We start from the raw sequence: 72,089 nt of genomic DNA, 5'->3' as shown, positions 1-72,089 counted from the left end.
GTGCAATGAACCAAAGAGGGTAAAAAGGAAACGAGGACAAGACCGGATGAAAAATTCAGCAAAATCTATTTTTAGAATGTGCTACAAAATGTGGAAAGAAGGATATGCTGATAGACATGAAAGGCGCCAACTATTGTATAGACGTGTTTAAAATTGCATGACGGTGCTGAAGAGGATTTCAAAAGAATTCATATGCAGGGTTCAGCCAGAGTTGAAATTATAATACTGCACCTCACTCATGCTCTGAACAGGAGCAGCTTTGGTGAAATGTAAGGAATTCACAGACTCATCGTTCATACCATGTGATGTAACACTTTTTTTTGTCTTTTTTTGTATATTTATTTTTTCACATCCAGTGGTTATGTAATCTTTTCTGTAAGCTGTCGCTGATTAAAGGTGTTTCATCCAGGGATTTAGTTCTCAAGTCCAGGACAAGGACTCGAGTCCTGATTTTCAGGACTTGTGACGCAATTTAGACTTGGGCACTAATGACTCGGACTTGAACTCAACACTGGCTGCATTAGGATTTAGAAGATAGAGGGTTGAACTCCAACTCATTAATTTATAAAGACTGTTTATTGACTTAATTTCTTTTGGCCCTGGTAATTTCATATTATTGAGAAGCTGGCTTGTGTGTTCACATACATGCCATTCACTTGTTGTCATGTTCAGCATCATACTGCCATAAAAGCGCCACAAATCGAGAGTTTTGCAGGATAAACCCTGTTTGTACTGATCTAGCAAGACTGCTTATTACCTTGGTGCACAATACGGTGCACAAGATCTTGTCACCCCTCCCAAGTAACACACAACACATGAATAGGTGTGAGGATTTCTACTTTGCTAAAGGGCTCCAGACTGTTCCTGGGAAAGACACACTTTGCTGAAAGAAGGTTTTGTGTTCCAGTTTTACATTTTGTGGCAGCAGAACTAATTCCTTTACACTTTTTTACTCTTCCCTTGATGTTTGATATCCATCTCTACAGCAAGAATAATGGATGGCAGGACAAAACAATCACCAATGTAACACCTCCTACATCATTCATCTGTCTTACATGGCTATTAGACACGGTGTCGAGCTATTTGAGACAGTGTCCTCCTGTTGCAATCCATATAAATGGTACATTGACAACATTTTGCATTGAGGTTACAAGTTACAAGCATAGACTGTATAAATAATGGACTTAGTATCTGTGATGTCTCCCATCTGTTCCTGAAAGCTGTTTTGAAGCCAATCAACGGAGGCAGCTATATTGGAAATGCGGAACTCAACCAGGCATAGTGTGACGTAAAGAGGTGGAGTTCGAGACTCCTAGCCAACAGCCATGTGTTCCTGACCGGGAGTCTAGTCAGTCATGTCCTTATTTGGGCAAAAACTCGTAATCTAAATATCTTCTGAACTGTCGCGTTAGAAAAAAAATCACCCCCGTGCCGGTAGAGAAATGAGCTATCCAGACTACACTCGTCTTTTGAACCAGGCTGTAAACGTGTTTACTAATGCTGCAAAGATCATCTTTTTTGAATTGGTGTCTATGTGGTTTCCAGTGTTTCTGCAGCCAGCCTCAAGCGGATTCTCGATGAATTGCAGTTTATAACACTTCCGCATGGGCTTCATACTTTGAGACCGGAGGTTGCTGCTTGGTTACAAATTGATACAGAAAGACACAATGAAAACCTACTACTAATGGAACTATCACTCTAACTAAACCCTGCCTTATCGAATGTTTAGAAATACTTATTTTTACAAGATATTCCTTAAAAAGTGTTATCCAAATTAAGATTTAATCCAACATAAAGGGCAATCTTTGCCAACACATGATTTTTGGTATCTTTTGATGCACACACCCTACGTATTTCTATTATATCTCATATGTCATTGTACCTTAATACATAAACAAAATATTTAATAACTTGATGTCGATAAAAGTGTGACAGTGGGTTCGGAAAAGCAACTATTTTGATGGATAAACTGACTTTTTGTAAGTTTGTTTTATATTTGCACAATGAAAAGCCGGATAGTAGTTGAAAAGAGCTGATAGGACAAAGAAGAAAAAGAAGTGCAGGGAAACCAGAATAGAGAAACAGTGAGAGGGAAATAGCACACCTTAATTTCCTCATTGATTAACCCTGCTAATGTGCTAATCTAGCCTGGTACGCTTTCTCTCTGCAACACCAGCCTCATCAAGAGCCAATTAGCTCCTACGCAGCCCACGGCCATCCATCATAACGGGACAGGCACACTCATCTTCTCTCCTTAATGTTGCAACACACAGCAGCCCCCTGCAGTCAATACACTTCTCCATGCGGAACTACTGTAGAGTAGGGGCCTTCCTAGGATCAATAGGCAAGCTGAATAAATATAAAGGTGAATGAATCTTAATCATAATCAGACAAAAAGATATATGTGGGACTCTTTGGATAAAAGCCAAGCGCAAGTTGTAGTTGAAACTTCAAATATGTAGTTCTGAAGACTGTTGGAGAAAATGCAGTTTGGTATCCAACATTCAGGACCTCTTCTTTTCAGGCTGACATTCGCTTTCCTTGCTTTTCCACACAGTCATCTGTCCAATGGTTAAAGACAAGGATGGCTAAGGTTGTACTAAGGCTGATGTTCCAAATTACAGTTTGTTTTGCTGGAGCAAGGAAGTCAGACGTTTATTAGTACACCATCCAAGTTTCATTAATTTTGTATATAAAGGCTTTGTATTTCGCCTTTACTTGACATCAATGACCAGTGCAATGAAGACCATGGCCTCCATACATGCGGTGCCTGCTTCATCAGCTGAGCTAAACCGCTGCCCCAAGTGTGGAGGATTTTAATAGGCACTATTTATTTTTAGGACACTTCACTATTTATCAATCCTTCATTGTACACACTATATGTATGTATTAAAATGTCATGGCTTGTTTATTATAATTTGAGCTTCAAGTTAATCAGAATAAATAAAATAATCACATGCACCTACTCTGTGCAGTAGAACAATACTCCACAAACGATGTCTTTTCAATTTCTAGAGTTATGTTGTTTATCATTTTTCATAAGTATCTTCAATTGTTTGACAACAACACTGATGGGAATTAAAACAAGCAATTTATAGAATATAAATGACATCTTGTGTATATTTTTGTCTTCTTTTTGGTCTTTTTCGTTTTTAGGTTTATTTTGTTGTTGTTGATGTAGTCTCCCTCCTTTTTTGCAGAGTGGTTTAATGTGCACATGTAAAAGAAGAAACAACAGTAAATTTCATTGCTTTAGAGATCTCCACAAGTTACAATCCATGCATGTGCACCCCTGATTTATTGTAGCTTATCATTTGTAAATCCTAGGAAGATTTGTAAAGGGCAATAAATGCTTTCACTCTGTAATATATAAAATGATTTAACTTAAACTCCTTTGTTGTGAGACTGTTGTATAACAACTTGTCAAAGTTCAGCTCTTGTACTCTTTTCTTCTCATATATTGCTGTGCTGTACATAAACTTCCAGACATCTTCATGCCATCTGTCAATTCAGCTGCTGCTGCTGCACACTTAAGCACAGAAATATTACAGAGATGTGGTTGGCATTCTTCACCGTGCCCTTAAAGTGCATTACTTAACATTTAAGCTGAGTCGTTTTCATTTCATTGTCAGAGCAGGAGTACAAATCGGTGAATCAATTAATTTATGACATTATCCTAATGCTGCTATAGGGTCACTGTCAGAATACAGCCCATAGAGAGGATGCTTTATGACAAAGCTAATAAAATAAACAATCAGCTTTGCAGGGGGAGTTTAGTCTATTTATTGGTGAGTTGCTTGCCCAAAGACTTTGTAGAAAAAAACAAACTGTGATATATTTCTGCTTTTGATGTTAAAAAACAAGCTTGCTCTATGTTTTTAAAAGGAAATGTAAGACGTACCTTTTAATCTGTCTTGAGTGATTGAAGTTTAGCTATAGTTTTTATTGACTTTGCAACGGTTTTATCTTTTGGTATTATTTTTTCTTTGAATTGATTTTTCTTGCTTCTTTTTGTGTTTTACTCGATTGATTTTAATTATTTGAATTTAATTTATTTTAATTATTTTTTAATCCTTTTTTATTTTATATTTTTTACCAATGCTGTGTATATATATATATATATATATATATATATATATATATATATGTGTAATTTTTTTTTAATATTTTGTTGTGAAGGCCTTTTGGCTGCATGCTTTTGTGTCTGAAAGGTGCTGTATAAATAAAGTTGAGTTGGAGCTGGAGGTGGGGAAAAAAGAAACCTGTCAAATTTCTCAATTTGAGGCAATATTGCAGACCACTGTTTGACCTCAAATCACCTACATCCAATGCAGAACTTTCAAAATGTATACCTGAAGTAAAGTCAATTCTCTGGAGTGCATTCAGATACATGTAAACTGGTTAAAGGATTCCTCAGATTTTGAAAAGCTGTTCTCCTGGGTGTGTATGGCATGCACTGGACTGAAACTTGAGAGGTAATTGGATAGCAGAGGGTTCCTAAAGGAGCTTGGGTATAATTTCTAATCAGCAGCAGCTTCTTACGAGTCAGTCTCGAAAGAGTCCAGGTGGACTCTTGAACGTGAATTTTTTACAAGACCAACAGAAAATGATCTAAGCAGGTTTAACACGGATTCATGAATGTAAGTGTTTCTGATTTTGGACTTGTGGGAGGTGTTGCGTGGTTATTTCAAATATATAAATATATATGATAATTGTATTTCTCAGCTCCTTACCGTATCTATTTAAGATAATGTAATTCCTTAGGGCTTTTATGAATATGCAGGCTACCACAATGTAAAAGCTGTCATGCTTGTCTTTGGAACAATCTATTACTCTTGGATATTATGCCTAAGATTTAATGAGCCTTTACCCTCTGGAAACACTGCCAGATGGAGATTGTGTAGATAAATTATGTTGAATCTATGTAAAAATGTATATTTAAAATATATTATATTTTTATTATATATATATATATTTTATATTGAACTTGCCTTGATGTAGTTAATACTGGACAAGATTTCCCAAACAGGAAGTGTCCTCTCATATTATTTTTAAGATATGTAGAAATGCTGACCTTTTAAAAACTGTAGGAAATTAAAATGTTCCTTTGCTGTCTCTGAGAATTATGACTTCCAGGTTTTGCATAAACAACCAATTCTTTTTGAAAAAGTTGATTTTTTTTTTCAGGCATCACAGACCAACCTTTGGTTAAATGATAAATCATGTAAACTTTTCTTTATCTGTTGATTGAAGAAACATTTACATCTAATTGTCATGTTGACTCTTATCATGTGTCTGGTTATGAATAAATCCTGTTATAAAATGTATATAGTATGATGATCATCTAGATTTTTCCCATGTAGGTGGAACGTAAAGTGCTGGAACATGTTTAGGAGAGACACACAAAAAAAATTAGTTTCTGTTATATCATATCTTTTAGCATACCCAGTCTGTGAGCTTCACATGGCGTATGTTTTATGTACACTTTCTCATATGTTACTTTGCATCTCCAAGAATTAATTAATGAATAAATAAATGCATAAAAAATAGACCTACTCTATCATAGTTCTGACTAATTGGCCTGTGATTAAAATAATATTCAGATTGAGAAAAATGTTTACATATAATTGCACATTCACACATACACATTTCAAATGCTTCATTATTAATCAGTAGTTGTTAATATAAATTAATTGAAAAGTTTTCAGTTCTTTCAATGTTGACTAAGAAAAAAGCCAATGTCATTATGCTTTATCTCATCTCTGAAGAGGAATAAACATGTGCAGTGCTGATTGGGAAATAATTGGGGTTTTCTTCTCATGTTCCTTTTTCTGTTACACACCTTAAAAGATTGAAACACTGTTGGATGTTGTGTACTTTTTTGATATATCCTGGATTTTGTTTTTCACTGATTAGAAGCAGGCAGAACAACTTTGTGCAGGTCACAAATGTTAGTGTTATACTAGTAGCGTAGTTCTGTTTAGGAAAAGTTGAGTGCATGAGTGTGGACCATAGAGAAGTGAAGGAGGAAGTGACGTCTGTGCGTATAGGTTGTTGGGCATCCTTGTGGATATCTGGATGGACGGAGTGAGAGAGCTGGGAGTGAGTAAGAGTTAGCAGTAGATGTTATCACCTGTGTGTCAATGAAAAGTGTAGCCTGTGTACAGATAATAAACTCAAGCTAGAGTCCTGTGTGCTGTCTACTGCCTGCTTCTGACAAATTAAAGAGTACAGGGGTTAGCCCTGGAGTTGGCATTAACTTTGGCTCTGGAGCAGACTAATAAGTCTCCCCTGTGCTTCCTGACGAGAGTCTGGATGCTGAAGCAGAAAAGGTTAACACTAGGTTTAACAGGTGTGTTTGACTAGCTAGTCAAAATGATTTCACTTAGATTACAAACTTGAATCATTAAACCCAAGAAAGAGCTTAAACCTAATTCATTTCTGCTTGAATTTTTAACTTGAGACTGGGGCTAAATACATTAGTTATATTCTGCATTGCATTGTATCAGGGCAACAACACAGGACAATTGACTTACAATAAACGCAGCATGGAAATTGATGATGCATGTTAAGCTGTATTTGGCTCACTTAGACATACCAGGTACATTGGTGGAAAAACTAAATGAGCTTTTCATCAAAGAAAATGTCCCATCAGGTTGGCAGGACACCTTAAACTAAGTCCTAAAATCACAAGGTAATCAAACCAGAGGTTACATTAGCAACAACACGTAATGCATGATGAAACAACTCTCTATTAATAAACAATGTAACTATGCAAAATGAGCAGCTATTCACATAGAGCAGCCTTCAATAAATTACTAGGGCTTCTTCCCTCTCCATCTGCTGCCACAGCTGAGCTAACACACTCCCACTTCACCGGCTGATGCTTCCATCTCACAGTTTTACACAAACATCACAGCTGTGTTTGAGCTTGTTATTTTTAGGACATGGATCGGATAGTTTATACACTTATTCTAGAACAAAATATCTCAGCGGCTATTGGGCGGATTATAAATTTTGTGCAGACATTAATGGTTCCCAGAGGATGAGGCATACCGATGGCTGGCTGGTGATCCCCTGACCTTTCCTTTGTTTTCACAGAATAAAGAAAGCCTGTTCTTTACAGAGGATTTTGAGGTATTCAGTTATTCAGTCAGCAGTAGAGTTGGATCAGAAGCCTTCACACCTATCCAAGCTGCAGAAACAGAAAAGAGAAATGCACCAGAGTTAGGAAACAAGGTTGATAGCACCTCAACAGAAATAAGGACACTTGGCACAATATGCTTTTCCTGTATTTACATTGCCTATTGCATAAATACAGTTTGTTTTGTAAGCCTTTAACACACAGGAAAGGACAAGTAGGCTTTATACGTTCAATAGTGGATTCACAGGGGACATTGGCAGGAAATCTTCACCATAATCAAACTGATCAGCAGAGAGGGGGCATGATGGATGTGCCAAGAGCCCTGTAATTTCAATATCAGCCTGTGGTTTAAGTTATATTCCAAGGCTAGGAGAGGATTTTTTTTAGCAGGATACAAGTAAATAAACAAAACAGTGTTTATTTTAACATAGAACAAGGTAAATATCTGTTCTATGTTATATAGTCGAGTGAAAAAAAAGTCTTTATCAGCAACAACCTAGTAACAAAATTGGTCGTAATTTCAATAACATCCTGTGTGGAATACCCTGGTTTACACTGTTTTTTGTTGTGTTATTGTCTCATTAAAAATGTATCCATCTATAGTAATGTAATAATAGAGTAATGGCCAGTTTTCTCTAAGGCATGTTTAACGCACTACTTTCAAAAAAATGTACTTGACATTTAATTTATAGTATAAAATAAATTACTATGTTCTTGGTTAGAGAGTAGTATGTCATGACAATGTGGAAACTTAGTCTTCTGTAATGTAATAAAAGGAAAAAAAACAGTAAAAATTTAAAAAATGACCCAGCATTCAGCTCTCGCCAATATTTGTTAATGCTAGTTAGCAACCTGAGACACAAAGTGTTCCTATCAGTTGATTCAAAGTCAGATAAAGTCACATTATACTGCGATAATGTATTGTTAGTAGGTGCTTATGGGAAACAGAATCCCAACAGGGTGAGACAGGACCCTGACACAAAGCTTTAATGGATTTAGGTATCAAAACAAAGTAGTCATTTAACTGTTCAAGGCTTAGAGAAAGCAACATCTATGTCACGCAATAAAGTAGATACACACTTAAATATTAGATTTCCTAATATATTTAGAGTTAATTTGGTCAAATAGTGCTTTAATATAATTGTTTGCTTTTGATTGTCTACACTAACCAAAAATCTACAAAAAATATATTTGAAAACAAGTCTCTAAAAGGGCATATTGAGTAATAACAATTTATGCTGCAAGTTTGTTTCGCAGCAATATATTTGTTAATGGTATACTATATTACAATTTAATATAATTACATTTAATTATATTTATATATTCTATATTTATCCATATATCACTATATTTATTGAGGTTATACTATATTTACTACTATATTTAACTTACACTTATACAAAATACTATAAGTTTAATTTATGTTAATGTATGTTAACAATATATTTTGAAAGATTTCAATATTTTTTTTAATACACTTATTATATCTATTTATTTTTGCTAGGGATCCCCCTTGATGTAGTGCTGAATAAGCAGATCTACCAATGGCAAAGAGCTGTCACTGACTGTGTAAACTATTGTGAAGTGCCTGTTTACCTGCTATTGTCTCAGGGGTACTGTCAAATCTAATCCGGTTTGAGCCTCACTCTGCTCTGCTCCTGCTTCAAGTGGGCTGCATGCAAATGAGTTGTGCTTCAAAGCTGATGGGAAGGATAACTATGGATATAATAAATGTGACATTAAGTGCAGAGACAAAGGCGAGCATTTCACAGTTAAATTACATGCGTGTTTAAGATGTGTGATATTGGCGAGTGTTAGTTCAACTTTGATTGAACAGGATGTCTGAAATTGTCTGCAGCGTGTTGTGCTGCTGCATGGTACAGTTTTATCTTCACAGTTCTAAACAAGCTAAAAAATGATTGATTTCCCTTAACAGAATTGAATGTGCTACAACCAGAGTAAGACTTATTTCCTTAATCCATAATGTAATTGGTAACAAGTAACATAAGCTGAGTAGCATTCAATATCACGTTGAACACACCCTGTCCCTGAGCAAACTTGATTACTTCATTTGCAACCTAATTTACAGCCGCAGGTATAGTTACTTACTGCAGCTTGGTGTAGTATTTTCATAGCTAAACATGTTTTCCAATTGGGAAATAGTGTGGAATTGGATGTTGCATGTGGGAGAGAAGACTAATCCAGAAATGGATGTTTATCGACAAGCTCTCAGCTTTGTAGCAGAGCAGCTGCTGCCAGCCAGAGATTCTAGACAGTGCTCATTGCTAGCCATACCCCCCACACACACACACACACATACACACACAAACACACGCACACATACACACTCGCACAAACAAAACTGCCAACATCTGAGGCTGTTGGCCAGCTGTCGTTTGCCCAAACATGCGCCAATTTATCATCGAGATAAATGCAAGTTTTCCTGGATCATTGTCAACCCGTCACCCCAACGAGAAAGAGCCCATGGAAGTGATATCATTATTGAGTATCAGCTTGACTCTCAGCAGAAGTGTTCTCAGCAGGGAGTCTGGGGCCTTTACTGTCCTCTGTCATGCCTGTGGAAAAGTTGAGATCAGAGAGAAAACAGGAGTTTGACGGACAGTCGGATGAAGTAGCCCAGATAGAGACTCCTAATGGAGATGTCCATCTGCTGCCTTATGCAAAGTAGGACACTCCCTCAAAAGGCAGCAGAAGGGGGGGGGCTGAAAATTACAAGATAAAAGAGTGCTCAGAGAAGAAAATTGGGAGACTTTGGGTTGGAAATTTGTTTGCCAGGCTGTTGTTCTGCTTTACCACCTATGTGCCAAAAGCAGGGTCATGGCCTTTTGATCTTAACAACTTAAAGTTTGATCTAAACTTATCTTAATATTCTTTATTTTAACTCGATAAAGCTCTCCAGAGCTACGATAGGAGGAGGTATATTTATGCAAAAACACATATCCTCCTTGTCCATGAAAAAAGTTAGAGTGATGTATGGGACACAGTTATGCATAAAAGATGAAAATTACCTCAAGTGTAAAATGCCAGGCACTCTATAGACACATACCATGACTGAATATAAATAAAGACAGGCAGGTCCATGAATCACTTCAGTATAGAACTTCAGCCCTGTCCCTTTTATTCCCCGCAGCCTTGACGAACAGCAATAACAGCTGCAAGACAGTGATCAATCTGCATTACATTTACAAACTACTAAAACAACACTCACCTTTTCTCCTTGCCGCACAGCTATTGCACTGTGGCAGGGGCCCTGAGCTGAGCAGAGAAAGCATTAAACTAAAAGGTCAGCCCTCAGTTATTAGGCATGGTGCTGTTTGCTAATAGCTCTGCCCAGAGAGGCAGCTATTGATCAGGGCCCGTCGCTTCTCCAACAGTGAGGAATACACACATTTTGTTTGTTCTCCTTAATTGAGCATGGTTCACCTTGTGGGAAGTCCTTGCGCATGTGTACAGACACACACTCTTCAATGCCACTGCATGTCAGACTAAATCCTTTACATGTGCACACATTTGTGTACACAGACAAACAAATATGCTCAATTGCTGTGGGGCGAGCGAACATAAACACAGACTCCTCAAATGTAACACATGTAATCTCATGGGATTTGTCTGTATTGGACCTTAGCTGAACAACCAATGCTACTGTCTCATCAGATTGTGTATGTAGATGTGTTTCACAGCATAACTGTGTCACTATTAATGGAATTGAGTGGAATAAAACATGGTGCCTTCTGTAGAATTAATGTGCTTTGGTGACAACTGTCAGGAGATTTCAAAGGAATCAAAGACAATAATGACAACTTGGTGTTTTTGTATTGTCCCAAATGTTTCAGCAATGTTGTAGCCCACTTTTTTTTCTAATTGTATTCAAACTTTTCTAGCTCGGTCAAATGTACCTGTTAGGAGTTACCAAGGGACACTATCCACTGGGGCCTGAAGTGTACAAGCTATTTCAACCAGTGATCTCCAGTCTGGTCCTGCTCCTGTTAGAGCTCTAACAAGCACAAAAGCAACCTAAGCTGCACAGGGAGAATGCTCAGAGGGTAATGTACTCACCTGGGAGAGACTGAGGCCCTTTTAAAGGACCACTTATTGTTCAAGAGTTGATTCAACACTCAGAAAAAGAAGAAAGGTTTTCTACTTCTCAGTTAATGTTCTATATTCAGACAGCTTTGTGGACCCTCATGTATGTATGTGTGCCAATAAACGCAAGAAAAGTTTCTCTGTGGTCCGCCTGACAAAAAGCCACAGACCGAGCAGCAAGTACACCTTTGCCTCCATTGTTTGTGATTGTTGTGTTTGTGTCGCGTTCAAAATGACGTGAACGCAGCAGCAGTTTCATGCAGCTGTTTTATGATGACACCGCCCACCGTGAGTTGGTACTCAGCTGGTGGAAAAGGTACCCAAACTGAGTAGAGCCGAGTTGAGTTGAATAGGGCTGGAAATGTGTAATGGAAAAGGGCCATTACATTCTGTCACTCGAGCACTCCATTTAAAGTCAGGCATACGGCTAAATGAAGCTCCCTTCATCAAGGTGGAGCGATCAGATACAGTTAAAAGCATTGAGACAAACTCCCCTCCCTTGCATAAGAGCAGGAACTTGTCTGCAGTTTTGTCTGTACATGTTACAACACGGAACTGCAACTTATGGAGCGTCTCCCATGAAGAACGACAATCAGTGTTACACTTGGTCAGTAAGCCAGCATTGTTCAAGATTTGTTGTTGGAGGGTCTAACAACTCACTCTCACTCCACACTGAGAGGTTTTGGATGGCACTCAGTGTGAACACACAAATGGAAGAGAAGTGTGTGTGCAGTTCATTATGGATGTTAGTGCAGGTTGTTCCCAGAGGCCTACTTTGGAATACCTTTAAGCTCAGTGGCCTAGGAGGTGCCAAAACCCTCAGTTAATTGTGTCTGTTTTTAGTGAGTAGCAGTTTCTGATGCTCACGTCAATTAAAAGCCCCACAGTTCCAACAGTATCCCAGGGAAACATGTGATACACATCACACTGTTCCATTAGCACTATTTTGTTTGAATAAAATGACACAAGGTGAACATGAATAAAAGTTTGGTGTGAGAAACCATGTCTGTAGAAATCAATTACTGTATATCAAAAAGGTATCAACAGTATCAGCGCATTACTTTCCAGGAGGCTGTCCTTTATGCACAATATAACAGGCTTGAGGGTGGGCTTATTTAGTTGCAAGGCCTGTGTTTAATTGGAGTTTTAATGGGGAGTTGCCAGAGATATTAAGATATTCCATCAACCTTCATCTTATTCCCTCCTGAGATTTGTGTCAAGTTTTTGTTCAGGTGTCTGCAAATGAATTGTAAATGGAACCCTGACCACAAGTACAATCAGACAACTGAGAACACAAGCTGACATGTGACTGAGCCTGTGGTTAGTCAACGGGTGGGAACAATTCACCTACGATTTGGACCAGCAGCAAAATTCCAATCCCCAAAGATTCATATGCATGGATAGCTTAAGTTTAAAACCCTTGAATAGTGAAGTCAGGCAGTTTCTCGAGGTTGTGTTTGCTGTGACAACAAATAATCATATAACTCTGAAATTTGTTGCTAATCCGCTTTTTATGGGTTGAAATTTTAAGGCCAATCACACATGCATGTCAGGCCACACCCAGTGCATACAGTATTGGTTACACTTGTTGTTTTCTACCACAGTTACTATTATTTTGTGATAAACATAATGCCGGAACTCCTCCCCCTTACAAGACCTCTTTCTCCACAATATTGAAGATAAAAATATTTATAATGCATCTTAGTTTGAAAACTGAGTGCCTGGGAATACAGAAAGCCAAGCTGACAAATTATTACAGGGAAAAAAAAACATTTAATGCTTCAGTGTAAAATTACTTTTGAACAAAGCCGTTGCAGCGTGGCATAAGAAATTGCAAGATGACAAAGGCAAGCGGTGTTTGCAAGGAACAAAGACATTTGGGAAGGTACCCAAGCAACACAGCTGCAAGTAAGATCAGTCACAATTTGCCTCCAGCATGCAATGTGCTCAGTAAAGTCCTTGTTTTGCTGCAGAATGCTGTTCCTGTGCTTCACATAAAAAAAAGTCAGAGGAGGAAGAGAACACTTGTCTGTGCACTCTCAGCAGAAACATCAATCAAATGTCCAACATGCCAGCTTCTTTCTCAGTCAAACTGCTGGGACCAACAGAAATGTTTAATGGTACCAAATGGGCTTAAATTCAAGCTGAACTATCTTTTTTCACGTTTGCTTATGAATCTGTTTCCAAGAGCAGCTACAGACATGCGGTTATGCATTGTGCATGAGTTGAGAAAGCAAAACGGAAGCTTGAATTTCCTTTAATTCCTAAAAATGTTCTGAGAAGCCTTTTATCTCCAGCCATGAGGCATGTGATAAATTGCTGCGGTTCCACCAAAGCCTTTGTTCTGCAGGAGGTCAATAACTCATCTATGATCACCGAGTGTGACCATCGTGATGCACTCTGATCAAGAGAGTTAGACTCTCTCTGTGATCAACTGCAAATCTGTCATCGCTATACCCAGGGAAACAACCTTAAACAAATCTTCAACAGCTTGATGCCTTTCACGGTTTCATCACAGATATCGCGCATCAGGAGGAAGGTCCTATAAGTGCTCCACACATAAATCATTTTGTAATTATGCATTGTATGCAAGACCCTGGCATGTTGACAAATTAAACAATCGGGAGAGGCCATGGTATGCAGAAAGCTCAACAAACCACTAACTGATAACATGAACTATAGCATGCTGAATGCTACAGTCAAAAAGTCTGCAGGTGAAGATAACGAGATATACAGTATAAACTTCACCACTTGGGATGGCATATTTATATAGTTAAATTACCACTCATTTGCTACAATGGCATATTTAAAATGGGCTGCCCCAGTGAGCAACCAATATAGAAGAAATATATCCTGCTCCCTGTAAGTGTACAATATCAACCAGTAACTCATGCTACTCTACATGTTATTCAGGATGCTGTGCTAGGGTGAGTGTGACTCTTTCAGGTAAGCACCAATGCACTCATCATTAACAAAGCCTCTGGTTGGTGGAAAAATAGGGATTGGTCTAATTTGCATAGAGAAAGGTGGTACCACACTCTTGGATACAGCTTTATTGATTACCAATACTGAGACCAAGGCCAATACTGATCTTTACAAAGAAGGGGGCTGGTTCAGAAGTAGAATAGTGGGCAGTTTCTCAATCAGAAGGTTGGGGTTTCAATCCCACCCTTTCAGCTTTTCTGGTTTTCTGATTTAACTTCTGAAAATTGAAGAAAGCATGTAAAAAGTGATGCAGACTGCAGCCATATCATAGCTGCTGGTATCATCTGACTCAGAATGGTCCTGAATCCCTAGTCCCTTCATGACAGCAGTAGCTCCCTCTGGTCATAGGCATGGGCTTGCTGTTTACACACATACTCCAGGTAACGTGGGACCTCTCTGCTCTCCAGTTTGTACAAAAGTTTCTCCCCTTCAGTCAGGTAAGCCTGACCCAAACAGCTGATCAGTGTACTGCAGGCAAAGGAATGGGTATGTGTTGTGTCTGTGAATCGTGCAAAAATAAATGGGACTTCTGATAGTGTATTGCTGAAAAATTCTTAATAGAGCATACACTTACACCGACTTTCCGGTTTCTCAACAAAGGGGCCGACCTGACTGGCATACCCTCCGGGAAATTCAATTACTGTTGACAAGTACCTCATACAACCCCACTTAACTATCCCTTTAACCGACAAAAACCTAAAGGAGACTCAGACCCTTAGGTGGATAATCATCTGCCCTGACCAGTTGCAAGTACGATTCTTTCAGGGCTCTCATCATTTCAAGACCATTTTTAAAATTCAATTCTCTGATGCTATTAAAACAACATACTAAAAAAAGAAGGTAGTCAATTTCTGAGGCCACAAGTATATTTTAAATATTCATTGAGCTAATATTGCATTTGAGATGGTATTTGGGATTTAACATCAATTACTGTGTCCCTTTTGAACAATCTAACACATTCAAATAATGCACTAGTTTTTGGTGTGGTCACTATGTTCTATCAGTGAGGTATTGGGAATGATAAGGATGCATGATGGCAATATAAACTATAATACTTAAACACATATCTTACGTGATGGTATGTCTTAATACTCATGTCAAAACTGTTTCTCTACAGCAAGAGTTGCTACCATGGAAATGTTTAATTTGAGTTTTTCTTAGAAAAGTAAATATTGGCTGAGATTTGTGCCACTAGAAACGGAAATTGAATAATTATATTGACTTTTAAAAGCATGATTTGAATATAAGTCCACACGTCTTTGAGCAAACATTTCATTAAAGGTAAATTTAAGTAAACAAAGTTATTTAATTATTGTATGTTCAGTCAATGTAGTACCCCTAACACGGTCAGTATGTGTGGACCGGTGTAAACAACTCCAGCGCTAACTTGTCAACACCGCTAGCAAACCAGCTAACGCTAGCTTATTATTAACGTCGTTCTATTCACAGCCAGACACCTTCATCCTGACATTGTGGTAATAAAGTGTTCTTGGCTAAGTTAAGGAGAAGGTTCATATTTAGTGTCAAGGCTTGATGGTGAACTTTTGTAAGGGAGAGACGGTTCTACACGTCTGAATGAATGGAAGCCGTCATGTTACGACGGTCTTTTTTACCCTCCAGGCTTCTGCGGTGGTCATGTGACTGAAAACTGAATCTTTGCTCAATTACTTTTCCTCACCGACGTAGATGACGTAATGGTTGTGCCATGCTGAACTGAAGTTGAATTGTAAAACTGAATCTGAATTGTGCAAACTGAAATAGATTTTTTTATTTGTTTGTTTAAGGAAAATAGAGAGTTGAATTTTCAAGCAGGTTAAATACAATTTCAAAGCAAATAAATTCAGTTTCAAAACATCAATTTCAATTTCAAATCATGCTTTTCAAATTCAATATAATTATTAAATTTCAGTTTCCAGAGGCACAAATTATAGCAAATAAGTAAACTTTTGAATTAGTCATTTAAAGATGCAGTGCACAGCTGGTATGTTCTTATTAAAGCATATTCACATTATTATTTGTATTAAAGTATTGTTCTGGTTTATGATGCTGCTCACTTGCAGTACTTTTATAACACACACATTTACAGAGTGAGAAATAAAGAGTTTGAAAAGAGTGCATGTAAGGAAGAGTGATAGAATAAAAAGGAAATGAGAAAAAGCAGAGCGAGAGCAGAGGCAGCACTGTGGAGCTTATTGGGATTGACTACCCCACACTGCAGACACTTTAATAACTGTTCTTTATGTTATAATAACACAGGGCTGCCCTGCCATGGACAGTTTCAATTTCCCCGCCAGTGTCCATCATATCTTAGGCAGACTAAGGGCTTTGTGTGGCCTAATCGCAGATAGAGTCAGATTGCCCTCAGTGTGGCTTCGTTGGCTGTTAATGAGGCTATTTTCCTGGAGTGAGCACCACTCAGGGGGAACTAATCTCTGAGTGGTGTGAAGTTCAGGGTGGAGAGGGGGCAGAGAAAGGCGTTGAGCATGAAAATAGCTGCAAGACCACTTGTTTTTTTTTGTTTTTTTAGCTTTCTCATTGGTTGTCTATAAAGAGATCTGAGGAGGGCAGATAACAAAGAATCTTTAATGTTGCACACATGCAGCCTGAAGCCACAGGCTGGTGTCATCATTCATTTATCTGAGTAAGATGTATATTATGGCAAATGGCTGGTTAGAGACTTAATTACAGTTTATGTAAATTTCACTTGTCAAAAGTAGACATTCCCAGAGATAATTTCCTCTTGGTGTTTCACCCTGACGTGATATGGTTGTGTTAGTTGTGTGTTGGTTTGTACCCCCCACTCAGTATCATTTACATATGTCCAAACTTCTTACTGATCAGTTTGTGGGAGGCTGTAGTGCTGATTGATGTCATGCTTGCTTACTGTGGAATCAATCGCACCTATTACACCCTGGCTGACTGTTAATGCTTCTCTTTCCACCAGTATGGGAGTCCACATGAACAGCTTCTCCTGTACAGAAGTTTAAGTTTGGTCGTGTTTCTTCTTATCCTTTCGAAAGGTGGAGGTTTGTTGTCCTGCTGCTTTTGTTGAACAAACTTTACAACCTGACAGTATTCAGGTCCAACTGGTTTCTCTTTACCACTATACCAATAACTTACAGTATTTCTCAATAGCTAAAACACTAAACCCTATAGTCTGAACTAAATTCCTTAGCGGCATGCACCCATGTATTGAATCAGTCACTCTTTTGGCAAAACCATAAGCCCTTTTCAACTGTTAGACACAACTTGCAAACACATTCTCACTCACTAAAAAAACATGTTGCACTGAGATGCACTTGTGTTGCATAATGGTAAGTACAGGGAGCAAAAGTTAAACACATTTGTAGCACAGGTGTCACAGCTTAAACACAACCACTCAATACTGATCACACTTGTGGCTAATGATGTGAGGAAACCAATATAAGCCAGTTCAGAGAGCGCTGGTTGTTGAAGGTTGAACAATGGACAGAAATAATCTGAGAGGCAGAGGAAGAGTGTGTGTAAGAGGTGGTCGAGGAGGAAGAGGAGGGGAGCGAAATCAAGAAAGACAAAGAACAGTAACTTCTGATGAAATCCAAGCTACTGTGATAGACCATGTTCTTCTCATTTATATTTGTTGTCACTTTATTTTTACTGGATACAGGAGCTACATTCAAAGAGGATCTTTTTTTTTTTTTGCAAAATTAATTTAGCCTACTGTGAACAATAAACATGATTTCTACAGCTTCATGTCCTGAGCATTGTGTTTTCAGTTTTTTGATGCAGTGTGTAATGACTGCTCAGTATTGTTTTTAATTTTGATTGAAGGAGGTTTGAGAGAGATTCAGAGGTTAGGTGAATGTAGTTTGAAAATTGGGTTTTGTGCTTACAGTGTTGAGAAAAGTGTGGTGGATGTCAAGAAATATGTTTTAGCAATTGCAAAGTACTGTAATATGATGTGTTGCTTTTGGGTGAAGGTAACTAATCACACCATTTAGGTGTATCAGTGTGTTTTTCTCATACCAGGAAAGTAAAGACTTAGTTATTTTTACTTTTATGCATGATGCTGATACTGACCTAATGTGCTTTGAGTCAATTGTGAAAAGTCACCTGTCAGTCTCCATCTGTCCTGGAGATTTAATCTTGACTTTTTTAAAGTGTCCCACCTACAGGGGGATCAATGAAAAAACCATCAATTAATGAATGTTAATTTACTTAAAAATAATTTTAAAACGCTCTTTTAAATATATCAATAAACATCAAGACCTAGTTGCTCTCATCTATCATCCAAATGTACAAACATAAAAGAGAAAAAATGTAAAAGGCTCTTTTTCCAAGGAAAGTGAGTTTAGTAAATGTCACTGTCAAATTAATATATTTCAACATAACAGAAAATGCTTGCACTTCACAGTGATTGTCTAACTTCTGAATTAAGGGATGATCAAGTATTTGTATCTTCCCCTCTCAGGACTCTCTCTCTATTTAGAGTACTCTGGTCTGTCCATTCCATGTGTAAACTGTGCTCTCCTCTCCTCCCGTTTGTGAGGCCTGTCCGTTTTCTAAGTGCACCTGATAAAGAGAAGGTCACACGGCTAAGGTCTTACCTATTCTGTGACTGACACCTGGATCCTGGACTTATAGGTCCAACAGATTGGATGCCGTCCTTGAACTTAAACAAATGTAATTTTCGTCTGTGTCTTTAGTTAAAGCTGTCTCATCCTATTTACTATATCATAATTTCCCATAACTGCCCAGTGTACTGTAGTTGTCATATGCAGATATTGTTGAAAGCTAAGTTTGAACACACTGGGCAGGTTTTGTATTCTATCTTCTCATTATTAGCAACTTTCACCACAGAGATGAAAGTATAAGAGATTAAAACACTCTGTGAACAATTTTCCTTGATACACCCAGAATCCAAAACATTCAAAACATTTTCCCACTACTTTCTGTCAACAGACATATTGGCAAATGAGTATGATTCATTGGTTTCACTAATGATCTGAAATAATTTGACTGCCTGCCGATGATTAATAGGAGCTTCAAAGCATCTAGATTCCCCTTATTAAATTTACTCTTAATTCATCTCCAGCAGCCTGAGCCAAGTGTAGCTTTGTCAGATAATGTATCGACTGCTATACACAATGCCATACACCAGTGTGAGTATTAAAGAAAAATTACAAGAAAATGTGACATACTGTTTATGGGTAAAAGGGGAGCATATAAAAAAGATGAAAAAGGATATAGATTTATGTATCATTGCATAAGCTCACTTTCTAACTGCTTCAGAAAACACAAAAATTAATGATACTGTTTTATTCAATAGACTCTGCAGCTGATTGAGATTGAAAAGTGTAAAAAAGGGGACATTTTTAATTTCACAAAGAGATATTGTGACGTTGTCTTCCATTCAAGACCTGCCAATAACCCTGTTGATATAGAGTAAACCACTCTCTCCCCTTGCTCAGTCATCGTGACTTTAGTTGGGCATGAAGATTTGAAGTTAGTGACAGTACAGACAGATAAAGGAGAGAGAGAGGGAAAGACAATTAAACATGTTTATGGCCTGGTACCAAATGCCTTGGTGTCCATAGCAAATTGATCTATCTGTATAAACTGCACAATGGTGAATTATTTTTCATGACACACTCATTTGAAAAATATAAAGGCTCAGTGTAATGCATCATTAGGTATAGAGGCGTGGCTGATTTGACAGGTGGGGATGTTGTAGCTGTTTTTCAAGCGGCTAGGCTATGGCATACACTACACTTCCAGATGGTGACTTACATCTTTTATGCTTCCTATCACCTTTTCAGAAACCAACTGATATCATCACTGTGACTACATCCATGTTCATTGTTAAATCCCCTTAGACTTAGACTTTATCGTCCCCTAAGTGAAATTATTTTCCACAGCCCCTTCTATGTTCCACAGACAAAGACACCACAACACAGAACCATAGACAAAATGTAGACGTAGTATCCGTGACGTCACCCATCTGTTCCTGAGCGCTGTTTTGAAGCCAATCGATGGCAGCAGCCATATTGGAAATGCGGAACTCAACCAGGCATAGTGTGACGTAAAGCTTCCTAGCCAACAGCTACCTGTTCCCGTCCGGGAGTCCAGTCATTCATGTCCTTATTTGGGCAAAAACTCATCATCTTGATATCTTCTGAACTGTTGCGTTAGAAAACAATTCACCCCCGTACAGTGTGTGCAGACAGAGAAATTATCGACGTAGAGCCAAGCCGTTTTTTGGAACAGGCTGTAAACATGTGTATTAATGCTGCAAAGATTGTTACAATGTTACAATGTTACAATGTCATTTAGCAGACGCTTTTATCCAAAGCGACGTACACACGAGAACAAGAACAACACAAGCAAAGATCTAGACAAGAGGTAACAAGATCAGTAAGAGTAACAAAGTGCTTCAAGTCAATTTGATTGTCTTTTTTGACTTGGCGTGTATGTGGTTTCCGGTGTTTCTGCAGCCAGCCTCAAGCGGGTTCTCGAGGAATTGCAGTTTATAACACTTACGCATGGGCTTCATAGTTTGAGACCGAAGTTTGCCGCTTGCACAGAAAAGGACACACACAACGAGACCAGCAAACTAAACAACATCAGCATTCAAACAAACAAAGTACGCAGTCTGGCCTGTTCAACAAGGCCTTTATTGGTTCAAAAGTGTGTTGGTCCACAGTAAAATATACTCAGTAAGCTAGATTACCAGTCCATATACAGCTATGTGGCGATGCACCCAGTCAACCAAAAAAAAAAGTTAAAAACATCATATTTTTAAATAAATATCTGATTAAAACATCTGCATATACAGTATATAGCTAATGTCATACGCCTGCTTATGCCCACAGTCAGTAAGCCCTTACCTCCCCTGCATATACAAACAAACAAACAAACAAACACATGCAGTGACATAAACATTATAGGATGACTTCTTACGCTCAGGCGGGCAAGGGAAAGTCTCATTATAGCCACAACTTCCATGGGCACTGTAGGAAAAGTATAGACGGAAGAAGGGAGGACAAAACTAAAGTGGATTGAAGAGAATGAAAGCCACAGCTGCAGAGGGGATAGAGAAAAGTGGGCACAGTATAACTGAGCCTGTTCCAGGCATCTTTTTCAATTTGTGCAAGGTATAAGAATAGGAAACTTCATAGCTCTGTGGATTGAAAGGTTTTAGTCATTCTTTCAACCAAAAATATCTTGAAAAGGTTGATAAGTGGAGTAAAGAGTGACAGCACGACATACTGTACATGGAAAGAAAAGACATTAGCAGTATGGTGTGGTAAAATACTGGTGACTTAGACCTTGGCAGGACAGGATGTGTCTTTGTGTGACGGATGACAGTTTGGACACTTAACAACTGGCCACTTGCTGCCACTGACCTGCTTCTGTGGTGTATTTTGGGAAATCTCATTTCCTGTCGCCTCCAAAAGGTTATCATCTACATTTAGAAAATGTGATTTTGATGAGGCCTTTATTAGTGACAGTGGAGACAGGCTGAAGGGAGGATAGAGGTTGAGAGCTGAGAGACGGCTGAAGAGCTAATGACTTGATGGCTTATCTCACAAAAGGTTGAAAGCGTGGTGGAAGGCAGGTAAATCTAAACCCAACTGTTGCTTTCAGTTTTTGTCTGCTTCATTTGTCTCCATCATAAATCAAAGATGTCTAAACCATCATTACCCATTACTTATCAATAATTCATCAATATTAAACTACAATTTAAGTAATTTGCAGTTTCTACTGAGATCACTTCGATTTAATTTTTACTGTGCTGGAGATTACTGATACTCTCTTTCTGTAACAAAAAAGGCTTTGCAATCTATGGACCATTGTTATAATTGACAACAATAACAAATTGATGGGTCCTATTACATATACACCCAAAGTGTCTTTCTTATTTCCTGCCCAACGCAGTTGTTATTTTTACATCTAGCAACCACATTGTGTACAAATCAATTCAATTCAATTAAAATAACTTTATTTGTCCCCAGGGTGAAATTTAAGGCATGTATGAGCAGCATTGAATACAAGAAACAGAAACTTAAATTATAAGGATTGTAAAAAAGAAAGAAAATAGATATTTCAAAAAACAAAATTGCAGGCGACAGTATACCCATATATACACATATATACACACACAAAGCAAATCAACCCATACCCATGTTAGCACCCATGTGTTGGTCTCAAAATGATGTGGAGTTAGGCGCATTGCTATCTTGAGGACACAGAAAGTGACTAAGCCTAAGCCCAACAAAAACCTGGTCCGGGGTTTGAATAATTAAGTGCCTCGTGCGGAAATGTACATATCACTGTTAATTTGGGTGATTACTTTTTTTCAGAGGGATTGTTTCCGTAGATATTACATCAATCCAATCAACTTAACTAATTGACCTATTATTTTTTTCTGCATTTGTAGGGGAAAATGGAGGGAGATAAGTTAAACCTGCTGGCTCAAGTTTATTGTATTTAAATAGAAAGGTTGTAATCTGTGGTGAAATAGGAATATGTCTGCCTGCAGGTGCAGCTGCCTGCCTGCTCTTAAGGGACATGAAAGCAGAAACATTGACTGGTTTGATTCATTGTATGCCAAAAAGACACCTATGACTAGACAAGGGCTTTAATACAACCTTTTTAGTGCCCTGCGCCTCACTAAGCACTCAGATTTTGTGCCGCTTAACTGGCAAAATAGTCAGAAAAGCCCTAATGAACTTGTTGTTAATATGTGCTCTTAAATATGTGTTAAAAATTGATTAAACATGGCCCTATATTCACAGTTGACCCATAAGGACTATAGCAATGGCAAGGTATTATAATTTAAGTTTAAAGTTATTTGCTACTATTAGATGTGCTACAACTAAGTTTTATGGATAGCCAAGGAGACCAAAGGATAAATTGCCCTAGCTTTTGTTGTATTCTGGTTTCCCCTGTATTGCTATCACACAGGGCCATAAACAGACTAGATTTTGTTGCGATAAATGCAGAACTAAGTCCATCAGAAGAAACTGGTGAAGAAGGCCAGCTCAGTCCTGGACCCTGTGGAGGTGGTGGCTGACAGGTGAATTATGGCCAAGCTGTCGTCTCTGATTGACATTTTTTTCTATATATATATTCTTGTTGGAATTCTTGTACCGTACACCTTCTTGTTTGCTGCTGTAACTCCCTTGCAGTATGAACAAAGTAGTATCTTATCTTATCTTATCTTATCTTATCTTATCTTATCTTATCAGGGTCAGTTGAACTTGGGGTCAAGTGTGAATTTAAAAATGTTAGTATGCTAATATGAAATTATCGTTTTGAGACATCACTGATGTCATTCCATCTTCAAATTTTCAGGATAATTAAGTTGTGCTTAAATGTTGGTACCCAGATTCCCATCATCCAATAAAGTGGCAAAGAGTAATTACTGTAAGGTTAATAGGGATTGATTTGGGACAGTCCTATTATGTAATCATTCCATCTGTTAGATTGAATAGAGCTTCTGTGCTTCCTGGTCAAACACTGACCCAGACTCACCACTAGTGAACACAGTTTCCTATTGGAACAAACAGAGATTTGTTTACTTTTAATAAGATAAGCCTTTTGATATCACAACCTTTTTATTAGTAAAAATGATCCTTTAATTTTAACAATGGTGTCAACAGCCTTTCTAAGATACTCATACGATTCTTTGACCACTCTGATTTGTGTGCTGGTGTTAAACCACTCACCCACACCCAGTTTGAGATCATTGTTTGCCCTGTAGGTGAGTGAAGGACAGTGTGCACCGGAGTGAACTTGCAGTTGATGAGAAAATCTGCTCTGGTGGTGGAGGCCTGTCCCAAATGAGCCAGTGCATGAGCAGGTGTGAACGAGTCAATTAAGAGTTTTAATGAGAGGGAGGCTAAGATGAAGGAAGGAGAGGAGAAGATGGAGAGAGGGATGCTGTGGAGGGGAGGTGGGAGTGGATCTGAGTACCTTAGTGAAGGCAGGAGTCTGATCTGAGGAGGCTCTCATGTGGATCAGATCTCTGCCAAGCTGCTGCTCTCAGTAGTCTAAATGCCTGTCTGTCTGCTTCTGCCTCTTTGTGTTCACCCTGTCTGTGGAGCCTCCATTAAAACTCACTTGAAGAGATGAAAATAGACAGACTTCTCTGGCGTGAAACTTTGCTGATGCATCGGGCTGGAGATGTCCTTTTCATCATCGTCTCAGAAAGAGCAAGAAAGTCGGATGTTATTTCTAAACTGCTACACTTCCTATGCATATACTGCAGTAATTGTTGTTTTCTGGAAACTTCATAAACAATTGTCAACTTTCATTGTTTTTTTATTTTTAGTTGAGTTGTTAATGAACATCATTTTAGTAAGTAACTACCTTTTAAACGTATAAGTATAAGTCCTTCTTTTGTAACTTAAAATGACATTGAAACTTAATGATCTATAAATCACTGCAGACTGTTTATTGCTTTGCTTCAGATACAATTAATCAAGTGTAGCAAAAAGAAGTAGGTCTTTCGATTCTCACAGAAACCGCATGGCATTTGCAGTTGCTGTTTCCCCAACAGCCTTGGTCAGTCAGTTTCTGAAATAATTTTGACACTCTCCCAAAAATGGAGGGAGCCATAGAAACAAGTGACCCAGTTCTGGAGAACTGTGCATTCATGATTTTTCATCCTTGTCTTCTTTCTCTGCAGATCTGCTGGTTTTTGTCCGTTCCATTTTCATCTGTGACCAGCTTCTTTCTCTTGCTCATTGAGTGGGCTCCGTCCCCAGGCCGGTAGGGATAATTAGATTTGGGAATGCAGAGAATAAGTCAATGCACATCCCAATACACATGCACACACACATGCACGCACGCCTGCAGTACATTCTGGATTATGCAAATCAGGGGCTCATGCTGCCTTTGAAATGTACAGAATTAGGATGGAGGAGGGTTGCTGCAGAGATAAACACAGGGTTCAGATGGAGGACGCGGAGAACGTGTTGAACTTCACTTGGAAAAGCTCCCTGAGTTATTTTTTCTCTTTCACTCTTTTCAGGCTATGTAGGGCGCTTACAAATGAATACTTTGAACTGAGCAGTTATAAAATAAATGCTACTAGCATTATTAATGTGTAAAATGCCAATAGTTACACCAATATAGGCTCAGAAAAAATAGTTCTCCATTTACATTAATTTACATGAATTCATAAGTATTTAGAGCAAGATTATTGGATGTAAAAAGACAGATTAGGAAAAAATATTTAGATACCATAATGGTTGTATGATGACGTAATGCGAAGAAATAATATCGCCTGTCAAAATGGATTTCAAGAATCATTCTTGAAATCCATTTTGACAGAAAAATGTCTTTGTCATGCTTTGTACCTGCATCTCTGGAATTATCCAACACCTTAATGAGAATAAAATGAGAGCCATTTCCTTTTAAATTAAATGATGTAGTTCCAGTGTCACAGATAAAATATGAAATGCGTAAAATGTATCACAATAACAGTTGAATCGCCAGTGACAACATACAAGCAGTTGACACTCCATTCTCTGCTGTACTTTGTGTCTTTACAAAGTCACACCAGCGGCGTAACCACAACATATGCATGTCATGCAGCAGCATGGGGGCATGGCAGACAGGGGGCCCAGATGAATACACACTGTCATATAAAATTCCTTTGAAGCACCGTCACTGTAGTGGATATAAATGTGTGTTAAAAGAGCTTGAGATAGCATGCTAAAAACAGTGTAAACATCTCTAGTTTAAAATAATATTGTTTTAAGACAGTCTATATATCTCCTTGAAATAGAATAGAACAGAATAGAATAGAATGCCTTTATTGTCATTGCAACAAGTACAATGAAATTGAAAGGTGCAGTCCTCTTTAGGTGCCATCTAAAAGAGACAACAAAACTACAACAATCAAGGTATAAAAAGTAATAAATACAGGAATAAAAAAACACTGTCATACACAAACAACATACAAATCAAATCGCGGGGTCTTATTATTGCACAGTTTATTATTGCACTTTACTATATTGCACAAAGTCACTATTCAAAAAGCCAATACTCAAGCAGTGTTGAGAGCAGTAATGGCTCTTGAATAAAAAATTTTTTTTTAGTCTGTTTGTTTTTACTTTTAATGCCCTCAAACATCTGCCAGAGGGTAGCAGCTCAAAAAGTGCATGTCCATGTAGGACCCTACATAAAAATGTAGGGTGAAATGCATTTACAAATATATCGAATTTTAAAATGTGAATTAATGTGTGAATTATATGTCTGTTCTTCCTATTTCTCCCCTTACAAGCATAGAGCTTCAATTACATAGTAACATGTATGTATGTCATCTTGGTAAAAAATACTTATGAATGTTAAATAGCTGTTTAAAGTTAGTTGAGAAAGTTCATTTAGTGTTTGTAACATAAAAGTGCCAACAGATGCAAACGTGTCTGCTGGAGCAGTTGCTAGCTTAAATCCTACATCCAGAGCATGGTTTAAAAGTCATGTAGCGCCAAATTGAAAATATTTTTCAGTATCAATTGTGTATTGTTAAGTGTTGTTATGTTTTAGTTGAATGATGTCATTCACTTAACAAATAAGAATTCCCCAAACATATATACATATGAAAGTACATATTTTACTGACTCATACTCATGTGTTACATTTCTATGTTAAGTTTAATATAGAAAATAATGATTGATGTGAAATTCCTCAGGTTTAATTAGTAATAGCAGCACAGAGCCTGAAACACTCACTATCTTTAATATTAGCCCATTTGAAGAGATTTTAAAGAGTTTCAGAAACGGAGCCGGTTAACCCTTGGGAACCACCAGAGCTGCTGGATCCAATTTCTACAAGTACTGCCATCTCATCTCTGCATGAGTATCCCACAGTCAGGGGACTTTTTCCTGAGAATGCAAATGTCAAACGTTATATTATGTCTACAGTGCAATGCAAACCCCAGGGTCCATTTCCACAGGGTCCAACACAAGAAAACCTCTTCTTCTCCACTGCTTACAACTTGAGTAAAACCAAATCAGGGTTGGATATACAGTGGGCATGGTTTGCTTCTCACCCAGGCGCGATGTAACATAATATGAGCATGTTGACTTGTTGCAGATCTGATTTAAAGGAATTAAGAACAACTTTGTATTCAGAAAGTGCGTCTTTACTGAAATTAAAACTTTTTTACCATGTCTTTGACAATGAATCTAAACACTGGCATTAATACTGCTCTCACTATGTGGGCAGTCCGACACATTTTATTTGTCTCAGATATTTCGCTTTTGCAGGTTGTTTGGAAAGCTGCATTCTTTAACTTCTTTCATTCACTGCTGACATCAGGTTATGTTACATCTGATTGTGATATTGTGCGATGGAGCAATTTGCTAGTGAGCAGGGCACAGGGGCACTGATGACTAATCTTTGCATGAATCATGCTACATTCACTGGTCACGATGAAAAAGGAAAGCAACGCCAGAGCTTTCAGGCATTGTCCAAGGTGCTGAAGTTGTGAATGCACAGAAACAGACATCTGAAGAAGTCATGAATGTTTGTGATGTATGTTCAAGACATTCTTTTCACTTAATCCCAACTAGATTATATATGAGGATGAAACTCTTATTGTAACATAGCAATCTGTACTTAAGGATAAGGACAATGCACAAACAAGGAAGAACGCAAACTGACTAGCAGGTATATGACATAATGATGCGTTGTGACTGACAGGGCCCACATTGGCCATTTAGCATTGGGACCCGGAACTGACTTGTTACCCTACTGGGTCAAACAGTTGTTTAAGTGTAACATGATTATCCTTATGTGATACATTTGGTCTTTCTAAAGCTACTGTGGGGAGTTTTTTGCTAGTTATGATTGACTTGAATTCATCCTGATGCCTCTGGATGATTGATTATGTCTATTGATTGATGCCGGAGACAGTTGCCACTATGTGTCAGTTTAAACGGCACATTTTTTTAAAAGGAAAAAAAACACTGCTCCCATTTTTCAGAATAAATTCATCACAGAGAAATGACATACTGCTTTGTCCCTATGGGTTTCCAAAATATATACAAACCAAAAGTTCCTGACAAGAGCTTTAAAAGTTATTTTGTTCACTCAGCCGGTGAAAATAAATGAAAATACTCTTCAAATCAGTCAAACAGCAAAACTTATTTTTTAAAATATAAAGTTGAACACCCATCGACACTCCATCAGCTATGACAAGGCCCTGATGTTTTAACTCTTACAGTGCTGACTCTTTCCCCTTACATATACATGCTGAAAAATCATGTATCTGCAAACTTGTGAGCTGATGCAGTACAGTGAAACAGACCTATGGATCCTGCAGGCAATGAAACATCTAAGCAGACCAAAGAACAACCACAAGCCTGGCAATGCAGAGCCTATTGTTGCCATGAAATGACCCATATCAGAATAATAGCAGTTTAAGTATGCATGAATTCCAAAGAATACTGGAAGAGAAAAACAACGAATTAGCATGGCATGTAATTATTATTCATATGTTTGACAAATATAAAAGGAAGCTGCTGAAATGCAGCCAGGCAAAAGAGAGAAAGAGAAAGAATGAGAGACATAGAGAGAGATAGAGAGAGAGAGAGAGAGAGAGAGAGAGAGAGAGAGAGAGAGAGAGAGACAGAGAGAGAGAGAGAGAGAGAGAGAGAGACAGAGAGAGAGAGAGAGAGAGAGAGAGAGAGAGAGAGAGAGAGACAGAGAGAGAGACAGAGAGAGAGAGAGAGAGAGAGAGAGAGAGAGAGAGAGAGAGTTATTAATCTGTGTGTCAGCACCTCTCCTCTTACACCTCCAGGGTTCAAATTCAGGGTTATCTTAGCTTTTTCAGCCTGGAACAACTTTACCTGTCTACACTGACGGGTGAAAGAATAAAAGGGAGAAATGGAGGGAGAAAAACAAGAGCTGACAACAACATGACAACTTGTAATCTGTCAATCACAAATTATTCTTTATTTTCCAAATCAATGACAGCTTTGGTAGCTTAACCTGAATCAGACTGATTCTAAGAATAAGCACATGGAACAAATGTTGTCATGTGCTAAACTAGGTCTGATAAATTTCAGCAAGATAACTTGATACTTTTTTGTCTCCAGCCAGACTCGCCTGGAGGTTGTATGAATGGAGGACTGTAATTTCAAACTTCAGGCCTGGAGGAATGTGCACTGTGAGCATCACTCCTTCTTTCTTAAACTCCTCTTGAAAAATGTCCACTTATGTTTGTACATTCTTAACAGGGGTTCAGAATATAAAGTTATGGGTGTACTACGTAGATCCAGTGTGTATTTGGAGCAGACAATGGCAGCTATAATTATTGGTAATAGGAGCATGGCACCGTGCTGACTATCCTTAAAATAATAAAGATGAAAATAGTTTTTTGTATGCTAAAATAGAGTTTTAAATGCCAAGACAACTTCACATTCTGTCCTTTCAGGTATGCAAGATTTTTGGCAAACTGTGTATGTTGTGCCCCTTACAGTCTGGTCTCTGTCATCTATTAGGCAGTCCTATTAACCGAAACTCAAACATCATGCTTCATCATTAGGCCATTACAACTCCGATGTAATCTTGGCTTATGAATTAAATTACCTGTGTCCTACATGACTTTAATAGACTCTGAGCTGGGGTTTATGCCAGCAGTGGGGCTAACGTTGATGGGAAATGAGTAATTCCTCTGGGATTGCAAATGAAACAGCCTTAACGTTTAAAGTCATACAGCCAGCACGGCACATCATTTTATCCTTTAATGAAAGGAAGGAGAGATTTGATGAGTAGGCAGTGCCGGCTTGATAATAAGGTGTTTCTATATTATACTGTGGTTCCCAAAAAATCCTAATTGCCTCATTACAGGAGGTCACCCAGGACAGTTAACACACCACATAAAATAAAAGTGTGTTTGAAAATCAGTATAGATAAAATATGCCAGGAACTGTCATCTTAGGAACTTGTTTTTTTTTTCCGAAACTAAGTTGAGAAAACCTCACTGAGAATATTTTGTCCCTTACAAGAAAGGCGTTCAGCACTGTCGACTTCGAGCAACAAACCCACAACAAAAGAATCCCTCGACATACTGTGTTCTCCAGCTGACATTACCATGAGTTCACATAGAGGGCATGACAACGTATCCACACAAATCAACACATCAAACTATCAGAGAGCTGCAGCAGCACTCCAGACATGTTGCTGCCAAACATGGAGGAGGTATAAACAGCCCAAGGCAGCAAGATGATGAGTCTTTTTACCTGAGTTAAAAGAGGCCCGCTACACAACATTTGTTTTCACCCGCTGCTCTGTTCAGGAACCTGCAGACATCTGTCTTGGCAAGAAAATCATATCTATAGGCTTCATAAAATACTAAAGCCTGTAAAGACTGGGGAGTTTCTGCTTTGGTAAAACGTTTGATCACACTCCAAATGCATCGATACCTGTGATTCAAAAGACCCAAAAGAAGACACGAAAAAGAAAAACCTCGGCATATATAAAAGATAAGTGGACTTGCTTGTGGAAACATTTTGTGAAAGCCTAAAGAGAGGGTAGAGCAGACAGAATGTGTAGCTGCTTTAACAGGCAATGTAACATAGCCTGATGTATACTACTATAGCTCCTGCTTTACACACAATTGTATCATACAGATGCAGAACTTGCGCACGCACTCGCTCCCTATCCTAGTTTTTGCATTGGAGTACATTTTAGATTCCATAATGGATAAATAAGAATTCATTGAAAGACTGAAGTTTAAAGGAGGCTCATTATGCTCATTTTTACTTTTAAATATGTCAGTCTGGGAACCTCAGAGTAGCTTTGCATGATTTGCAGCTGAACAAATTCCTTGTTTTTCTTATACTGGCGTTTATGAAAACCCTCTTCCAGCAGCCTCAGCCTAAAACACTTTGTTCTGACTGCTTTTCCAGAGATAGAAAGTTAGACGCAGCTTTTCACACAGCTTTGTAGTCATGAAACAACCTGAAAGTTTTGCCTTTGCCTGTCTTGCCTTGAGGCTAGCTGTTAGCTTAATAGCCCCTTATTAGCAGTTAGCTGTGTTTACATTACCTCGTGTTTCAATGTTACTTACAGCTTGTGGTTCTGAGCCTTTATAGACAGAAAAAATAAGATAAGATAAGATATTACTTTATTGATCCCCGGGGATGCAGTTGTTACAGCAAGCCAGACATAAGTACAATCAAGAAGAAGTTTCAATAAGTAAAATAAAATACGTAAAAATAAAAATAGATACATAAAGATAGAATACAATTTATATATATACACAATGTTACAAATGGAATTTAGATTAAATAGCAGTAATTACAGGCAGTATTAAAAATGATTCAGTAGTGACAGGTTGACATGGTGCGAATATGGTTGGTAATGACAGATTAATCAAAAAATAAATAAATCTGGGTATGTAATATGACCGTAAATTGTAGTAAACAATAATAATGTAATAATGTAATATAAAAAAAAAGCCCCAGGTTTCAGTAAAAGTTGAGATGCAAAATCTAACTTAAGCGAGAGCGGGACATGTGGAGAGGATTTTGCAAGGCAGCCATTGAAATACATGAAGAAATATTCTTATACCATCTTTTCCTTCTTGAAGAAATGAATAGATTACTCAAATGTCATCAAGTCTATTTAGCATCTTACCTTTTAAATTCACTCACTTCATCTTAACATTGATGTTCCACAGAAAAGAAATGCTGAAGACAGGGATGAAGAGAATCACTTTTTTTTCCCCTTTGTATGGTACGGTTGAATAGGCTGTCTTGACTTATAAAAGAAACTTTGCTTTAGCCTTTGGCCTAATTGAACTCGGTATTGCACACAAGGCCACCTTTTCCCTCAGATGTCTCCATGCGCCGACAGAAGGTGGAACATTCAAATTGCCTTTGCAAGGTGAAATTCATAACTGTTTATCTGACACTGAAATCGTCTCACGGTGAAAGTCTTACAACAACTCAGCTCATTGTGGGTGCAGCGGAGAGCAGTGATGTGCCACCTGTTTGTCAAAGACCTGTAAGATGTATCATTTAACAAGCATCTGTATACATCTTCATATTCATGTAGAGCCTGTTTGCTGTGTAAATGAACTGTGCATGCAGCTATTCATTTATAGAGGTTGTGATACATGCATGCTGTCCTCTGATACTTAAGCTGTGACAAGCTTCCCAGCAAATAACTTTACCACGCCTGCCAGTTTTGTGGGCACCTAAAGACTGATCGCATCGTTCCATGCTGGAGAAATGCATGAGGATTATTGGACCATGTACACGTCATCATGTACTGCAAGGGGTAGTCAGGTCGAGAGCAGGATAGGATACCCTGCCTATGGAGTCTAGACTTTGAATGCAGAATGAGCTGAGGAGCTGGAGCTGGATTCTGATAAAATAGATTGGAGGTGATTGGGCTGGAGTGTTGCAATGATTGAACTGAAACGCCACCTGAGAGCACAAATGAGAGTAGCAAATTACATTTTTGGCAGCAGCAAGATGATTGGTCAATAGAGATTTAAGCTAAATCTGGTTGGTTTAGTACTTGAAAGAGTTAACTCCCATAATTACCTGATAATCTTCATATTGTGTTTGGAATTCATAGTTCCTGTATTTCCCCTGTTTGTTATTTCCTGTGTTATTATGTAGTCTTTTGCCTTCTGTGTCATGTCATGTGTTCTTGTATTCCTTGTGTGTGTATTTTTATAAAGCATACGGAAGTGTTATTAACTGCAGTTCATTGAGCGTCCACTTGAGACTGGCTGCAGAAACACCGGAAACCACATACATACCAATTCAAAAAAGACGATATTTGCAGCAATAGTAAACATGTTTATAGCCTGGTCCAAAAAACGGCTTTGGTCTGAATAGCTAATTTCTCTATCGACACACACTGTACGAGGGGTGAATTTTTTGGAAACACGACACTTCAGAAGATAAAGATTACAAGTTTAGCCCATTTAAGGACATGACTGACAGGCGGGAACACTGTAGCTGTTGACGAGGAGTCTCAAAGCCCGCCTCTTTACCTCACACTAGCTTGACAGAAGTTGAGTTGCGTTCAGCATTTCCAATATGGCTTCCGAAACAGATGGGTGACGTTACGGATACTACATCCATTAATTATACAGTCTATAATTTTTATCCATGTTTCTGAAGTATATTGTGTTTCTTGTTTTATTTTGTAGTTTTTGCTTCTTCTGTTTGTGATGTAGTTTTACTTCCTGCCTTTGTTTGCTTCCCTCCTGTTTGATTACCCTATAATTAGTTTCATCTGTATGTTGTGTCACACCTGTGTTAATTACACTGTGTTTTCAGTTTATCTATTCCCCCTCACCTTTTGTCAGTTCACTGAGTCTTACCTGTGTTTCTCACCGGTGTTCCTAATGTGTTTTTTTCTAGGGATTCTCATGCTTTCTCCTTGTGGATTTTCTTGGACTTTGGACTTTATTTAAAGTAAGTTTTCAGTTGTCTTGTGGTTTTAGGGTTGCTTTCTATATATTTGCATTTCTGGTGCTCAATCTTAGTTTTTTAACACAACACAACAAAGATGTTATATTTGTTGAAGTTGTGATTTGGCTACAAATCCACTTGTTCTTTAAATGCACAGATTAAAGGTGTAAATTTAACCTCAGTTATACAAAACTCCAAGGAGCTGCCAATAAGCATAATCCAGTTGAAGACTTGCAGTCATGACTTTAGAGGAATTTTCAAGTTTGAATTTTAATTCTTTGAAGACATGTTAGCATAGGTGCTTACTGACTTTGCAAACAACACAATTAAACAGTGATTTCCACCAATTCAAAGCAATAAGGGATCATTGTTTTGCTCAAGGACTCTTGGCAGGGGGCATAAGGAGCTGCGCAATGAACTGCCAACCCTGCAATAATTCGATGACCCACTCAAACTGCTGAGTCACAACCATCTCATGTGGCTACATCCTATGACTTATAAGAACACAGAATTCCTGCAAAACCCTCCTTTTAAAGCTTCAAAGTGTGTTTATGCAGACTTGAGAATTAAGTCAATGATATTCTAATGAGACTTCTTCTCAGGTAAAACAAAATAAATGTTTAAAATGGTGAAGAAGTTGTAATCCATGTACTATAAACCCCTGGCTTCTTCACCTACACAGTCAGGACTGACATTCTGACCCAATAAGTACCAAAAAATAACATTCAGACTGTGACTTATCCTAAATTGTTGCCGTATTACTGGAATTATCCTATAGGTTTTGTACGTCCATCAATACAGGGACTTAAACACTGGTCCATTACAGGATAAATTGTCAGGAAAGATATACATTGTCTTTTAGAGAGGCCATTTGTTAATCTATGGTTTCCTAACCCAGTGTTCCCTTAAAATAAATGGAAACATTAAGGCATGGCCTTGTGGAGTGATGCAGTTTAAAGTGAGTGTGGGTTGCTGCTTGCATGATGTGTGCATATATCAGAGACAAGGGTGTACAGAGGGGGAGTCAGATTTTTCCACTCAAGTGGCTTCAGAGGTGCAAAAGGCAATGTGAAGGCCCTTGGCTTCGGCTGGCGCGTCTAACGGACTGGAAACAGGGCTTTATATTCAGCAATTTATGATCTCAACACGGAGAAAGGAGTGTAAAGGGGAGGAGATGGGAGGGAGTACCAGGAGAGACCTTGGGAGGTGAAATGAAGGACGTAGTCCAAGACAAACTCTCATCAGCAGATGTCGATGAGAGACGCCCAGCTAACAGGGACAAATGGGATTGCTTCGATCTCAATTTGACATGTTGTTTTAGAAAGCCCTTCTCTGTTTTGCATTCACTCTTTCTTTCCTTCTCCCTGACATCCATTCCCGTGTACAATATTGAGTAAGCCCAGCAGCCTGTCTCCATGACAGGTAACAAGACAAATGGAAGATATATCGGGCTATAGAAAAAACAATACCTATCCTGATTCTTTTAGACTTTCTCATAATACGATCAAAAGCACATCTCCTTGTAGATGTTAAGGATTTGACATCATGCACCGAATTTTGTGGAAATTCTCGACCAAAAGTTAAAAAAAAAGGATTTTCAATATGTCATGAAAAAAATTGAAAAACATTTATTTCTGTTATCAGACAAGAACAAAACTCTCTAGACTTTTGTATTAAATAGGTTCATGGGCATAGTTAAACGCCTTCACTGAGACAAGAAAGGAGTAGACAGTCACAATATCAGTGACCAAAAGAGTGCTGCTGTCATAGAAAAAACCCCGCATATGGCTAATTTCTCTTCCCACCACTTATTTTACACTTCACTTGCTGTCTTCCAGGTTTGCTGTTGGCAAAGTCGCCTTACCTCTCTGAGATGATTACGTTGGCAGGTACTGTAGTTATGAGACCTGGTGATTAATCCCCCAGAGAGGGGAGACAACATTAACCTGCCTCTCAGCATTTGCCAGCACATCACCTCAGAAAAAACGTGCTAGTCCAACAGCCCACAGTACATTATCCCATAAAGGTTAGATCACAGGCACTATTACACTTTCCACAGTACCTAATTAAAAGTTTAGCCCTCTACCATGACCAGGCTGTAATGATGAGTCAGTGTAACATCTCTCTCAGAACTTAGGTCATGTAGCTTCATTTGGATCGGTGTCATAAATAACCCAAAATAACTCTGTTCTTCACACTCTCATGTACTCGGTGCGAGGAAGAGAAGTTTTTTGGATCAGTATGTTGAAAGAAACGGATAAACCCTCTGCCTATAATGAATCGCTCCTACCAGTGTGAAGTACATTACTAATCCCCTTCTTCCCCTGGGAATACCTAATACGTTGGCCTTATCTGGAGGTCAAAGCGAGGGAAAGAAAAGGAATGTAAGAAGCATGGTTTGGATTTCCTCAAAGTAATGGGAGATCACTGACCTGTAAAGACTACTATGGATAGAAGGGTGCACCAGAACAGTCTGTGTAGGTATGTATTCAGTATGTATCTTTTCCAGCACCTACAGCTCCTTTAGATAAGATGTTCTGTGAGATGACAAATTTAATTCATTTTCAGGAACAATGGGTCCAGTGCTACTAACAAATAATGTACTGCAAAAAGGCTTGAACAGAAATGAAAAACATAAAGCAAATGGAGAAGTTTCGAAATGAAGTTTCTCTAAATTTTCAGTCTTACATTTAAAATAAATAAATAAATAAATAAATAAATAAATGTACTGTGTGCTTGTCTTTGAAAACAAGTTATTCTATTTTGCAAAACAGCTTAAGGCAGTAGTTCCCAAAGTGTGAAGCACGGAGACTTAACAGGAGTGGCCACGGGGAACATGGAGTATAGAACTTATGTCTTGATATTGGAATCTTTTCCATGGTGATAAACAAACCTGGCATGTATACTGGCACTGGTGTTCATTCAAACCCAGAGCAGCCAAATACATGACAGGGTCGACAAGAGAAACAGCTAACTACTGTAATAAACAAGACGGGCAATGAAGCCTATCTTACTTTCGGATTCTCAGTGAATGTGGTGGAAGATGAGGAGAGACGGGTGTTTTGGTTCTAATAGTGACCTTGTTAATTGGTGACTGTCAGCTAGATGCATCTGGGTGTAAGCAGATGTTGAATATGGAGCAATTTCTGTCAACAGGACTTTCAAAACGGGTCTTATAAGCTTATTTTTACATAATTCAAAAATGATTAGAGACATATTCCAAAGGACAGCTTGCTTTCTGCAAGTACATCAACAACAGACACAGAAAGTCTCCAGTTAACAGGGTCACAAATTAAACTGAAACACCAGAGTGTATTTTGTGTTTGAAAACATTGGCAGCTGACAGTATGAGACCCAACAAATTAAGACGACACTTAGAAACATTACAACACAGTCGTGTCAATAAAACACAAGTTTTTCCTCAGAAACTTGGAAAAAAAAACATCATTAGGCAGAATGTTTTATGAAACCTGTGTCAGTCAGTGTCAAAGCACTAATAGCTTCATCCAAAGTACACAAAGACACATCCAGTGCAAGATACCACACACTCTTAAGTGATTGCAATTGGTTTTGTGTACTTTGGGAGAAGAGAAATGTACAGACTGATGTCGCAATCTGACAATGTGACAATAAGTAGTTGATACAATTGAAATTGCTCCTTTTAGAATTCATAATGCTACCTACCTGTTAGTCTGATAAAAAGTTCTTTGATACATTGAGCTGAAAGATGCTCTTTTAATTTGCACAATTAAATGACTGAAGAGAGGTGTCATGAAGGTTCATGACTGTGTTGGTATTTTAATAAGATATACATGGGGCCCCTTTGTCATCATTTTGTTCGGTGCAGGGCACTGACATTTTTCAATCTCCAAGACAGGGAAATGTTTGGAAACCACTGTTTTAAGTTAAGGCTGCTGTGAATGTTTTATGTCTTGCAAAATAAAGTGCACAATTACTCCCAGATCGTGACAGTAGTCTGAGAGGGTGGCACCAAAGGGCAGACAAAATCCCTTTGCTAACAAAGCCAACACAATCTTGCACGCACGCACACACACGCACGCAATCTTTTCTCCTCAGTGTTACTGGGTTTTCAGAAAACCTTTCAGCAAGTTCTTTCATCCTTCATTTATTTACAGTGCGGCCAAAGGTGCACACCTGGTAGCTCTGATTTGATTTACACAACAACTCAGGCAAATGTTCAATCAAATTCTCAAGTCGTTGAAAAGGTAAGGGTAAGCTCTACATTCACCCTGCACAGTGAGTTGGTTGGCAAAACAGGAGCATGACACTTCCTTATAACAATAATATAATTTCATATGCTTTCATGGACACAATTTGTATCAGTGATTGTTATTGCACATTGATTGGTTGAAGTTACTGTGAGGAATTTTTACTTTGTATTGACTTTGGCGGCCCCCTGTGGACAGGGCTATACTTATCTTTTTTGCTAACAGTCAAATTAGAACTCAATATAAATTGAGCATGTACATATATAGATAAGATATAAAGGATTTCCCAGTATATGTGGGGAGAAACAATTCTCAACTCAGTAACAGTAGTTGCAGGTATTGATGGTAATTATGAACAAAAGAAAAATCTCTTTTTGGCAGTTTCATTTGCTTTTTTCGGTCGTATGAAAGCATCAAACCATTTCAGTTTGTTTTATAAACTCTTAAAATATGAAATTTCAGTTTGGTACGTATTTTTTTACTTCTTACAAGGTGCTGCTGTTTCGAAACAAAAACTACATTTGGCCATAGAATAAAAATCCCTTTGTTGGGGAAAAAGTAATTTCTGTTTGGCTTACATGTCCTGAATTGTTTTCTTATTTCTTGTGAGAGACCTGCACGTTATTTTGGAAGTATCTATTTTCAATATCTCCAACTTTTTTTTGTCTTTCTTTATTCAATAATCTGACTGCACCTGGGAAGACTTGAAAATAAACAACAATATTAAATTATCTTTGGGCATGGCTGTGTTTTTACACTTTTGAAAGAGTTTAGAAAATAACCCAGGGACTACGTTTGGCTTCATTTTCTCGTTCACTGCCGGGGATGCTTTCCATTAAAAGGCATGCATAAGTGGTCATGGACTCATGCTCTTTATCCGAGATGGGATAGTTAACCTTGTGTACTTAATCCTAAGCAACTGATGAGTCCCCATCCTTGAAGCCTTATCTTTTGTGAAACAGAACAAAGGTGTTAAAAATGCCTCTATGATATATACCAGATATTGTTGGTGTTGTTGTTTTGTTTCCTTAATGCCTTCCAAATGCTAGCAGGATGCTTGTGCACTGCTTGGGTAACAAACTCCTGATGAAGCATGGTCAAGTCTTAAGAATTGTATTCAAATGTTGTACTATAGCTTCTTGTTGTACTTTTCTTCTTGTAATCCAGCTCTCTTCAGTCTTTGCAGTTGATAATTACTGATACACATTTGAGTGCTTATTAATAGTGTGGTAGGCAGCATGATAGGACAGCTGCCATCATTCCGTACTATAAATAACAGAGTATACTATTGTTTGTTCCAGGCTTGACTTGAATGTGTGAGTAAACTGTACACCCTCTGAGATGTTGCACTTACAGTCTACTAGCTTTGTTTCAAATGATTTCAGTATAGTGCCTTGAAGATCACAAGACCTAACAAGCCATTACAGGATGGAAGGATAGAGCGTTTGCTGTAACAGCTCATCTGCTGTGGAATGACCTGCCTGAGGACCTTCAGCTTGCTACATCAGTGTTTCTTACAAAATCACATCTAAAGAACATTTTTTCGGACGTGTTTCTTGTAGCTTAACATTTTTCTGTTGGTGTAATTATGTTTTTTAATCATCCATCGTCATATGTCTTTTTTTTTATTGTCTAATTTAATCATACTATTTACAGTACAGTAAAGTATGCACTTTATTACCATTTCAGTCCATGAAAGTGCTTTCTACGGCAGGTTTACCTTTATTATCTTCATTGCTATTTTTACCAATGACAGAGTTTTAAGAAAATTTACATTTTTTAGCATTTTCATTTTAATTCCACTGCTTCCTGTCTTCTTCTACCTGTCTGTCTGTAACACTCAGCCTTCTGCCATAGAATCCATCTGTCTTCCTCTCTGTTTGGTGCAGATGGAGCAACATGACAAGGGCACAGGAGCCAATCCATTCCCACCTTGTCATCTGCAGGCATTTCGATCTGCCACAGCGCTCTTCCATCTCGATTAGGGGTGGCCTGCTGGCGGGAGACGGCTCTGTGTATGTGTTATGTGCATGTATCTATGTGTGTGTGTGTGTGTGTGTGTGTGTGTGTGTGTGTGTGTGTGTGTTGGGGCAGTGTGTGCATTTGGTCCAAAGCTGAACTGGCCTGTAGTAGAACATCCCCCTCACCCCTTTCTCCTTGTCATCCACCTGTCAAAGCCACAGCCATTGTCACGGCGAGGATCTAAAGAGCATTGCCACTTTGCCTCCACAATGACAATTACTATCCCCTGGAGACGGGAAATGGCAGCTAACAACAGCCAATCTCAGTTCTGACATTTCTGATCTAATTGATGAAATGGTGTGACATGTTTTTTTTATAGGCTTTGGAAATCAGGGAGATTAATGCATTATGTGAACAAATAGATGACCCGTGTGTCAATACTGTCCATATGTGTTATAATGGATATGAGGGTGTGTGGAGATTAAATCAATATAATATGTGTTATCATTGGAAGCTTTTTACATGCACATGTATGAACCCAGACTTTTTTAACCTCTGACAGAAACTGACTAGGTTGTCTATGTAGATATGAGACTTCAGTAGTAAAGTTGTTATGTCAAATGATATTTTAGATGTACATTAATATTACTAGGCTGCATGGTGGTGCAGTGGATAGCGCTGTTACCTCACAGCTAGAAGGTTCCTGGTTTGAATCCCCGGCCGGGCAGGTGCCTTTCTGTGTGGGGTTTGCATGTTCTCCCCATGCATGCATGGGTTCTCTCTGGGTACTCCGGCTTCCTCCCACACTCCAAAAACATGTTCACCAGGTTGATTTATCACTCTAAATTGCCCGTATTTGTGTGCGTGAATGGTTGTCTGTCTCTCTGTGTTAGCCCTGTGATAGGTTGGCGACCTGTCCAGGATGTACCCTGCCTTCCGCCTGAAGCCAGATAGGCTCCAGCACCCCGTGACCCCTAATGGGATAAGCGGTCAAGATAATGGATGGATGGATTAATATTAATATTAATCACCCAAGATACCTAGTTGGTAACTAAAGCCTAGTTTACTGGGAAAGATATGATTACAGAAAGGCCCTTCGCCTTTGTTTTTGTCTTTCCTTGAAGTGAAAAGTAACCTTTTACTTTGCCTAAATACAGTATGCTGACATGACATTTGACATTTAATACATTTTACCATTTGTTCTATTTGCACAGAATACTTCATGAAATTTTGCCTCCTGTTTTAACAAATACAAAAAAGTCTCCCCAGATATTTCATACAGAAATATTCAGAAATTGTAGGAATTTGTGAAATTCCAATCCTAAAAGATAAAAAGAAACACTGGTCTACTGTGTTCTATCAAGTCCAATGTCAACACAACTATCTACCAGGACATTTTAGGGTGATTCAAGCTTCCATCTGCTGATAAGCTTTATGGAGATGCAAATTTCCCAATTTCCTTTTCTAGCAGAACTTTGCACCTACCCACAGTGCCTGAACTACTACTAAATGGTTTGCTGACCACAGTATAACAGTGCTTCTACTGCTGGCTAGCCAACTCGTGTTACTTGAACCCTGTAGAGAATCTATGACTTATTGCAGAGAGGAAGATGGGAACACAGGACACAAAATTTGTGACAATCTGAAAGCTGCTGTCAAGGCAAACGCGTTTGAATAACACCAAAGCCACGCCGCATTGATGCAGTTATTCATGGTAAAGGAGCTCCAACCCAGCACTGTGTGTATAAATAAACAAACTTCTCTCTTTCTTTTGATCGTGGGATATGTTTATTTATTTTATTTTAAATACTACTAAATACTACTTTTTATGAGCTATTATCCATAATCAAAAAACTTAAACAAACTAAAAAAAGGGCCTGAAATATTTCCCTTTATGTGTAATGAATATAGACTACATGGAAATGTGTCTTCTTTGAATTTCATCACGAAAAAAATATAACTTTGCCGCAATGTTCTTATATATTGAGATTCTATTGAATCAATTAATGGAAATTTTTAATATATATATTATTAAATGTAGCCAATAGTAAAACAGGGTATTGTTAGCAGCGAACTGAAGCTCTGAAAGAGTTAAATTAGAAAAAAAATATATGTAACTCATTCTCTTGGAAATATATCCAGCCAGCAAAACCTTCCAAACACCAGCATCACCTCACATGTACCTTCACCTTAACTGTGTTTTATCAGGGATCAGGTCTACTATAGCCTGGTGGAATAATGTTTATTTACAGAAATGGGCTGTTTCAGTAGCCAATGTTTGCTTAATTCATTCTGTTTAATCCCTGTTGGAGGCAAACAGAGAGAAACTGATTATTATAGGAGACTACATACACTCCACTGTCTGTTTGTCCTGACTAAATGTGTTTGCTCTCCTCCTCAAGTGGACACAAAGCTCACCAGTCCATCCAGGATCTATCAAAACCTAATTTACTGTCATTCTGTCCTTCAGAAATCACTGGCCACACTACAGTGCCTGTCAGCTGGGCTCTGGTTTGGAAAGGTGCATGTGCAGATGGCAGGAATGTAACAGATTTGAAATATTTTCAACTTGTATGACCTTGAATGTAAAATATAGTATTTGCATTAATAAAAAAAAAAAAACGATAAGTATGTGTATACACAGCTATTTCGGTACATTTTATATGACTTATCATTTTTTACTGTGTGTGTTTAAAACCTGCTAAGAATATTACACAGTGTTGCAAACCTTTTGAACATTTTAGGCATGTTGAATATGGAAGACAGTCTAAAACAAGAATTGGTAACACTTTATATTAACTACACACTTTTAAGCATTAATTAAGCATTAATTAATACTTAACTCATCATCTGTAAAGCATTGTTCATACATTAATACTCATTTATAAATGTTTTATTATTCATGAATATGATAATATCTATAATGTGTTAACTAACTCTTTGTTCATACTTTATAAATGATGGATTCAACAAAAAATTTGAGCTATTATGGTCATTATAAACCAGTTATAAGCACATTTACAGGTTATGATTCTAACATTTAGTAAGGGTTAGTGAACACCTTATTACATAGCAAATTATGATTAATTAAGGTAGTCACAAAGGACTTATAAGCTGCTTGTTCATGGTTTTGTGAGCTGATCTAAAGTGAGGACTTAACAAAGCATTCATTAATGAGATTTAAGACCAGCAGCACCTTAAAACACAGAATCCAAGTTATTGTTCAGGTTTGCAGCTGCATTTTAACTTGTGTTTACAAATGGTTTCATACAGCCAGAGTTTAAATGTTACTGTGTCTTTTTATATATTTGATATTTCATATTTTATTTGAGTTTTTCCACTGTCAGCACTTTAAGTTTGAGAGATTTTTATTTTCAGTTGCAGAGTATTTTAAGTTCATATGAAGAGTTATTTTGATAAATGCGGTTTTATACAGAGGTTGTTTCCTTTTAATAAATACAAGTTTAAGTACATGTGTTGTGTCTGTTTCCTTATTCTGTTGAATCAATATCTGTGACTTCTGTGTTTTAAGGTGCTGCTGGTCTTAAATCTCATTAATGAATGCTTTGTAATGCATATAAAGTCCTCACTTTAGATCAGCTCACAAAACCATGAACAAGCAGCTTATAAGTCCTTTGTGACTACCTTAATTAATCATAATTTGCTATGTAATAAGGTGTTCACTAACCCTTACTAAATGTTAGAATCATAACCTGTAAATGTGCTTATAACTGGTTTATAATGACCATAATAGCTCATTTGTAATTGGTGAATCCATCATTTATAAAGTATAAAGAGTTAGTTGACACATTATAGAGAGTCATATTCATGAATAATAAAACATTTATAACTGTGTTTGTACATGATATATAAATGAGTAATAATGTATGAACAATGCTTTACAGATGATGAGTTAAGTATTAATTAATGCTTAACTAATGCTTAAAAGTGTGTAGTTAATATAAAGTGTTACCCAAGAATCATAAGATAGGTTTTTGTTTTGGTTAAAGTTACAACAGCATGTCCTCAACAATTTATTCTGTCCCTTGCAACACTAGTAATTCCAGGGTGAGTGTTAAAACCATTAGTCAAATAGAAAAACTCACCAGTGTGGAAACAAAGTTACAAGTCTGGCTCTAAAGTAATTTTTTTACTTTCTAACCAGGGGTTGGGTAAACAGAGTTATAGGTCATTCTGCTCATTCTGGTGTTCACAGGATAACTAGGCTTATCTCACTACAGTATTGCTTCCAGCAGTGCTTCCTCCCTTTTGGCGATGCAGGCCAGGGGTTGATATAACAGCCTCATGACACTAGGGGGTGAAATGACCCATGTTTGATGTTCCTGCTTTAAAAGAGGAAGAGAGTCCAAAGCTGCACATGTTGATCGTGTGGGGCAGAGGCTCTCAGGAGAGGGAATAGAGATGCTGGTTTTTATTTCAGTTATTAAAAAATGTGGGGTGTGATTCAATTGTGGCAGAGGGGGAAGGGAGTACAATTACTAATCTGGAGGGATTTTATACTTGCGGTCTTTGGTCTCTCACAGTGATAGTAGTCAAATGATCTGCTCTTACATTTTTAGACCTATTTCTAAAAAAAAGTCCCTTGTTGCTTTCTTGTCAAATAACTGACTGCACCTACTGCATCCCATCATTCATCTCTTTCACCATCCTTGTGATGGTGGTTAAACAAGTCTTTCCATTGAAGAACATCACGTTTGTCTTTATTCAACTTCTCATTCTGTACATGACTGTTCATGCACATGCCCAGTTTGTACTTATGTTAACATTTCACTGTGTTGACAACAAGCACTGTTGAATCACTCGCTCAGGATACGATGTGAGTAATCTGCCATGGTTTATAAATATAAGGGAATCGAATGCATGACACTAAAAACAGAAATAAAATGAACATAAATATGAAGGATATTATTTGTACAATGTATCTCTTTTTACAGTATTATGAAAGTCAAATACAGTTGGAATTTTCACCTTTAAAGTCCTGACTTCACATAAAGTAGCTGCCACTATTTCATAACTCTTTCACTGGTTAAAACGTGGTTTAAAAATTGCTGTTCCCCTCCATATGAACTCCTTTAAACACGTCTTGCCTGTTAGATTAAGTAGATGTACTGTAGATCAAAGTGAGATAGCCTGAGATTTGTAGTGCTTTTACATGGGGTTTTTGCAGAGTTTGCAATTAAATTCTACTCTGCCCAGCTGTAAATTAGAACCCAAATGACCCTAGTCAAAATCTCATACAGTGCCCAAAAGGAACATTTAATATCCAGATCTCTGATTGCCTCATTTTAGCAGGCAAGGCCACCGACCTCAGCATCAATCTTTCTGATTGGCTTAATGACGATGGTTTTGACCTCATTATCCTTGCCCCTCTGACCGCCCCGCTCCCCCCACTCATTTATCTCCTCCTTCTCTTTTTCTTCTTTCTCCCAGTGTGAGAACCGCACATCAGGCTAATACTAGTCTTTGTTAATACGTTGGAATTGCCCATTCATATCAACCCCATATGATAATTGGGGATTCTGACCACAGTGAGTTCCCTTCCAGATGTGCAAATATGTCTTCTATTATCATTAATACCAGAGCTTCAAGTGGACCAGTACGCTCCGGTACACAGTTCCACCACTTCTAAATTTAGCACCATGGTGTACCTGGACTTTTTCAGCGCACTAGGACGTCTTACCAGCTGCCAGTATCCTTTTACTGTCCTCCCCTTAATACAGTTTCTCTTTGCAATTCATTATACAATCTTTAACACATTACCCATGGCGCACTAGGTGACACTTGCATCCTCTCACAGTCATTACATGACGCTCACTTGTTTGTATTTGCCAGAGAGTATAGCATCATATTGACGTTGGTGGCTGATGGCTGGTGAAGGGAACAATATCTGTTGATGAGACGACCTGCTCAAACCTTTTTTAAGTAGGTTGAAATCTTGACTCTGATGCATATCATCCCTGCTGTATTATTGAATTTATCACCACATTCAAAGCTCACTCCTTTGTTTCCTTTATCTTACAGCTACAGTTGCCCTGCCCTATTCGTGTCTGTCTCTGTTGTGTGATGGAAGTGGAGTATACTTTTTTAATCGCTCCAGTGAAGGCTTGACGACCACACATCACTACTACTGTATAGCCTGATTAAAAACTGGACAGGAGCATGGCAATACAGAGATGCATATTTTATTTGTGTGAGACAATCAATGTAATGCATGTTGTGAAAATCAGCATTAGCTTCTGGTATCTTTCATGAACTGTAGAAATGTATACATAAACAAATGATTTACTGATACTGGCCGCACGATACACACTCCCAACAAGTAAATAAAAGGAGTATTGTCCCCTCTTTTTTTTCACTAAAATCACTTATTAATACTCTATCAGAAGTTTACCTAAACCATTTTGTAAAAGTATGTGTCAGTGAATAACTGAAAGCTCCCCTTCAAGCCAGATATGAAACAGACTAAAAGATGATTTTGGCACATCTATATGACCCTATAAGAGCAAATGAAACCATCACCAACAACATTGACTATTGATTTAGTTGATGTTAATAACTGCTGCCAGGGAGGTAGGCGTCAGAATGAAAGTGAAGAATGAAGTTCAAACTGCCAAAAAAGTATTTGTTTTAGATTCCGATGGCGGCAAAGATTCACTATGAGTGATGCATTTGACTCATAAAGGATAGCAGGATTATTTTTAATGTATTTATTAACTCAATAAAAAATGACTACATCCACTGTCAGGATGCAGTGGAGTGGGACACAGTTGCAGACTGGGAGGGAAGGGGGGGGGGGGGTTCTGGAAGTTATCCCAAAGGAATAACCACTATTATTGAAAGTGATAAGAGGGAAAGGGGGAAAAGACAATAATAATGAGCAAGAAACAACCAAAACAAAACTGGGGCAAGGTAAACTAAACCACTGCGGCTAAGCAGCTGACCAGGAAACAAAGGCTGTTTTCGAAAAGGCCTGCTACACACTACCCAGAAATGTAGTATGCCATACATACAGCATACTACATGCTGCGTTTGAAAGTAGAATGTAGTATGACTGTTCTGTTGGATCTGTTCTGCAGTATGCTGGTTCAGTAATCACTGGATTTCCGGTTTCGGAAAGCAGAAGTGGACAACAGCCAAGCTTACAGTGAAACTACTTCTTTAACATCCACATATGGTTAAAAAAGTTATGAAGTGGTTTATATGGACTAAAGTAATTGTCACAGCACCTAAAAACTGAGTGCCCCCCGTCAAATAAAAAGAAAAAAGAAGAACGTTAGCACTGTGCATTGTGGGAAACAGTACGCAAGGGAGACTGGTCTGATGCATACTGAGAAATGTTCCCGAATCAGTACAACATCTGGGTAGTTTTGGCATACTGCAGATTTTGCTACATACTGAATTTTGGCCAAATCATTATAGTAGGCGGTTTCGAAAACAGCCATCTCTCAGGGAGACCCTGGAAAAACTCCTCAGCAAACTCAAAAATGGCCCATGGGGCTTTAATATTGAATTATATTTTTATCTCCAGCAAAAACCAACTACTACACTATGGACACACTGTGATGGCTCAAACACACAGTGGGAACCCCTCATTATCTCTGAAGGTGAGACAATGAGTCAGCACAGAGCACTGACACTCACTGGTATATATAAACTACCTACAGCTGGTCTCAATCAGGACCAATCAGCCACACACACACCTGACTCTGTTCTGGGATGATTCGCCCACGAAACTCAAAAAGTAGCAAGAGTGAGGGCTCCTCACATCCACATTAGATAAGAGGCACTGCTGTGCCACCAACATTGATGCTAAATGAAAACCCCTTAAAAGTAGCAACATATTGTGATATAACTGTTGTTTTCAGAGGTTTTCCTGCCTGTAAAGAAACTTCAAAACTTAAATTTAATTCCTTTCAATGTCTGCTTTAACATGTCTCATCAACATGGTCAACTTCAGTTAAATCACATGCTCCATTTACAGAGGATTTAGTTCGCAAAGGGGGCAGCATGGGTCAGGCTCCAGCACTTTTCTTTTTGCTGCCTGTCATCCCCCACCCTCTCTTCCTTGTTTCCTACTCTATTCACTGTCCTATCTTTTGAATAAATGCATAAAACAGACTAGAATATAATCTTAAAGGACAGTTAGCTTTAAGCAAACTGAGCAAACTGTTGACTCTTCAAGTATCGCTGTGTCAGTATTAGTATTGGCCTCCTAAGCCATATCAGTTTCATCTAATCCTTCCTTTTCCCACCCTCAGAGAGAAAACACTGCATATTTTCTCTTGCAATGTTTAAACATCAGTCTCAAGGTTGTGGCTGAGAGGCAGTTTGGGAGTTGTTGTCTTACCTCCCTCTCCTTTTTTCTTTTTCTCCCTCTCTCTGGACTCTGTGAATAATATCAAAGCCCTGCATCTGACATCTCTTCTATTACAGTAATACCCAGAGAGCTCTCCAGCAACAATATTGTGAGACAAACTCCACTTGATACGGTGACCAAGACAACCTGACGTTTTTGTTTTTTTCATATCGTGTACATCAGGTGAAACACAACATCACTTTTTTTTTTTTTTTTTACACTTACTTTCAAAAACTTCTCTTTCGTCTCTGTTGAAGGACTCTCTGGTTCTTTACTCCCTTCAGTCTTTCATTCCACAACTCCTTTAAACTTACCAATTCCTGAAGGAAATACCTGGCCTCTGAAGTTCTTCCCTGTACCTACTGGCTTGTTTTTATATGTGTCTGCAGTTATATGCTGGGTAGCATGCAGTCAATCTATCTGAGTATTTTGGCAGAAACAAGATTGATGGGAGGTGGCAAGTGACCACCGTCAAGTTCCAGGTTTAGGAAGCAAAACAATAAGCTTAGGAAGAAAAACAATAAGCTCACAAGGTGTGTGGGCTTGACACAACAAGCAACTCATATTATTCAATAATCAAATCAATGATCAGAAATCATATTAATGACCGCAACTTTTAATTTCCCTCAACATGGTCAATATAGCATTTTGCAACATTTCTCAAACACATTGAAGTTTTTTTTATACTTTTTTTCTTCCCTGAGTTGATTAAGAGTTTCTTCTCTTTTAGTTACTCACTTATCAATCAATCTCATTCAGGGTAATTTAAGGAGACAATCCAAAAATGTGTCTCTTCAAGACTGGAATGGCAACTGACTGTTGAGCAGATAAATGTGATAACTTGAACAAGCAAGATGGTTCAAACCTGCAAGTCAGCAGGGACCTTTTGTTACTGTGTGGGGTTTGCATGTTCTCAGTGTGTTTGCATAGGTTCTCTCAGGGTATTCTGGCCTCCACCAACAGCCCAAAGACATGCTCATTAGGTTAACTGCTGGCTCTGAGTTGTCAGTAGGTGTGAATGTGAGTTTGATTAATTGTCTGTATTTATGTCTCAGCCTCGGAGAAAACAAGCACTGTATTGCTCCACAGCAGGGCAGGCACAAAAGATAACATGTCAACACATCAGCACTGAGCACACACTCCCACAGACTGACCCATCTGAGCATGGGCCCTGACTACTTTCTGGAACTTCCTTTACATTTCTTTTCAATGTGCAAGAATAAAAAAAAAGTATTGCCACCTGCTGGCAATAATATGTAACTGAACAAAGTAGGGAGAAACATACGGACTTGGCTTGGTAACCGGAGGGTCACCAGTTCAAGTCCCAGTATGGACCAAGTTTGAAAATTGGACTGGTAGCTGGAGAGGTGCTAGTTCATTTTCTAGGCACTGCCGATGTGCCCTTGAGCAAGACATTGAACCCCAAACTTTTTTCAGCTGCTAGTCCAGTTGCACTTCCCTCACTATTACATCTCTCCATTAGTACATGTCCATAGGCTCCTGTGTGTGCATGACTGTGTTTATTAGACTATGTGTGTGTAGCATGATCCAACCAGAGTGAAATCATTGAGCTTCCCAATGGGGACTAACAAAGTATATCTTCCTCTTCTCAGGTGATTCAACATCACGGTTTACCAAAGCGGCGAGTAAAGATGGTTGTCTAAACACGAGCCCAATTTTTTGTTTTTTATTTTAAAGTTATATTTTTGGGGCATTTTTGCCTTAATTTGATAAGATAGCTGGAGAGGGACAGGAAGTGTGGGGAGCAGAGAGTGGGGGAAGACATGCAGAAAATGGTCGAGGCCAGGAGTCATATCCGCACATGGGGTGCACGCTTAGACCACTAGCCCAATGGTTCCCCGAAACAGGAGCCAAATTGAAATAGATCGATTTTTACAAGCCATTCTTGTTTTGGTGCAGGAACATGGGACAATGGCTTCCCAGAGGGTTTGGCTAGATCTTCAGACATTACTGATCAGTCCTTTTGTCCATAGCCCTGTACTGTTACGCTGGCTGGAGGTATTTTAAGGGCTGAGATATGTGCCACTAAAAACCGAAATGGAATGATAATATTCAATTTGAAAAGCATGATTTGAAATTGAATTTATTGTTTGAAACTGAATTTATTTGATTTGCATTTGATTTCCATAAGTCATGAAAACTATGAAAAGGAGCTGTGTGAATCTGTGCTCCATTACTCTTCCTCACGGATGTAGATGACGTAATGGTTGTGCCACGCTGAACTGAAATGGAATTGTAAAACTGAATCTGAATTTTGTGTGAACTGAAATAGAATTTTTAATTTTTTAATTTAAGGAAGATAGAGTTGAATTTTCAAGTAGGTTAATACAATTTCAAAGCAAATAAATTCAGTTTCAAAACAATAAATTTAATTTCAAATCATGCTTTTCAAATTCAATATTATTATTCAATTTCTAGTGGCAAATCTCAGCCCATAGTATTTGCTCCTGCCTTACTGTCAAACACTGAAAACATGTATGAAAGTTTGAGAGGGAAACAATTATTTGGACAGTTTTTCCATTCTTTTAGGCATCTGTTAGTCTTTAGCTTTGTTCCAAGCTTTTAAAGGGTTGTGCTTTTTGGCAGCCTCTAGTTCACTGAAAATAAGAAAACCCACCAGAGAGATTCCAACTTTTGCAAACAAACACTTCCTTTACTAAGTTGATGATTCTTTACAGTTGTTGTTTGAAAGCCTCTCTGTGTTCTTCAGATGGAGTACGAGCAATAAAGAAATGTTAAGTTGAGAACCACCTTCCCCCTTATGGTCTGAAAGTTTGTAGTTCTAAGGGAGTGTGTGTTTGTGTTTGTGTGTGTGTGCGTGTGTGTGGGTGTGTGCGTGTGTGTGTGTATGTGTGTGTGTGTAAGTGGGGGAGAAAATCCCATCCAAGGTATTCTGTGAAATCAGTGCTGCAGAGTCAAAGAAAAAGGTAAATGACTGATGAGGTACAGGAAACAGGTCCACACACAGCACAGTGAACTTGTTCCCATGATGCTGATGAGGGTGAATTCTGACACTCACAAAACCGGTTCTGCTTTGTTGTCATAATATCTTGCCATTAGGGACAGATGACTCACAGTTAACACACCGCTGCAGCATTATTACAGACATAGAGTAGCATCTGCTACAGCAGATATAAAACTTTACCAACAGCATTCTGCATAGTCATCATACGGTTAATATGCTGTTGTTTTAGACTAAAGCGACACACCACCACCCACTGGTATTTATTTGTTGCTAGTTCAGCTTAAAAATGTGGACAGACTGACTGAAAACTGCATGTTACATTAAACTGAGGATAACAGTTAAAATTAAAGTTCATGCAATGCCATCACAATGGTATAAAAATCAAAGTATCTACATTTGGAAGTTTCAACTTTTTACCCCTCTTCTTGGGAGAAATGACAAAAAAAAATCTTCAACCCGCCTCCAAAGTTACAAGTGACGAAGACTGAACTCATGTCCCCACTGAACTCCTCTCATCCTCAAACCTCGTCTGCCCTCTCTTCCTCTGACGCTGTACTTCAAACAGCTTTGAACAGCGTGTTATGCTGCATAGCAAAGAGTGACTGTGTCCCTTCCCATGTTTAAAAGGCGCCTGTTTCAGGGGGCTTGTCAGTTGAAATCTGTCAAAAGTGCTCAGCCGAGTTACTGGGGCCTAAGGAGTACAATACCCCCAGACTAAGAGGGTTTACCCGGCTAACCCTGACACTTCACATGGAACTTTACTCTACAGGAAAGAAGCCCAGCACCCATGGTTGACACCCTAACCGCAGCTCCCATTGTGTGACCTTACTAATGCACACAATACTCTCCTATTTACTCAGCTCTATTTTCCTGTTCTGGATCATGCCTGAGGGAAGGCTTTCTTCATGCTGTCTCTCCCGCCTCCTTTACTTAATCATGTCACCTCGCATTTCTTTAGATAAGCAAACAGGCCTTGAGTCAGCTCTCTTCTCATTGGCCACACCAGGACCTGTCTTCAAAAGGAGGGGAGGTGCTTGAAACGGACTGAATGGGACTTCACTGAAACTTCACTGAAACTTTCCTTGCTTGTGAGTGTAAGTGTTCAGATACACAGCTGATGGCTGAACTCGAATGAAGAGGACATAATGATAACAAGAAATGTTGTGAGCTTCTCTTGGATTACAGTTCTGGTCAACTCACAGTGGAAATACTCAGCTTACAACATTAAGGTAAAATAATCCATTCAGACTTATTTTTTCTACCCTCCAGAAGGTATTTGATATGCTGGGATTTTAGAGCAAGTATGTTAAAGTAAGTCCTACATTTACATAGCTGTTGCCTGTTTCTATGATGTTTATTATATTGAGTAAAGGAGGAGTTCAGAAGCCAGGCCAGTGCAACATTATTGGACTTCTACTGTCCCTCCTGTATGGGGATATTGGGCAGCAACAACGCCATATTTCCCATAGAAACACAGTTGTAGGACTATATTGTACATAAAAGAAATATTGCCTTGTTTGAGAGAACAAACTGTTTAATCACAGACTGAGAGCTAGACTCCTCCATGAACCCTGCTCCACTTTGTGCCAGTTTTCTCCAAAACACAGAAGAATGTGCCCCTAAATCCTTTAAGCAACTTTTTTAATCAGCTCCTCTGGTTCGACAAGAAGGGAGGGAGCGAGAGCAAAGGAGGGGAGAGAAAGTTCACTGGAGAAAACAAAAGATACTCTGACATTCTTTTAAGCTGTGAGAACTTTGTAATAGTTTCTTTCTGTCACACACACGCAGTAACACAAAAAGAGTCCTTCCTGGTTGAATTCTCAAGAGGAATGGGATAGTCTGTGATTTGAAATGCTTAATTTCTCAGCAGCTAAACACTCTGTTCCTCCCCTTCACACAATCATGTGCTTCGAAAAAGATTATGTTTAGGGCCTGGAGAACCTAAATCCTAGTGTTAGGCTGTCCTTTTGCATGTAGAGGAATTTGTGGCTGAATGTAGTTTGCTTGGAAAGGCATTCCGGAAATCAGATTTTAATCCTAACTAACTCACTTGTTTACTTCAGCTTTGGCAAAAATCAGCATCCTTGATTTAGTGGCTGGAAGTGTGATAAATATTCGGCAGCAGTTGAGAAGATATGTTATTTCAAAACAATATACTATACTTAGAAATAGCGATGTGATAAATTCGGAGTCTGACATATTCAGTTTTACTCTTGTGACAATCAGATTTTATTTCCCCCGTTGTAGAACAAATGAGAACCCTGCCTGTTTTCCTTCTCTTCTTTGACCAGAAGACCCACTCAGTTTTCATAAGAAATAAAGCAACCTAAATCACCCTGACCGATGTCAGAGATTAACTTTCCACATGTTTATCTTGAGTTGTTTGTCATACAGTTAAAAATACATCTCAATGCTCAGAGGAGAGCAGATATGGCTCATCAGTTATGCTCATACCAGGACAGATGAAGTTAAGATTATGTAAACAAACACAGATCAGGCTTTGACTCACATTGGACACACCAGAGAACACGTGTATTTTTGTTGACCTACATAAGTAGTGTTTTGTGAAGAGATTTAGTCTTCAGGATGTAAGGGCTGTTTATTGACAGTGTCTTTAAATTACACTACAGACCTTTTTGTGCTGCATAAAGAGGCAAAATACCGACCCTGCAAGTCCTGTAGAAGTTAAAGTTTATTTACTGCTGTATTCACAGCTTAAATTGAAATTCTGATACCGAGAAAATAACAAGTCTGTTGATTTTATTTGACTCACTGAAAATTTACTTACTGTACCCTATTAGTAATTAGTAATTAGTTGCGTTTATGGCATGAAAATTGTGGCGGGGCCACGTAATATTCACACAAGAAAACCTGATGACCTATGTGTATGTGAGAGGTGGTCACATTACCAGTGATGATTAAGTTCCAGCTGACTAATGGCATCTAAATCACACAAATAATGACAATCTTAAACATATCTGCCCTGTTGAGAGCACCACCAAAGGAAAGTGCTAAAGATCAAACATCAAATAAGGATAGTAAAGACGCCAGCCACAAGAATGAGTCCATATAAATCACCTTCGGGCTACCTGTGTCAAAGGGGTGTCATGATACAATCATAAGCTCAGTATAGCAGCCTGTGCTTAATTCGAACAAGAATAAAGAATCTGAGTTTTTGCATTACAAAGTAAATAGTTACATGATAAAGTAACTTTTGCATTATGTCTTTCAACTTCAATACACTTATTAATCTACTATGCCTCTTGCCTCTCCTGTATTTTTCTCAGTAGTTATCTGACAGCTGCAGACTCAACAATGAATAAGAGAACCATTTTTTTAACATCATACTTTACAATCAGTCTGTTTAGTCCTCCCTGGTTTACAGATTGTGGAGCTAGTGATGTTTTAAAATCAGTCATTGGCTGTTATGACAGAGTGGCTCCTCCTTGGTCTGCTGAACTCATGTGAGCTGCAAATGGGTCACCGGTGATTGCAGATCCAGGCTCTCTGGCAATTGGCTTAGTAGAAGTAAGTTTTATGGTTTGGTACTTGGTGAGATTTAATACTAGTTTTGTTGAGAAATGTATTGTTATTTATGTGTTGTCTAGATTATAACATTTATTTGGAAATCATGCAAAATTTCTGAACAGCATGGTGCATCCAAACAAAATGCTTTGTAGGTTGCACAGCAGTTCCAATCCCTCGAACACCAACTGAACATCTGTTGGTTCGTCCTCTTTATTTGCACCCTCCTTAGGTATATCCAAAAGTCCCATGGTGGTCTGCGCCACATCACTCAACCAGTATCCTCACAGTTGACATTCTAATTGCTCTCTCTTTTCCCAGATGTTTCTTAGTGATATCCAAGTCTTTACTGAGTAGCATCCTCTCCTTCCTCTCTCTGACGCAGTGATCCCTCCCTCTACTCAGCATCTGATTGAGCTGGCGCACATCTTGTTGGAGTTTGTCCATTTCCATCATTCTGTTCTACACAGCTGTTCCTCTTGAACCTTTAAAAGTCCTCCTGTTCTGGTTTTTGGCCTTTATCGTGTAGCTCTGTGCAGTTCCTCCTCTAAAGGTCCTCTTGTTCCCATTGGTGTTCCTTGCATGTGTTTTCTACAACATTTTGTGCAGCTCTGTTAGTTTGCTCTCTCACAGTGTAGTCACTTATGGAAAGTTAGAAATGATCAGGTTGTCTGGACGGTCGCCTTCTTATATAGAGACCTGTCTATACTTTCTCTGATGAGTCATAGATGACACATTCTAGGTTGAAAGATCCATCCCTTCTAACACACTGCTTTTTTACATTCAAATCTTATTCTATGATTAAAATGGATGATAAAGACTTTTGAAAAGTTTAATCTTCCCTGCAATGAAATACACTTCGGAACCAGATATCCATTCCAATATGATTAAGGACATTGATTATTGAGAAAAAAGCGGTAAACATGATGTGTTAAGGGATAATGTTTGGTTAACAGCTGGTCATGGGAAATAGAATCCCGACAGAGACAAGACCCCAATGAAAGAGGTCTTGTCTAACCCTGTTGGGATTTTATTTCCCATAACCTCCTACTACCCATCCATTCTCCTGAATTATGACCCGGCTACCAACTTAACATACAGACACATTGGCAAAAACACTGACCAACATCAAAAATGATTGTACGACACCCCTCGGAGAACCTTGTTTGAATTTACAAACTGTTAACTGCCCAAATCAGGCATTCAACTTGAATTTCTGAACTTCCTTTTGGGATTTCACCTTAACTATTAGTGACTTTTTTGTTGGTCTTACCATGAAATATTTCCCTAATTTCCATCCATGTATACTGAATCTAGTGAAGGGGATACATTTCTTCAGTTTTTGAAAAGTTAGGGCTCTACTGACCCAGTTTTTGCAAAGTAATGTGCAAAACCCATATATCAAATTATTTGTCAGGCCTGATGTGTGTATATTTAAATGAGAAAGATTGAATGGATGAATGAAAAAAATGATAATCCTTCCAATACAGGACCTTAAGACACAATTTGTGAGTAAACCCACACACTAATGAATACAATCAATTTATTGTGGAGACAACTGAAGCAAAACAAAAATAACCAGGAAGCCGGCTCCAAGATGCCTGGTGAAAAACAGGTAGCAGGAGGATCGCTGCACACGGAGAGAAAAAACACAGCACGTTAGGCATGAGGGGAAAAAACTCTGATCTTTAAACACACTTGATGACTAAATACTTTATGATATAATCACCCGTGGTGAAGGAACAATCTGGCACTGAAGTGGCAGGAGGACCAGGTATTTGTAGTGCTGCTGATTCAGATTGCTCGCAGGCGTGGTTCCTGAGCCACACCTTCACCAAGCACACAGGAAGGAGGGGGCAAAGGCAGAGAGGAGGGTTAACACAACAGGGGAGAGAAGGCACAGCCACAGCCGTGACAGTACCCCCCCCCATAACGGGCTCCACCCGGAGCCCTACCAGGCTTGCCAGGAAAGTCCCTATAAAAGTCAGAGAGCAGCCGGCCATCCAGAATAAGGGAACGAGAAATCCAGGACCGCTCCTCCGGCCCGTAGCCCTCCCAGTCAACCATATACTGGTAACCCCGGCCCCGCCTGCGCACATCCAGCAGGCGGCTGACAGTATTGACAGGATGGTCATCGATAAGCCTGGGGGGAGGAGGGGGCTCAGCCGGCGGGCTGAGAGGACTGGCGGACAGGGGCTTGAGAAGGGACACATGGAAGACAGGGTGCACCTTGAGAGCAGGGGGGAGACGGAGACGAACAGCAGCAGGGTTAACAACCTTGTCCACCTCATAAGGGCCAATGTACCTGGGTGCCAGTTTGCGGGACCGTCGGAACGTCGGTTCCGGGCTGCAGTCCGGGTAAGGGCTTGTCTCGCCAACCGCCACACTTGTCTGCATCTTCGCAGGTGCTCCTGTACCGAAGGTACTGGAACGTCCGACTCCTGGGCAGGGAACAAGGGAGGCTGGAAACCATTAGCTGCCATAAAGGGGGACATACCTGTCGCAGAGCTGACAAGTGAGTTGTGCGCATATTCAATCTAGGGGAGATGAGTCGACCAGGAATCCGGATGTCTGGTGACCATACAGCGAAGGGCTGACTCCAGGTCCTGGTTGGCCCGCTCTGTCTGCCCGTTAGACTGAGGGTGGTAGCCTGAGGTGAGGCTCACTGATGCACCCAGTGCCTGGCAGAATGACTTCCACACCCAAGAGGTGAATTGGGGACCCCTGTCAGACACAATGTCAACAGGGATGCCATGGACACGAAACACATGAGTGACCAGTAGGTTAGCTGTCTCCAAGGCTGACGGAAGCTTAGGCAGAGGAACAAAGTGTACAGTCTTGCAAAAACGATCAATGGCAGTGAGTATAGTGGTGTTACCTTCCGAGGGGGGAAGTCCAGTGACAAAGTCCAAGGCAACATGGGACCAGGGGCGATGAGGCACAGGCAGAGGGTGCAATAGGCCAGAGGGTGCACGGTGTGAGGACTTGCTGCGTGCACAGACAGAGCAGGCAGAGATGAACACCTTTGTGTCAGTATACACTGTGGGCCACCAGAAGTGTTGCCTGACCAGAGCCAGAGTCTGGTTGAAACCAGGATGACAGGCGATTTTTGACCCATGGGTCCACTGAAGAACCTGAGAGCAGAGATGATCATGCACGAACAAACGTTCAGGAGGGCAGTTACCTGGGGCTGGGTCAGAGCTTAGGGCCTCCTGGACCATATTCTCCACATCCCACCTGGCTGCGCCAATCACACAGGCGGGGGGGATGATCGTTTCAGCTGGGGCTTCTTCTTCTTCAGTGGGGGTGAATTGCCGGGAAAGGGCATCTGGTTTCACGTTTCTGGAACCTGGTAGATGAGAAATAGTAAAGTTAAATCTCCATTCCTGCAGGGCCAACACAATGGTCAACAGCTCCCTGTTACCCACATCATAGTTCTTTTCCGCTGGGGTGAGGCGACGAGAGAATAACGCACAGGGGTGCACTTTTTGATCCATGGGGGAGCGCTGAGAAAGGACTGCTCTGACCCCAGTATCAGAAGCGTCGACCTCCAACACGAACTGGAGGTCTGGATCTGGATGAGAGAGAACAGGGGCTGTAGAGAATAACTCCTTAAGCCTGGAGAAGGCAGAATCAGCCTCAGGAGACCATGTGAAAGGCAGCTTGGTAGAGGTGAGTCGGGTGAGGGGAGACGCCACACGGCTGTAGTTCCTGATGAATCTCCAGTAAAAGTTTGCAAAACCAAGGAACCGTTGAAGCTGTTTGCAATTGGCTGGGACAGGCCACTCTGTCACTGCCTGCACCTTCGATGGGTCTGTCTTTGTCTGCCCCTGCTCAATGATGAAACCCAAGAAACTGACTGAGTGAGCATGGAATGCACATTTTTCAGCCTTTACATACAGTCTATTCTCCAGCAAACGTTGCAGTACCAACTGAAGATGCTGGACATGCTCCTCCAGGTTCCTAGAAAAAAATCAAAATGTCATCCAGATATACAAACACAAAGTGGTTGAGCATGTCCCTCAGCACATCATTCACAAAGGCTTGAAAAACTGCAGGGGCATTGGTAAGACCAAAAGGCATGACAAGGTTCTCGAAGTGGCCCTATGGTGTGTTGAAGGCAGTCTTCCATTCATCCCCCTCTTCGATACGCACCAGGTGGTAGGCATTCCTGAGATCCAGCTTCGTAAACACGGATGCACTGTGCAGGGGACCAAAAGCTGAGTCGATGAGAGGTAGGGGGTATTTGTTCTTGACAGTAATCTGGTTGAGACCGCGGCAGTCGATGCAGGGACGGAGGGAGCAGTCTTTTTTGTCCACAAAGAAAAACCCTGCACCTACAGGTGAAGAGGAGGGACAAATCAGGCCAGCAGCCAGGGACTCGTTAATGTACTTCTTCATGGCGTCCTGCTCAGGTCGGGACAGATTGTAGAGTCGACTTGTTGGCAGGGATGCTCCAGGGAGCAGGTCAATGGGGCAATCGTAGGGTCTGTGAGGTGGCAGAGAAAGGGCACGGTCTTTACTAAAAACGTAATGGAGGCGGTGGTAGTCAATGGGTACAGAAGTCAGGTCTGTAGGTGCTGGTTGAGGGGGTGTCATGGGACCAGAAGGAGACACAGCTGAGTGGAGGCAATGGGAATGGCAGTAAACGCTCCAGCTGATAATTTTGGAAGTGGTCCAATCAATGTGTGGGTTGTGAAGTTTCAACCAAGGAAGACCGAGAACTACTGGTGACAGAGGTGAGGGAATGACAAAGAAAGAAATGGATTCCCTATGGTTACCTGAGAGAAGTAGGTTAAGGGGAGCAGTACAATGGGTTATTGTGGCAAGGAGTCGTCCGTCAAGTGCAAAAACCTCTCTGGGAGAGGGAAGAGTCAGAGTAGGGATGTCCTGTAGCTGTACAAAGTCAGAGTCAATGAAGTTGTCATCAGCACCTGAGTCAATTAGTACCTGCAGTGGTGACTTGTGCTGTGGCCATAGCAGAGAACCCGGGAGATGGATACAACGAGAGGGGGAAGAAGAGGTGGCAATGCGGCTCATCAGCGCCCCCCTGAAGAGTGATGAGCCTGGGTGTTTAACAGCTCAGGACAATTTACTCGCACATGATCTGCGAGTCCACAGTACTGTATATGCAGAGCCTCTCTCTGAATCTTCTTTGGCGTTCTGCTGGTGTTAGCCCCATCTGTCCAAGCTGCAAAGGTTCTTCAGGGATGGGGGGTGGGGGAGAAGGACTGACTAAGTGGGTGCTGGGGTTTCTGGCAAGAGCCTGGGGAACAACTGGAGGGAAACTAGCTTGTCTCTCCCTTAGTCGATTATCTAGATGAATGGCTAGTGCTATTAAACCATCAAGAGAGGTGGTCTCATCTCAAGCTGCCAACTCATCCTTGATATTGTCAGCTAAACCCTTAGTGAACACCCCCTGCAAAGCAATGTCATCCCACCCACTCTGCCGCTAAAATCCTGAAATCTATTGCGTAATTTGCAACTGACTTTGAGCCCTGACGAAGTATGAGGAGCCTGTTACCGATCTCATTACCTCTGACTGGATGGTCAAAAATCCTTAGCATTTCTGCAGAGAACCGCCTGTAAGAGTGACAAACAGGGGAGTCTTGGCGTGACACGGCTGCTGCCCACTGAGCTGCCCTATCAACTAATAAACTCATAACAAAGGCTATTCTGGAAGGGTCTGACTGATAGGTGTGGGGTTGCTGACAAGAGAGCACTGGTGGAGAAACTGACCACAGTTACCTGCTAAAATCTAGCAGGAATGGGAATGAATGGCTCACGTGAGGGTGCAGTACAAAAAGGTGGAACTGGTGGAGGAGACAAAGGAGGAGCAGGGAGGCTTGGTCCAGAAGAGAGAACCGTGAGCTGTTTGGCCACCTGGTCCATGTGGACTCCAAGCTGGGAAACCTTGGAAGAGAGCCCTTGTAGAACATCCACAACTTCCTTCAGGGTTTGTTCATGTTGCCCAACCATGGCTCCTTGAGCGAAGAGGGCTTGACGGAGGCGTTCAGTCTCAGCAGGGTCCATGTGGCTGGATTGTTCTGTCAGGGTGTGCTCTCAACAGAGGGACCCAGGAGCTGAGACGGAGACAAATTGAAGAGTACAATCAATTTATTGTGGAGACAACTGAAGCAAAACAAAAATAACCAGGAAGCCAGCTCCAAGATGCCTGGTGAAAAACAGGTAGCAGGAGGATCGCTGCACACGGAGAGAAAAAACACAGCACGTTAGGCATGAGGGGAAAAAACTCTGATCTTTAAACACACTTGATGACTAAATACTTTATGATATAATCACTCGTGGCGAAGGAACAATCTGGCACTGAAGTGGCAGGAGGACCAGGTATTTGTAGTGCTGCTGATTCAGATTGCTTGCAGGCGTGGTTCCTGAGCCACACCTTCACCAAGCACACAGGAAGGAGGGGGCAAAGGCAGAGAGGAGGGTTAACACAACAGGGGAGAGAAGGCACAGCCACAGCCGTGACAACAACCCCCTTTAGTTTAGAGAGAGCACCAGTCCAGTCACAAGATATAGACATACAAAAGGACCCAGATGAAGATCATTGACATTAGGCCTGGCAAATCAAGTTATTCAGAGCTGCGTAAACAACCTCTCACAATAACCTGGAATCAGAAGAGGATGTAGCCATCAGGATGTCACTTGTTGGATGTCACACTGTTGTTTTAAACCTCATGTTTAAACATGACATGTCTATATGCTGTTTGCTTCACGTTAAGATGTGCTTATGTGTCTCTTAGATTTACTGAACAGAGGTTAGTAATATTTTAAGCACAAATGCTCAGTAGTATTAAATAGGAAAAATCATTATGGTTGCTCAGGAGTAAATTACCAACATCATGTTGGATTAGTCAATTGATTTATTACATTGTCATCATCATAATCAATGTGAACTTCGTGCTAACAAAAGAGGGGCATCAGTGGGTCTGTTTTTTAGAAGTCTGTAAGTATATGTCTCACTTTAAGCATCTAGTTACCTTTAGTTTAGCATTGTTTTATATTTCATTTCATCCTACAGCAATGATTCATATCCTTTGATTTTTCTGCTTTCTTCATTTCATCGCTGATCTTCAACAATCTAAGTTTCATGTTTGCTCTCATTTTTCAGGTTCCTCTCATCAGCATTGATAAGAACCGTATGATAACTTTGTATCCTGAGGAGCACGTTTTGAAGAGGGCACTTCTATGATGAGAGACCGCTTGGAGGAACTCCTGCAAAGAGCTCAGGAGTTCTCAGAGGCAGGAAGTGAGAATGCCAACCCTTTTTCAACGGAGGGTGATTATGATGACTCAGAGGTGGCCGGAGCCATAATGCATCAGGCTGTGGTGTTCGAGGTGGAACCGATCATTGATAATTTCCTGTCTGAGGCTCAGAAAATCAGAGATGATATCACAGTGCTGGAAACAGAGGTAGATGCATCAATGCTGTTCATGTTTACAGTTTGTTTCTGTTTTTTGGAGTTGTTCAATACCTCCAAAACTCTGAATTATTATTGTTTGCAATTATGTCTTCTTCTTTTCATCCCTATTTTTAATATTTTTTAAATTAATAAAACTTCAGATCTGAAAGTAAAAGGAAGTCAGACTGTCATCTTCAGTTTGTGAATTTATTATCAACAATTTGTGTCTAAAAGTAATACTAAAAAGCAATTTTGTCCAATCTTAATTGAAAACAGGTCCTTAAATTTGGCCAGCAGCAAAAGATCCTTGTGGCAACCATGCGTCGCTTCAGTGTGATGAAGAAAGAGAGCAGTATAACTCGGGACATTAAGCTCCAGGCTGAAAGCCTCCATCGACGTTTAGATGCTCTTTCACAACAAGTCCAGAGGACTGAAGACCAGCAGGGACCTACTGCTGCTGCAACAAGAATACAGTGCTCCCAGCATACTGCACTCTATCGCAAATTCCAGCAGGTGGGGAAGAAGATTCTATTAATCTTCTTGCAAATTCATATGTTTTTCTGCAAGCATAATAAATTATATCCACTGAGGGCTTTAAACAGAACAGGAACATTAGCTATCATAAGTTTCAGAAATGATTCGTTTTTAACTGAAGAAATGTTTTTAAGTATGTTTTCAGTATCTTGGAATATAGCAATGAGGGTCAGCAGGCAGTTAGGACGATAACACGTCACATAGTACCAAAAGTACAAATAAAACATGAATGTACAAATAAAATGATCACCGTCCAAGGACCAGCAGACTTGAGACACTCAGACACACACAGTTGGATTAGTTCCCTTCACCATCTCTCCAATTACATAGTCAAATGTTCATTTATTATATATTGTGTTGTATTATCATCTGTTCTAATAGCTGGATAAGCCCCACACCCAAATAACACCTGCAGCCAAAAAGAGAAACTACTCCAATATCTTCCCTTTTCTTAAATTTTCCCCTCCCCTCTCACTTTTTATTCCCTCTTTTCGCTGTGCTAATGTCCAGGTAATGCTGCAGTATAATGAGGGTCTGCTGAGCAAGCAGGAGCGCTGTAAGCACTTCATTATCCGGCAGCTGGAGGTATCTGGGAGGGATGTGACGGAGGAGGAGGTGAATGGGATGGTGGCTGCAGGACAATGGGATGTCTTCAATGAGAACCTGCTGAATGATGCCAGAATCACACGTTCACAACTGTCTGAGATTGAACAGCGACACAAGGTGAGGATGAGAGCAAACAACTCATTTAACCCACGGCCTTGACAAAATTAGCTCATGACTGAAAAGGTTGTGTTTGAAGGTATTGGAGCTTTGAGCTCTGCACCTGTTTATTGTTTTTTGTATTTTGCAGCTTCTACAAATACACTTTTGCAAACTTTTTTAAGGACTTTGTCCTGATTTTGTCCTTTTAATTGTAGTGCATTGTGTTGAAGAATGTGGCTTACTAAACGTCCTACCTGAAATTCCCACGTCAGACACTTTCCTTGTTATTCCATCTCATGTTTCATTAAATTGTTATCTTGATTTCCAGCATTTTCTTTTTGCATGTTTTATTTGTTTGTGAGTTTGATGTTTTTGGCTCTTTGTGACATTTTTCATTTGCAGTGTATTTCCATTATTTCATTTGCTTTGGACTTATGCATGAGGTAAAGTGTGTGCAGATTGGTTAGATATGCCAGCTACTGGCTCAATAAAATAATGTTTAATCAATGTCACATCATCAATATATATTCAGTTCACATTTCACAATGGTTGGATGTGTAGAAAGTGGTGACCCCAAGGAAGCTATTTAAAGCTTTTAATAGGGGGCCCCAATTAACCACAAATAAAGTGGCAACAGACAAGATACAACAACAACATACTAACAGACATATAACACACAACAGATAATCCCAATATTGTGGTGACATACATAAATTAGTGGGTGCATTGATATGATCAGTACATTAATCATAAATTGCCAGAAGTTGTAATTTAACTTTTTCTTGAAGAATTTTAAGTGTGTAAAGGAAACAAAAGGAAGTGGAAAAAATGTACAATAATTTATGACTGTATCAAAACCATGTAGACATGTTTGCATAATTTCAGTAACTGTTGTATAGAGAGCTGAATGTGTTCAATTATAACATCCCATGTTTTGGATTTCCCCCTCGCACCCAGACTTCTCTTCCTGATATGTACAATACTAATCCCATTCCTTGTCTTCGCTAACAGGAGCTGTTAAACCTGGAGAACAACATAAAGGAGCTAAGAGACCTGTTCACAGACATTTTCATGCTGGTGGAGGAACAAGGAGCCTACATTGAACACATCCAGACCAATGTAGAGAGGACACAGGATTATGTGGCTGCATCTAATGAGAAGTTCAAGCTGGCAGCCAGGTACAAGAAGAAGAACCCACTTCGACAGCTGTGCTGCTGCTGCTGCCCTCCATGGAGATGCTGCTTATAGAATATATGTATTATTATTTTTTTTTTTACCTCAATGGTCTTTCCAAATATGGTTGTATTTCAAAAATATCTGTTACCTGATGGGAGTGGGTAACATTGGACTCAGGAACCATTAAAGTGAAGGTTATGGTACTGCAGGTTTTGCTGTTGAACAGTGCAGTGGTGGAGACAGATTCACCAGAGCATGGAAAACAATTAAGAGGAAAGGCCAGGATTGGTATTTGAGGCACTTGTTTCTTTCAAGGGGATGAGGGGGGGACCACTATTGGAAGAGACAGTTCACTGAGTGCTACTCACCAACATTGCTGCTTATTGGAGACCTTCACTGTCATCTGACAGAGGTCACAAACAAGGCGAGAGCACTGCCTCTGCCAATGCCAGATCAGCAACACTGATATTTCACCTTTTCCTTTTTTTTAAAAGACTCTTTCATTTTTTTTTTTCTGCCACAGAAGCTCAAGTTGACAATCATTTATTTTTTATACAGTATGTGCACTTTAAGACTTTTTTTTCCTCTCTCTTCTGCTTTTAGCTCACGATACACTTCACAAAGTGGAGACAGGTTGTTTTTCCACAAGATTTTGAGCCTTTACTTTGCATTTCATTTTCTGGACCACATGAAAAAAAGAAGAGCTGTTTTAATAATTACTCATTAGTTGAATTTGCATTTCAAAGTATGATCATGTTCAGTGGAGAAAATATTATTCCTTTATTCCATTTCACAGAAGCACGGATTCAAGTAAAACTTTGAACAACAAGCTTTGATCAAAATGTTCTTTCATGGTGAAAAGACTGCAAAAAAAATAATTGAATCTAAAATAGGATGGTAGTTTTGAAATCCTGTACTTCAGGAAATAAATTCCTAGAGATGCTTTGTAATTTGGACAAGAATTCCAGTGTAAGGTTTAGTGTATAAGTCCAGGACTCGAACCCTGAGTGTGTTTCAAGTCCTTATTTTCAGGATTTGTGACCTGACTGTACCTGAGCACTTATGACACTGAGTTAGACTCAATGTTAGATGCATTGACTGCATTCAGACTCAAAGATGTAAAGGAGGACTTATTTATTGATAAATACTGTTGTGTTTGTAGGTACTGCTTTATTAGTTTTTTTTTTATATTTAAGGCCTTGATCAATTCAGATTCGGCGTGGGTTGTCAAGTTTGTTCAACTGTATACTTGCTGTCTTGTTCAGCAACAGCTCCTGGCAGAATGCCTAACGTGCTATGAACTCTGAGTTTTGCTTCCAAAGATTTCACAGCCAATGCAAACAAGAGTACTACAACATGTTTGATATGTGAAGGAACCATTGAAGAGTACACATGTACAAGCTTAAACTCAAACAGACATATGAGCAGGATGCAGTGAGTTTACTTAGACTGTTGATTATAGTACTGATAGTACGCTAACACTGATGTTAGCAAATAAAGTGACTCAACCTCAAATGCATATTAAGAAAGGGTATGTAGGTATGTTGTAGGTCATTAGTCACCTGCAGTGATCCCAGCATAGCAGATCAGTGCATCTCCCCATTAAGAGAGGTGCTGTGGGAAGATGTACAGTCCTGTGCATTCATTGATCATTAAAGTCTTCAGACACACCAGATGGATCTGTTAAAAAACAAATGTAAATAACTGAAACATGTTTTCTACACACCCAAAAAGGTCCCACGCAGTCAGTCAAGGTTAATACACAGAATAGTTTGAAGTAAAGCAGCTGCCCTCAAGAAGTGGGGATTGGACTTGGACTTGGATGCAGAAAATTGGCTGTCATCTCAGACTCAGACTTGGACTCAGGTGATGGGAACTCAACTCAGATTCTTCCTCAGTAACTCGAGCTGGACGTGAACACTGAAGACTTAGGCTTTGACTTGTGCTAGAGGTTTGGTGACTTCAATATGGTATGGTAATATTGGAAATCCTTGTAGCCTTGCTTTTAAAAAATATGTTCACCAAAATGGATGGATGGCCCAATCTTAATGTCCTCCCTAAGCCCTGAGCCCTTCTTGACTTAATTGAGATCAGCTGTAAAGTGATTGAGGGCAGGAGGCTGTAAGGGCTCAGAACCGTAGAACTTGGAATGAGACAGCACTTTGAGACTTTGCATGTGACCTGCATGACGTTATGAATCTCACCGTAGCAATATTAGGAATTTTTATTGCACAATTTTTACTGTGTACAAATTCAAGGCGCTTAAGGGACTGACTGACTGCCATGTGATCCAGGCTCTTACCATACAGACTGCTTAACCACACAATTTGAAATCTATAAATAGGCTATATAACTATAAATATATTAATTATACTGTATACACATATGTGTGAATATAATTGATTAATGTTGTTTTCTATATTTATACTTATGGCAAACTTTTTTGCCTGTAAATTTCGTTGCAACTTTCATGCTTCTTTTTTACTGTCACACTTTTTTAAATTTCATGTTACGGCGTTTGTTTCCCTTTCCATGCTCGCAGGCTGCCCCTGGGAAACCTGTGTCTCACGCCACAATGCTATGAACTCTGGATAATTCCCTTACTAAGTCTGCAAAAAATGCCCACTCATGGAAAGGTGGCATAAAGGGCTCAACAAGTCAGTGAGAGATCCCTCACACACTTGATGATTTGACAGTGGGGCAGCCTCAAAGTCAGTGAGTGATTGAGGGTGGGCATTGAGATTGGGCCAATGACTTTAAACCAAGTGTAAAGTTTTAACCTGAGTAAGTATCAGCAGTATGAACTAAAATCCTGAGAATATGCTGTATAACTGATCCATAGACTCACACCTGTGGTCATCTTTTACTTTAATCTCCAGAGATAGAACTTGTGTACCTGATCTTGACTTTAATGAACAACAGGCAGAAGTGTTCTTCACCTGCCTCTTATTGACAGCAACAGAGGTAGTCTTCAGTGAGTCAGTGACCTGTGGTGTCCGGTGTCTGGGACAAAATACAGGTGACCTGGGTGTGCACCAGCCAGACTGGAAAATCCTGTTTGTTTGCAATTCCCTGTTATGCTTCTGGTCAGTGAGGGTTCTCGCAAGATCAGGGAGCAAACAGAACTGTTAACTCCTAACAGATTATTCAAAAGGACAAATAATGTAAAAAATAGTTTTCTTTTTTATTCTTTTCTTTCAAATAATAGAAGTCTTTGACTCTGAAAAAAATCAATTGAGAAATTTAACTTGGCTTGATGTAAGACTAAAGTGGCAGACAGCCAAACAAAAGCCAAAAACTTACAAAGGCATATTGTTACATCTCAGGGTCTGACATGAGACACGCAGCTCAGCCAGAGTGCTGCTTTACATAGGTTAACTCTTATCTACACAGCTCCTCTTAGTCATTAATGCAAGTGACATGTGTTGGTTGAGATCTGACTGACTGGAAATGTCTTTTCCTGAACCTTATCCTCTCTGTTATATATCAGTCTCACTCTGATTGGAATGACATTTTGGAATCAAGACATAAATGCTTGAAATATGTAAATGTGGATATGTAAATCAAATAACAATCCATTGTAATGCAGCACAGCAGCACACTCTCTGCCAGACTAGTTAGGACAAATGAGGTAGTGCTGCAAATAGCAGGGTTCTTGAACAGCAACAATGCCATCCAGTGTTCACTGAGGTAATTGCCAGTTAAAATGCTCCAGATATATGAGGAGTTAAAGGGGTTTTTATCACATACCGTATGTATGTATAGGCATTACAAGTGGTATATGTAAAAGAAGGATCACAGCATGAATACCGTACCAAAGATCTTAGAAAAAGGATAAAAACTACAGATATTTTCAGAGTGTTGTCAGTTATCTGAAGCCGTTAAAAAAAAAGCTCATGGAGGTTTTTGCTCCAAACCATGGAATGATTATTCACACTTAAAAGATTAAGCCATTAGTACCTTTTCTCAGCCATACAAAAGAAGAGAATAAAGTACCTTTATTTTGTTCTGTAACAGGGAACAGGTTGGGGGAAAGTCACTTCCACAGCTTGACACACACATAAAGAGTAAAATAAAATAAAAATGTTTAGATGTGCATCCAAACATGATTCCCTTCTTTTTTTCTTTAAACCAATCCTTTAAGTCTTCATTTTATGTATAACCTGACATCTTATCAAATCAGATGAAACCAAAGCACAGATCATCCCCCTGTCGGACACAAGCAACTGTATCACAAGCTAAACTGGCATAACAGATTAACAGACAGCACAATGTTATCCACTGTCATAAAGAAATATCTACAAAATGAAATGAAGTACAATCTCTTTAAATGCACTGAAATTAGAGCAGCAGGGCTCCAGGAGTCTCTGCTGACCTGAGAGGCAGCCTCATGGGTTAAATATCAGCCGTCCTTGAGAACACCAGGCCATGGGAGACTGCACAGCACTCAGTTCAGAAACCTTTTTACATCTGACCCTGAGGCAGGTCAGGCAGAGTCACCCGCATTTCACCCACAACCTTCTCCCTCTCTGTCTCTGTCTCCCTCTGTCCTCACTCTCTTTCTTTTTCCCAGCACCAGCTTGCCTGACATTCAAGCGGTTACGCACTCTGGGAGCTGCCCTGTTCTACAAGAGTTGTGTAATGTTTATAGGTTCCACAGTGGATTTATCTTGTTTACCCCCAGCTCCAAAGTTGTTATCTGATATTTCATCTGAAACCACCTTGCCTGGAGCCAATCAAGAGTTTGTTCCAGGTCCTTGGCAAATCAGATGTGACATTTAAGTCTTAGATCATCTTTTTGTTTTGACTAGCAGCACTACCTTCTCTGCACCTACAGGCTGTGCAAGGAACTTCTAAACAAGGTACTTCTATAGTGTAGTATAGTAAAAAGGCTCATTGTATTAAAAAGTGCTCCCGAACTACGTGATTGAGTCAGACTGATAATAGGCAGACATCATTATAGTCTATATATTAAGTCTCTCATGTATCCATTTAGCATTTTACATGTACTTGCATCACATGTATTACCACCACCACATATTCACTGAGTGTCTGCCCAATGATTTAATGATAATGTACGTGTGTTCACAATGCTGATTGTGCCTGACGGACATGTAGTGACGTCTGTTAGTGACTGTGTACTGTTCGTATTTCTTTTATCTGCCCCGTCACTCATGAATGTGATCCCAGAGACACTCTTCGAGCGTCTGAACAACATCAAAGCGGCCCTCCTGTGAGTAACAGCAGCTGTGGTTATAGAGAGCTGACATTACTTTACTGCCTGGTTTTATCACTCCCATCAAAACCTGAACAGAGAGATATTAGGACCCTTAGAAAGCAATAAATCACAAAGGAAGTGTACAGTGAGTCTGGCAGCAGCCTTGGGAGCAAGAATGCACAGCAGTAATACAAAGGCTACTCTGATGCAGAGTTTTGAATGTACACAATGTTAACATCATCCCCAGAATGACAGCCCATCCCCTTTACTCAACAGCAGGAGCTGTATGGGCTTGACAGTACACCTTGCACTGTGGATGCTGTTTGATTCTGGTTCCTAAAGTTTGGGTAAAAATAAAAAAGAGTAAAAACACCTCGCTATACCTTACTGTGTGCTCCTCTGAAGATGTGGCCACTGCCTCGAAAGCCTGCTTGGCGTTGAAAGCTTCCTATTCATGAGGCTGCTCTCCTGCTTGGGACCGAAGTCCTGTGAGCTGGGGCACGGCTACCTTTTTCCAACTAGCCATCCCACTTCTGACACCATATGTCGCGGGGTTCTCCTTCCGGCCTAAAAAATAATGAGGGAAAAAACCCAGGCGTAGTCAGAAGACTTAATTTTGATAGTTTTATTGGCTGCCGGCCTCCCCAGTGCAATGGAAGAAAATATTTACAAAAGTGAAAAAACGAAGATACTTTACAATTGTTCTCGTCAGTCTCGTCTGAGTACTACAGTTACTCTCTAGACAAAAAAACGAAAACAGCGGTTGTTCATCAAACAAAACACACAGCGATATTACCTGCTCAGTAGCATGGCTCCACTGCCAAGAAAGCCAAAACTGGCCTTCTTTTAAAGTGTGTAGCCCCTCCCACTGGGCGTTCGAAATCACACATTTTTTTCCCAAACAATTATAACCCAACATTAAGGTAATTTCAAGGCGATTAACCTTACATATAATCCAAAGAATAACACAAACCTTTCCACAGGCATTTTCCTTACCTAATTCAAACACATTATTAATAATTAAACATGGTCACATGGTCACGTGGCCACTTTTGGCCGCCATACATCCACATAGGGTACGCACCAGATGTGCTCGGTTTGCGCAGTCCGGACACGACCTGGTTGAGTTCGAGCCGGTAAGTGCAGCAACCCAATACAAAGACAGTGGCTGTTTCCGAAACGGCCTGCTACATACTACTTACTAATGTAGTAGGCAGTAGGTATTGCCTACTACATACTGCATTTGAATTTAGTATGTAGTATGACTGTTCTGTCCGATCTGTCATGCAGCATGCTGAGCCAGACTTCGCTGGATTTCCGGTTTCGGAAAGCGGAAGTAAACAACGGCGAAGCCGTAAAAATAAAAAGCTTATTTAGCATCCATTTATGATTTAAAAAGTTAGGAAGTGGTTTATATGTAATTTGATAACTTTCACAGCACCCAAAAACAGATTTCCCCCCGTCAAAAAATGAGGAAAAAGAAAAAGCAGAACGAGCGCTGTGCATTATGGGAAACAGTACGCGAGGAAGACTGGTCCGATGCATACTGAGATATTTTCCCGAATCAGTAGACATCTGGGGAGTTTTGGCTTACTGCAGATTTTGCTCTTGTTCACATACTACTTACTACATACTGAAGTTTGGACATATCAGTACGTACTGCTAGTATAGTAGGCGATTTCGGAAACAGCCAATGTATGTTTTAAACAATGATAGAGCTTCCAAGTATGCACCCTTAGACACTCTGAACGGATAGGGGAAAAGGATGGTGGCGTGTGAACCGGAATGAAGTGCTGAATGGGAAAAGTTTGGTGCGCGCATGCGCGTGTGTGTGCGCGCTGCCCGCTGCTAATGACGATGCCACTCCGTCACACTTCTCTTTGAAGAAAGCCACGGATGCAATGTACATCATATCACTGCAATATCATCACTTTGATTCCAGCTGGAGACTTTTGTTGCATGCCACAGCTCTTGATCCCTCAACATCTTTGCCGGTCTATATGTATGCTGTCAAAAATGAAAGGCATAGTAAGGAGTTATGTTCTGTTGATTTTAGTAGTAGTTTTCTTCCATGATGGCCTACATTTCCCTTGAGCACTGTCATCCGCTTACTAACATGCATTTATTGTAGTAGCAAATTAATGGAACACACACTTCCTCTTAAGATGTTCTTTGTTCAAGACAACTTTTTACAAGATGCAGAATGATGAGGTCATGCATAGATTTGTAGTTACGTAAAGTCATTAATTTTAATGCCAAAAGCACAACACCTAATAAACTCTGAATT

The 72,089-nt window shown here is 39.5% G+C and overlaps 1 protein-coding gene and 2 long non-coding RNA genes across 6 annotated transcripts; 1 reads left to right on the top strand and 2 right to left on the bottom strand.

The window, feature by feature from the left end:
• Window positions 1-6,555: 6,555 nt before the first annotated feature.
• Window positions 6,556-10,478, bottom strand: LOC117820664. The gene is made up of 3 exons (XR_004632816.1): window positions 10,374-10,478; window positions 8,741-8,860; window positions 6,556-7,195 (listed from the first exon to the last, which is right to left on the bottom strand). It is a non-coding gene; the product is annotated as an uncharacterized LOC117820664 (long non-coding RNA).
• A 41,814-nt stretch (window positions 10,479-52,292) lies between these two features.
• stx19 (syntaxin 19) lies at window positions 52,293-68,688 on the top strand. 3 transcript variants are annotated; one of them, XM_034693177.1, is made up of 5 exons: window positions 52,293-52,449; window positions 61,878-62,179; window positions 62,446-62,682; window positions 63,214-63,426; window positions 64,420-68,688. In XM_034693177.1, exons 2-5 carry the CDS (start codon window positions 61,955-61,957, stop codon window positions 64,654-64,656), a joined length of 912 nt encoding a protein of 303 aa, XP_034549068.1. In that variant the 5' UTR covers window positions 52,293-52,449; window positions 61,878-61,954; the 3' UTR covers window positions 64,657-68,688. The 3 variants fall into 3 exon arrangements, with proteins under 3 accessions (XP_034549068.1, XP_034549067.1, XP_034549066.1); XM_034693176.1 differs by lacking the exon at window positions 52,293-52,449 and adding an exon at window positions 58,921-58,980 and having other exon boundaries at window positions 64,420-65,745; XM_034693175.1 differs by lacking the exon at window positions 52,293-52,449 and adding an exon at window positions 60,839-60,934 and having other exon boundaries at window positions 64,420-65,745.
• Window positions 66,010-70,317, bottom strand: LOC117819743. Of its 2 annotated transcripts, none has more exons than XR_004632611.1 (2): window positions 70,186-70,317; window positions 66,010-66,264 (listed from the first exon to the last, which is right to left on the bottom strand). It is a non-coding gene; the product is annotated as an uncharacterized LOC117819743 (long non-coding RNA). The 2 variants fall into 2 exon arrangements; XR_004632612.1 differs by lacking the exon at window positions 66,010-66,264 and adding an exon at window positions 68,542-69,890.
• Window positions 70,318-72,089: the final 1,772 nt, after the last annotated feature.

This window comes from Notolabrus celidotus, chromosome 10, assembly GCF_009762535.1.
Source record: "Notolabrus celidotus isolate fNotCel1 chromosome 10, fNotCel1.pri, whole genome shotgun sequence".
NCBI classification, from domain to species: Eukaryota; Metazoa; Chordata; class Actinopteri; order Labriformes; family Labridae; genus Notolabrus; species Notolabrus celidotus.
Note: the sequence above shows the minus strand (reverse complement) of the source record. Positions and strands in the feature narration are given on the sequence as shown.

What these genes read in the sequence shown, in the direction of transcription:
- stx19 (XM_034693177.1), top strand. Translation starts at nt 61,955, where the DNA reads ATGATGAGAGACCGCTTGGAGGAACTCCTGCAAAGAGCTCAGGAGTTC. An exon ending in TCACAGTGCTGGAAACAGAG is followed by an intron (nt 62,180 to 62,445) that starts GTAGATGCATCA and finishes AATTGAAAACAG; the next exon opens with GTCCTTAAATTTGGCCAGCA. An exon ending in AGATTGAACAGCGACACAAG is followed by an intron (nt 63,427 to 64,419) that starts GTGAGGATGAGA and finishes CTTCGCTAACAG; the next exon opens with GAGCTGTTAAACCTGGAGAA.